The sequence below is a fragment of the Coptis chinensis genome, chromosome 9, assembly GCF_015680905.1.
Source record: "Coptis chinensis isolate HL-2020 chromosome 9, ASM1568090v1, whole genome shotgun sequence".
Lineage (NCBI taxonomy): Eukaryota > Viridiplantae > Streptophyta > Magnoliopsida > Ranunculales > Ranunculaceae > Coptis > Coptis chinensis.
Genome location: NC_141464.1, coordinates 54,752,345 through 54,824,433, shown reverse-complemented (window position 1 = coordinate 54,824,433; position 72,089 = coordinate 54,752,345). Strand labels below are relative to the sequence as shown.

General features: G+C 35.3%; 2 protein-coding genes, 4 long non-coding RNA genes and 1 other non-coding gene across 10 annotated transcripts in view; 3 read left to right on the top strand and 4 right to left on the bottom strand.

Annotated features, from left to right (window-relative positions):
* Positions 1-20,688: 20,688 nt before the first annotated feature.
* LOC147476758 (small nucleolar RNA R71) lies at positions 20,689-20,797 on the top strand. Its single transcript, XR_015209980.1, has one exon. It is a non-coding gene; the product is annotated as a small nucleolar RNA R71 (small nucleolar RNA).
* Positions 20,798-28,072: 7,275 nt separating this feature from the next.
* On the bottom strand, positions 28,073-29,703 carry LOC147476757 (uncharacterized). Of its 2 annotated transcripts, XR_015208862.1 has the most exons (5): positions 29,552-29,703; positions 29,140-29,252; positions 28,754-28,803; positions 28,549-28,597; positions 28,073-28,290 (listed from the first exon to the last, which is right to left on the bottom strand). It is a non-coding gene; the product is annotated as an uncharacterized LOC147476757 (long non-coding RNA). The 2 variants fall into 2 exon arrangements; XR_015208861.1 differs by lacking the exons at positions 28,073-28,290; positions 28,549-28,597 and having other exon boundaries at positions 28,604-28,803.
* A 440-nt stretch (positions 29,704-30,143) lies between these two features.
* On the bottom strand, positions 30,144-41,199 carry LOC147476754 (uncharacterized). Its single transcript, XR_015208728.1, has 3 exons — positions 40,990-41,199; positions 31,101-31,163; positions 30,144-30,552 (listed from the first exon to the last, which is right to left on the bottom strand). It is a non-coding gene; the product is annotated as an uncharacterized LOC147476754 (long non-coding RNA).
* On the bottom strand, positions 33,514-35,075 carry LOC147476756 (uncharacterized). The gene is made up of 4 exons (XM_086584614.1): positions 34,778-35,075; positions 34,283-34,387; positions 33,883-34,200; positions 33,514-33,787 (listed from the first exon to the last, which is right to left on the bottom strand). The coding sequence occupies exons 1-4, from the start codon at positions 35,048-35,050 to the stop codon at positions 33,518-33,520; spliced, it is 966 nt and encodes a 321-aa protein (XP_086440740.1). The 5' UTR covers positions 35,051-35,075; the 3' UTR covers positions 33,514-33,517.
* On the bottom strand, positions 36,724-37,438 carry LOC147476755 (uncharacterized). Its single transcript, XR_015207485.1, has 3 exons — positions 37,243-37,438; positions 36,860-37,150; positions 36,724-36,785 (listed from the first exon to the last, which is right to left on the bottom strand). It is a non-coding gene; the product is annotated as an uncharacterized LOC147476755 (long non-coding RNA).
* Positions 41,200-42,761: 1,562 nt separating the features above from the next.
* Positions 42,762-49,445, top strand: LOC147476753 (uncharacterized). The gene is made up of 12 exons (XR_015209419.1): positions 42,762-42,837; positions 42,933-42,981; positions 43,221-43,252; positions 44,081-44,136; positions 46,235-46,341; positions 47,003-47,105; positions 47,276-47,325; positions 47,628-47,731; positions 47,837-47,930; positions 48,552-48,641; positions 48,716-48,799; positions 49,156-49,445. It is a non-coding gene; the product is annotated as an uncharacterized LOC147476753 (long non-coding RNA).
* Positions 49,446-63,703: 14,258 nt separating this feature from the next.
* Positions 63,704-72,089, top strand: part of LOC147476752 (loganic acid O-methyltransferase-like) — an 8,539-nt gene continuing 153 nt past the window's right edge. Inside the window, exons 1-4 of one of the 3 annotated variants that reach the window (XM_086584347.1) lie at positions 63,704-63,847; positions 64,301-64,615; positions 65,213-65,869; positions 71,486-72,089. The exon at positions 71,486-72,089 is cut by the window's right edge and continues 153 nt beyond it. In XM_086584347.1, the coding sequence (XP_086440473.1) occupies positions 64,526-64,615; positions 65,213-65,869; positions 71,486-71,806 (1,068 nt within the window). In that variant the 5' untranslated portion in view covers positions 63,704-63,847; positions 64,301-64,525 and the 3' untranslated portion in view covers positions 71,807-72,089. The remainder of the gene's footprint in view (positions 63,848-64,300; positions 64,616-65,212; positions 65,870-71,485) is intronic. The other 2 variants (XM_086584346.1, XM_086584348.1) reach the window with 2 other exon arrangements.

The following is a 72,089-nucleotide window of genomic DNA, read 5'->3' as shown; positions in this document are numbered from 1 at the left end:
CATGTCCGAGATGCCAATTTTTGGGTAAGACCTCGAAAAGGTTCGAGTGGCCTCAACAACCAATCCTTATCTCAGAAATCTTTGATGTATGGGGTATAGATTTCATGGGACCATTTTCGACTTCTTTTGGTTACACCTACATTCTACTGGCTGTGGACTATGTTTCAAAGTGGATTGAAGCAGTTCCTACAAAGACCGCCGATCATAAAGTTGTCGTGGACTTTCTGAAAAAGAACATTCTACCAAGATTTGGAACACCGAGAGCCATCATCAGTGATAATGGTTCTCACTTCTGTAACCGTGTATTTGGGAATCTTATGGCAAAGTATGGAGTAATTCACAAGCTAGCTTTACCATATCATCCTCAGACTAATGGTCAAGCAGAAGTTTTGAATAGGGAAATCAAGAGTATTCTGGAGAAGACAGTTAATCATTCTAGGAAAGACTGGTCTCTTAGACTCCAAGATGCACTATGGGCATACAGAACAGCATTCAAAACACCCATAGGGATGTCGCCCTATCGCTTGGTATATGGAAAGGCGTGTCATCTACCTGTTGAGTTAGAACATAAAGCCTACTGGGAAGTGAAAGAGATGAATTTCAGCCTAGATCAAGCAAGAGAAAGGAGGAAGCTTCATATCAGTGAATTAAAGGAATTGAGAAGTGATGCTTATGATAAGTCAAGGATTTACAAGGATAAGACTAAAGCATTACATGACAGAAGAATTCTGAAGAGAGAATTTGAACCTGGACAGAAGGTTCTGGTCTACAACTCTCGTCTAGAAATTTTCCCTGGAAAGTTGATATTTAGATGGACGGGACCGTTTATAGTGAGACATGTCACACCTTTTGGAGCTATTGAAGTAGAAGACATAAAGAGAAGGACTCGTTTCAAAGTCAACACTCATCGACTAAAGCCTTTACTGGAGACGTAGAGGTCGTTTTTCTCAAGGATCCGGTTTATCAGACCACTGTTGAAGCAGAAAATTAGAGTAAGTTACCTACACACCTTAAAGATTACATTCTATGTCTTGCAGAACTTGTTACTCTGTCTAGTTTAAGTTTTTTGCATGAGAAAGCCAAGCGTCGTAAGCTTGACTCCTTAGGATCTCATTAGTATAAGTGCCACCGATAGCTGGCCCCTCAGATTTTCATAACTTTATCCTTTACTGAGAGGAGTTGCAAGCGCCGGAGTCAAAGTCTCATAACTCTAGTAGACTGAGTCTAAAATGTCTACAAGAAGTAAGCATGTTGTTGAGAGATCAGTTTTGAGGTGGGAATACTAGTCTTGAGAATCTGACTATAAAGGACTCAAAAGTCTTGAGAATCTGACTTTAAAAGACTCACATTACGTCTTGGAGATCTGACGTAAAAAGACCTAAAAAAAAAATTTCTTGAACTAATTCTTGATATTCGGCATCAATGGTAATATCCTACCTTTTGCTCATCCATTTCATTTACTTCTTTATACATTGAGGTCAATGCATGCATAAGTAAGGGGAGGGTGTACTTGAGAAATGAATTTCAAAAATTAGTTTTTAAAAACAAAAATATTTTTGTTTCTATATCAATAGCATGAGAAAAATGAATTTTAATGATGAGTCTGGGATATATATTCTATGCTACTTAGTGTTGAGTTTCATAGATAGTTGATATTATTGATTTCATTACCACTTAGACTATTTATTATGCTCGGACATAGTTCTTGTTGATAGAATTCTTTATCAAGGCACCACCATAATACTTGGTCAGTTTTGTGTACTTTTGCTAGAAGAGAGATTTAAACCCCTAGTAAACTAGAAGTAGAATTTTTAGACTTAGCTCGTGAGACTTGAGCTTTATACCCATTCTTGGGAGAGTTCTTACGAAAAATCTGAGTCTTAGTGACTCAATATCTTTCAGTTCTTTATGTCGTTGTAATATAGTCTCATTATTTGTTGATTTGGTTAATCACGAAGTGACATCATCTGGGGAGATAGCCATTAGGTCTTGTAGTCTATTCAAAAGAGTATCATCATCGATAAGTCAAGTAGTGAACCTATTCAGCCTTTATCCCACCTAGTAGGACCATCATGTTAAACCCTTTTGAGCCTTACAATAAGCCATTTTCTTTCATAAAACCCTTTACTCTTTACCCAACTCCAGACAAGGAGTATAGCCAAAATATTTATCAGCCATACCCATATGTTTTTGAGAATATGAGGGGCACAAAGCGGAAGAAAGAGGACAAAAGGAAGATTACAAGGAAATATCAGAGAGATACAATGAAGACCATCATTCTATTCTAAGTGAAAGAAGCTAGTGGAAAACAAGCATATCCAGTACTAATCAAGGATATACCACTAAGTTTAAAAAAAAAAAAAAAAAAAAAAGGTTGAACAGAATGGATGGAAAAGCTAAGACAAAGGAAGAACTTTATCTACAATACAGAATTTGAAGAAATCTTCCAAAGAATGAAGGAAAACCCTTAGTATTTTCAGAAACAACCTTAGAATCCTTTTTACCTTTCTTTCATAAACCAATACCTAAGCCAAGTTACAACCCATGACTTATCACTACAGTATGGTACAAAATCTAGAATATGTGAGAGAATGCTAAAGTGAAGGACCCGACACTTCATATGTGATTGACATTCTTTCCATGAGACTACTTTTATTCAGAAGTCTATTTTTCAAGGTAGTATGTGGGATGTTCATATGCATTATTCTTTTCCCCATATACATGAGATAAAATAGTAGACCATCTTCTGAGAGATTCTTTTATGAGAGTATGACCGGTGAGGATTGAAAGTCGAGATTATCTACCTATAGTAAACTAGGGATTCCGTTTCTTGGATAGGAGAGTATAGGAAATTGACTAAGTACACACATAAGCCTTGATTGAGAATTTTGTCAATTTTTACTATCTCCCATCATAATTTATGAGTCTTTGCAACAATATAGTTAGCAATGGAGACTATCTATTGGAGTAAGCACTAAGTGGGTAAGGAATTTCTCTCTCTGAAAAATACTATCATTCTTGAACATGTTATTGATTGATTTTGTGGGTATATCACCTGGAAACCCTCACGAGACTATAACTCATCCTTTTTGGGGAACTTAAAGGTTTAAAGCCTTGTTGCATATGGTAAATGCAATCGTGATGCCTGCGAAAGTGAGTTAGGATTTTATTTTTGTTATTAGGATGTGATTTTGATCACTTATCTATTTTTTATCTTATTTGCTAAGAGGCTAGCAAAAGGCTAGTTGGGAGTTGTGATAAGTGCTCAAAAAGTGCAATTTAACCCTCAATTATACCTCTTGTTTAGCCATCTTAGCGGACTAATACTGTTTGTAAGTTATGTTTTATGATTCTACAGGTGAAAGAGAGAAAAAGGGGTAAAACGGAGCAATTCGGAGCATTAAGGATCACATGGGAAACCCGTGGACAATCATGGAGAAGGACAAAGAATTGGAGCTATTAAAGATGCGACTTGGACCTATTTTAAAGCCTATTTGGAAGCCCGAGGCCAAAGGATTCGTTGCTTGGACCAAAGCCCGCAAAAGAGAATAGAAGGATAGAGCAGAAGAGACAAAATAGGCTTACGCGTCTGGGACACATGGATCGAGCGTCCAAACGCATTGATCATGTCTAAGACGCATGAATAGTGCGTCCAGACGCATGGATCGACACTGTAGCCAATTCCTTCTCAATTTTAAAGACGAAGTTGGACTCTGAAAGAAGTCTATTTATATTAGGAAACAAATGACGGTTTGGATGCTTCTAGAGCTAATTGTAACCTCTATAACTAGAAGACCTAAGCGCCTCATGTAATTTTCCAATTCACTTATATTCTTGTCTCCAGAACTTGAGGCAGAGAGAGATTAATAATAAAAGATCGGTTTTAAGTAGCTAAGTTTTAATAAATTATTTTTCCTTCTTTATGGAAGACTAATCTTCTCTTTCAAGGGAGGAGATTAAGCTAGTGCTTAAGGTTTAATGATTCTTTTGGTTCATGGTGTTCTTCAATCAGGTTAGTTCTTTATGTTTTTAGTTATTAGTTCCATTGCCCACACCAGGGGATGAAAGTATAGAATAGGGTTTAGGCTTTGCAATATTAATATCATGCTAGTGTTCTTTACTTTTCTTCTAGTAGTATAGTTCTTTAGAGTTAAGGAAGTATTCTTTGTGTTGCCTTAGAAGGGGTAGCTCAGGGAGTGGCTGCCTAGGGGAAGCATTCTTTATGTTTGTCTTAAGTGGTGATTCATTGAATGGCCGCCCTATTATGAAGTACTCCTTGATGTTGCTCTCGGTAATACATTGAATGGCTGCCCGAGCTTACATAAAAGGAAAGAAGATATTAATAGCATAAACATAGGAACAACCTTAAGTAGAGTTAATTGTTAATGATGTTTCGTCCAAGAGGGCATCGACACTCGCTCGATTGCCTAATTGTAGTCTACTTGTAAGAATAACCATGAAGCAGAAGGTCATAAATTAAAAGTATTGGTGGATTCTAATCTCTTGAATTCCCTTTCTTATAAATTCCCAATAGTTTAGTTTAGCATTAGAATATAAAATCTCTACAGTCATAGTTTTTAATCCCTTAAACCCCCTTTCCATTCCTGTCTTTCACATAACATACACTTAAAAGTGGAACGATATCCTACTCATCCTTTACTTATTGAGGGATAATTAGGTTTTGATATGCTTCTGTTTTGTTCAACGACCATACACCATCTACATACACAAAAAGAGGCAAGGTCACGTGCTCAAGGTTGGATGTGGAAAGGAGCGGGGCGCGCTCTTGGTTGAGGGAGGGGCACGGGGGAGGGGGGGGACTCAAGTGTAAGCAAACTTGAGGGTGGGGCGCGCTCCGTATACCTTGAGTGCTCTGAAGTGAAAAAAAAAACAAAAGAGAAAAAATTTAGAGGTTCAAGGTGAGAGATGCAAAGTGAGAGGTGTGGTTTATAAGTGTTGAGTGAATCAAGGATTTATAGAGGTTTAGTTTCTAAAATGAATTCTACAAGTTTCCCAAATTGTTAAGGCAATTGACGAAAACAGAATATTTCTAAAACCAAAACAGAAACATACCAGGTGCATATTCCAAATATAAACCAATATCTTTTTGGTTTGCAATTAAAATAGCAGCTTCCTAATTATATTCATTGAAATTCCATCACTACAACACTATATAATCTAAGCCACACCAAATTGGCAACATTCTCACACAACTCATATTTTCACAGTTTGCAAAATTAACTTCTAAAATGGTGGATAAGATAAAAGCAATGCTAAAAATAATAATACCACCCCCAAACAATTCGGGAAGGTTGGATTCATGGAAAAATCATCGCATGCTTGGACAAAAACCAAATTAAATTAAAAATTCAACTAACAATCAAATATTCGAAAACAATTACATAATCCAAATCTAACTAATAAACTAAACAACTCAAAATAAAATTCTACTAAAAACAGGGAAATTTCCTAAACACATCACAACTAAACTCCTAGCCACGAGACAAGGATGGACCAGTGTCGTCAGTTCTGCGTCGATGACGCTCATGCCTCACAGAATCATCAGAAGTAGAACCCTGATAAGGCGGCAAGCGTCGCAGAACCTCTACTTGGAACTTCTGTTGTTCCTCTATATATGCATTCATGGATTCCTCGCGCTCCTTATCTCACTGGACTAGGGTCTCCATGGTAGTTCTGAGCTCCTCATAATTCTGATGGATGCTAACTTGCCTAGTCCGGATGTCTTCACAAATGGTGTTAATAGAACGCTGGCCACGATGAATCAGTGCCATGTGTTCTATATTAGAGGTAGCCTTTTTCAAGGCATCGGCTTTGAGACATGCCGTGTCATCCTCATCATCATCATCATCATTATCCTCCACAACCCTATCTCCAGGCAACCTCCACGTCCTCTAAATACAATCCATATAAATCTTTGCATTTGAATGCGGCCTTAACATAATCTTTTCAGACTTCGATTTCTCTCCAAAATGCATCATGATTCCCATAATCAAAATAGGGAAGGGTGCATTACTCGCTCCAGCTCCTCTAATCATACTTAAAATAAAATCGAGGACGCAGAAATCATACCTCTTCTGCTGTAATATCCAGAGTATGTGCAAACAGTTCAAATTGATGTCACTAATTTTCGTCGTTCTAATGACATTCTTACCAATCCACTAAGCTACAGCCAGCTGGTTGGTTCGCAGAGATGACTGTCGGACACAATGCGACTTCGTATTGTATTGTCCTTCCAATACAGTCTCTCTCATCAACGCCTCTATCCCCCCATACTGGGATTCCTGCACTGTGGCTACGAGGTTTTGTTTTGCCTCAATTTTCAGAATCCTAGACAATACGGTTGTGTCCACTTCTTTCCTCGTACTACCAATCTTCACAAACATCTTCCTACCCTCAATTTCCCTCTTCTTGTAAAAACTCAAAACCAAATCCGTGTGATAAAAATCCCTCGGTGAATACCATAAGTTCGACCACTTCCTACTATTCATCTCATCATTGTAAAAGGGCGCAAAATGTTCCGTTTTGAAAGCTTCTTCCGGAAGGATTTTGTGTGTTTTGGGCCATTGATGTTTGAAATCGAAAATGAGTTTAGGGTAAGGTGGAGGAGAGTAAAATTGATCAAAGAACGAAATGTGGGTTGAGTGGTGGTTTGATTGGTGCGATTTTTGAGAATTTTTTTTGTTAATTTTTTTTTTCGGTGGTTTAATGGAGGTGGAGGTGATGAATTGGTGTAAGGGTTGAATTGAAGTGAGGGTGGTTTGATTTGAGTGGAAAGAAGTGGTGGTTTCTTTTTTAATTATTTTTTTTTCTTTTGATTCGTTAATGGAGGCTGATGAAGGCGGAGAAGAAGATGAACAACTCGCAAAGGGTTTTTGGGTTGTTTTGGACCCTCACGTGCCAGGCACGTGACCGCTAGATTTTGGGCCCAAGACCAAACAATTCGAAAAATGCCCATTCTATCCTTATACGCACAAACTTAAAACTGAAATTCTCAATTCGTTAATGGTCCAATTTTTTCGAATGAGGTATGAAAACGATCAGCAGAGAATTTTCAATCCAATGATCCATAAAACACTCTATTTTAACCATGGTTGACATATAAGATAATGGAAAATGCCTCGTAGTATGTGCATGACATAAGTTATGTGATCCAATAAAATCTAAATTTATAGATATTGTCAACCCGAATCAAAATACTATTAAACGGCATAAACAACAAGATTAGGAAGTTGAGAGATCAAGAAAAGGAAAGACCAAACAGCCTACCCCAAACAAATTTTAGACAACATAGTTTAAAATTTTTGTTTAAAAACGTGGGTCTTTTAAAGTCAGATTCCCGAGACTTGCTAGATTACTATTTTTATGGTTTTAATATTTTTTTACTTTTTATGAATACGGACTAATCTAAGGTAAAACAATAAAGTAATAAAGACATAATTCACACCATAGAGAAATATAACTCAAAAACCGAGAAAATATGCAAGAGTGGAAAACGTGAATTATAATAAATATGAACTTAGGATCCGATACTTACAGTCACACACTCCAGAGGGAGGGCCCGGTTACCTCAATGGTGCACTTACCAAATATAAGATTGGAATGGAGTACACCGAAGAATAAAATGAGTCTTTTATAGTCAAATACTTAAGACTTTATCTAAAACATATGTATATAATAAACATGCAGTTTACCATATATCAACAACCGAAATAGTTGTGGATCGTTCCATAAATAATGATCACAGGAAACACATCCAAACACAATCAAGCACCATGATTTCCCATGACGTGGCATAACGGGATTAGAGTGAATACTTATGGATCTAGAACCTAACCTAGCATGCAAAGTCTTCTTTTTCCACCAACGAAAGGGTGGCCAAGTGAATGATGATCATGAAAAAATGGATGGTTATGGAAGATATGATGGATATGGATGAATTTTGGAAATAAGGAATGGAAAAAATGAGAATGTGGGTTTAGCATAAAACTCATTTGTGGCATGAGTTGGTATTATCACACATCTGAAAATAAAGATATCGGGTGGCACTTTAGTAGTAGTTTCTTACTTGGAAAGTTTAGAAAATCATGAAGCACAGGAGAAACAAGAGGATCAAGTGCAAACTCAAGGTTCCTTTAAAAAGGTGAAGGGCAGGGAACATTGATGGAAGGTGAATGAGTGACAGGATAATGTGAGGTGGGTGAATGGTGTTCTGCTAGCTAGAGCTCTCAGGTCTATATTATCAGAAGTTTTTAGATATGCAAGACATTCTTCAATAGGTGGGTTAGAAGAATCACTGGAATAATGGGTGAAAAATTATTCTTCTGTCATGTCGTCAATGTTGGAACTTCCGAAGGAAAGAAATCAGTGCATCTAATTATTAGGAAATGTGTTGTCAAAATAATCTTGAGCTAAGCTCTCGATCATGCTAACCTCTCCATCGACAGTCGTATTTGGGAACTATTGCATCGTTTTAAAAACATTTACCTTAACAGAAAGATGGCCAAAGGACAAGGACATCGAACCATCGTGGCAGTTTATGAGCGTATTGGTAGTAGCTAAAAAGGGATGCCCTAAAATGATTGGAACAGAGTCATTAGCGACTTCCATGTCGAGGATCACGAAGTTGGCCGGATAGTAGAAATCCTAAACCTTAATAAGCACGTTTTCAATAACACCCTTAGGATACGTAATAGACCGATCAGCTAATTGCAACGTCATTTTAGTAGGTTGCATCTTCTATAGACCTATTTGTTTATATAAATAATAAAGGAGTAAGTTAACACTCGCCCCTAGGTCTAATAGAGCAGTTGTCGTGTGAGTATCCCATAAGGTGCATTGTACAGTAGAATGCCTAGGGTCCTTGTACTTAACAATTCCATTATGTTCGGATAAAGTTGGAAATTATTCAGTTAAAAAGGCGTCTTTAGGAATATTTGTTTTACGCCTAGTAGTGCACAACTCTTTTAGAAACTTAGCATGTTGTGGTAACTTTTTAATAGCTTCGAGAAAAGGTAGGTTTATCGTTAGATTTTTAAAAACTTTCCTAATCTCATCAAAATCTGTATCCTTGTTTAACATGGCTAATCTTTGGGGAAGAGGTGGTTTCTCTCTATATTTAGCATATGGATCAACATGATATTTAAACTTGGCATTTTTTTTTAGGTTGTGGTTTAACTGGTACCTCTACAAGGGTAGGATCTTCAGTTTCTATTTCAATATCTAGTAAGTTTTCATTTGTTATGACTACTGATAGTGTAACAACGGGCTTAGTCACGGCATTATCAACCACTTTGCCAGAACGGAGAGTGGTGATAGCATTTATCTCACCTACATTTACATTTTGATTACTAGTATTACTGGTTACTTCAAAGGCTGTGTTTTGGGTTTTAGGATTAGGTATAGCTTGACCTGGAAACACACCTTTTCGTTATACTTTCTCTTGGGTTAACTACTGTAAGGAAAGTTAGATGGATTGAAAAATCTATTGTCGGGTTTGCATGAAGGCGTCGAAAGGATCCAGTTGTGGAAGAGTGGTTGCTACAGGAACTATCTCACGTTGATTACTAACGGGTGGGTTGTGATAGTTATTATTAACCGGAACAATACCTCTATTAGCATTATAATTATTATTGTTATAATTATTATAATTACCTTGTCCTTGTCCTTGTCATGGTGGAGCTTGGTTGTAATTGTTTGCTGGCCTAACATTTTGATTATTATACCTTGGAGGTGTAACTTGTTGATTATTTCTCCAACTGAAGTTGGGATTTTGTCTCCAAAGGGCGTTAGGAATAGGATAGCTATTAATGGAGCAAATATTATCTGGTTGTGATGGTTGTTGTTCATAGGCAAGAGGACAATAGGAGTCGGGATGCTCAAGACTCAAACATAAATTATATGGAATAGAGTTGACATTCATGACAGGGTTAGGCTTTTGTTGAACTGAAATAGCTTCTACCTTTTTAGTTAGAGATTCGATTAAAGTTTTAAGCTCAGAATCAAGTTTAATCTCAAACATACCGGCAGCCTTAACTGTTGACAAAGAACTAGCGGAGCGGGGGTTATCGTTATCCCCACTACCCCCCGTTATTATTATGCTTTGTTTGATCTTCTAAAAACCTATAAGCCTCTGAGGCTCCTTTACTGAGGAAACTACCCCCATTCATTATATTAAGGACCTCTTTATGGTGGTGTAAAAGCCCCTTGAAAAAGGCACGAACTAACGTGTCTTTTGCAAGGTTATGATGTGGACACTATATAAGAAGATCAGTAAAACGATTCTAGGCCTCTGAAAAGGATTCATGATGATTCTGGCGGAAAAAATGAATCTTGAAAAGCATTTCATCTGTCTTTAGTGGTGGGTAAATATGTTCCATAAACAATTGAATAAGTTTGGCCCATGAGTCCACAGAATTAGGCGCTTGGGAAGTTAACCAAGACGCCGCCTTATCGGCTAGGGTGAAAGGAAACACCCTCAGTTTAATTTGTTCCATACCTACCGTAGGATGATGGAATGTCGTAAGAACTTGTTCAATCCTACAAATATGCTGATAAGGCTTCTCATGGTCTAACCCATGAAAAACTGGTAACAAATTAAATATATTCGGGGGGATTCGGAAATCCCGCACTAGGTCTGCAAGAACGATGCAAGACTTAGGGCAATCGTTCAGGGCTTTGTAAAAGTCAGAGAGAGGAGTCTCTCTTTCTTCAGCCATTATTTTAGGTGTAGTGTGTGGTATACTAGATAGGTGTGTGTGTTGACGTTCACGATATATTACGTTAGTCATTTTTCCTTACATGACCTTAATCTCATGCAAGGCTAAGTCTAATATCAAAGAAACACGACAACAGTCAAAACAACCCTGATATGCTAGAATAAATCCTCTAATAGGAGAGGCAAGGAGTGGAAGAAGGAGTACCTGAATCTCTCCTTGCTACGCGTTTGAATAGCGTCTTCTAAATGCGATTTCAGTGTATTCAAGCAGATAGCAACACTAAATAACTTTGAAAAAATGAAAGTTTGAACTAACCTTTTTTTTAAGCTGGGCGTATGAATTTGTTTTACAAGGTGGCGCTATGAATTTGCCTTACAAGGGCGCGGGTTGCGCTCTTGCCTGACTCGAAGTCCAGGCACTTTAGCGCGGGACGCGCTTCAAATTTGCCTAACAAGGGTGCGGGGCGTGCTCTTGCCTTGGACGATGTCCAGGCACTTTGGCTCAGGGCACGCTTTAGAAATAGGCTAATGAGGCGCAGGGGCGCGCTCAATGTATTTCTGCGAAAAAAAAAATCAGTTTTTGAAGCAAACAACCACAGTTATAACCAAACAAGGGTGGGTGAGTTTAATGAGATTTTGGTAGGATTAACACTACTAAAGGAATTGAATCTAAACAAAACTTAGATGGCAGCGGCGCCATTTGATAATTGTAAAAACGATAGTTTTACCTACTCTAAGAATAAGTAAAACTAAATGTTAATACAATGTTATGATCAAAGATTCTACTCTTGTTATCGTTTAATATGTGAACTAGAGAATTCATTCCACTCCTAGCTCCTTTAGATGTAACGTTTCCTAGTTTATATAATTCTAACAAAATCAATGAGAGTAATGAAATGAAACTAAACAAATGTGGTGATTGAATACTAATAGAAATGATGTAATTTAAAATACGGCAATTCAAAACTACGATGTGAATATGGGAAGGAATTAGGGGAATTTGATTCCACCTTGAATTCAACTTAATAAACTAGCATAGATTTGTTGTAATCCGAATCGTAATGTTTTCACATAACGATTGGGTCTTTCTAATCCTTAATTATTCATGGCAATCTCTACCAACTAATAATTAGCATGTGAAGCAATTAAACCCATTCTCATGGTGAACTAATTACTTTCTAAAGTGGAATAGATTATCACAACGATATCTATACTAACACAATCAAGTTTTCATCAAGGCTTCCTCAAACCCCTCTAATGGTGGTTTTAGCCTTGATTCATTAAACTATCATTTACGGCATAAGAACAATAAGAACAAGACATTATTGAAAGAATAATAATTACTTTATTAATCTAATTGAAAGAGAGTCTAATGATTCAAAACTGTATTAAAAACTAAGTAATGACTAATGAACTAAGACTAATCTATATTATCTATCTAATCTAGGATGGATAAGAGTTTGGCCTTAGTCCTCTTTATATAGAAGAGGATTAGGTCTACAAATTCGTGCATGGGCTTTGGAGCCATGTTTTGGGCTATAAAATCGAGCCCAAAACCGGATTTGTTTGGTCCAAAAAGGGCTTCTCTATTAGAAATTACTGTAATAGCATTTTCGTTTACTTCTGCTTCTCTGATTGGGTCAAGGCTTGAACCATTAGAAATCTCTTTCTGAGCTGGTCGTTTTGACATGTGGTAGGCCCAATTCCAAGGTTTGAGTCCAAATATACGGCCTTTGAAAGTTCTGTTGACTTTTATGCGCTATTTCTGCCCACGTTGACTTTGACTTTTCAGCTTTGATCGGGATTTAAAAGGCTTTTTCTCTTTGAATCTTGGCCTTTAATCATAGAATTTCTTAGCAACCAACATTTGCTTCTTTATCTCGCAAAAGGGACACATTTCTGCACATAATTGACTCAAATGCCTGAAATACATAAAAGCACGTAAACAACACTAACTCTTATTTATTAATCACATAATTGGTCTAAAAGCAATATTGTTAAAGGGGTTAAAACTACAGTTTTGGGCTCTTATCATTATGTAGTTTCGAAAGATGGTATCTCTGTGGATTGTTCTAAAGTCGATGCAGTTCACTCCTGGCCTAGCCCGACGACATTAATTGAAGCATGAAGTTTCCATGGGTTTGCTTCTTTTTTTCTTCGTTTTGTTCCTCACTTTAATTAGTACTATCACTGCTCCTATTACTAACTATTTGCGTGGTAGTAAGTTTCTCTGGTCTCAGGCAGTTGAAGAGAGTTTTCGATCAGTTTCTCAAGACTAAACTTATTGAAAAAGCACGCAACACGTAATTATTTGTATGTCATTGTTTGTGTTACGTATCTTTTGCAAATCTTACTTAGCCTATTAAATATTGATTAGTATATTGACTAGCAAGGTATCAATCCTACTCTAAATAACTAGTTCAGATTAATAGAAATTCCTAATCTAAATTACTCTCATGGATGCAAATAAAAGATGTGGCTAAGTAATGATGAATATATAGTTGATTTGATTTGAGATGTAAACTATGCATAAACTAAACTAAATTAAATATATGAATATGAATCAAGAGAGAGAATATCTTGGGAGAGATGAATCCACCAAAATTATAGAATTAGTCTAATAGATCTACCTATCATGCTTAATATAAATCACCAATAGAAACTCATCATACCTACAAACCTTATGCTCATAACCATGATGATAATATGTGGCTTTCAACGTGCTTTTTATCTTTCCATCAAATACTTCTTCAATCTCTAATGATATCTTCTATCTAACCAAATTATGCTTTAAGTGGCATTCAATAAACAACTCTAGGTACCATGGAAAATTCACATGTGGCATTAACCATACAACTAATTGAGATGTCATAAAGAATCCAATCATCACACTAGAACACTAAAAACTAGAAGAAAATAATCTAGGGTTTGTGGTATTTGGCTCTACACAATCATGAATTACCCTAAGACCTCCTAACCTCCACAGGAACATTAGAGCAATGGACGAATAAAAAGAAACTCAATAGGGGATTTATATTAGAACATGATAGAAGAAAAACTAAACTAAAACATAAGAAAAGGCTTCATCTCCCCTCCCAAGAGAATGGAGATTAGCTCCTCATACTATGCTATGAACACAATATGAAAAGTAATAATCTTTATAGATGTTAATGGTGAAAAGGTCTAAACTTTCTTCTCTCTTAATTCTAGATCTAAGATGCAAACACTAAATTTCCTAGATAATGTAAACTGAGGTTTTTGTGCCTTATATATTGGCTTACATGCTCGTCTAGATAGAGATTTGAATCCTATGTTTATTTGGTGTCAAACTCTCTGTAATCTTTCTAGAAGCAATCCTAGAAAAGTTAGTTCATTTTCACAAAAGTGAGACGTGGCCCATTTGCCCTGCAGGCTATTTTGCAAGCTGCAGCTTCTGACAACTTTCAATTTCCTAATTCTTGTGAAACTCTGACTTCTTTTCCATGTTGATCTTCTCTTCTTATGAAGTCGAAATTAAGGCTTTCAGATCAGATTTAAGACTCTTCTAACTCAATTATTATCCTCTTTTAGAGTCCCATTAGGCTTGGCACTTATGGAGACAAATATGACATTTTTGCCCTAGGCCTTTAGCTATAATTCCTAGTGACTCCTTTTTGACTTGTTTGACTTTTTTTCCCTCCATATTTCACATTTAGGTTTTTTGACCTGCAAAAACTCAAATTGCATCATATTAGAATATATAAATATAAAATGGAAACTAACATACACATAATTGGGGTTATAAATCATTACTTTTTAGCACTTATCACAACCCCCAACTAGCATTTTGCTAGTCTCTTAGCAAATATGTGTTATACTAGAGAATTGTTCAAAGCTAAAAATACTAATTAAATAATAAACTAACTCACTTTTGCAGGCATCGCGATTGTATTTACCATATGCAACAAGGCCTTAAACCTTTAAGTTACCCTTAAAGGACGAGTTTTAGCCTCGTGAGGGTTTTCAGTTGATATACCCACAAAATCAATTTTACATATGAACTATGGTTAAATCTAGAGAAAACAACTTTTTCAGTTAAAATGTCTAAATCAAAAGGTTACTACTTATCACACCCATGATCATAAAACATTAGGCTAAGGTTCTATTCATAAAGATAGAAAAGACTGACTAATCATCCTAACTAAAGCTTATTCATTTTTAACCATTTTGATTCCTTTCTCTTTTCCAAGCAACGGAATTTCTACCTCACCTTTGGATTAGTATTTTGACTTCAAATCTCACAATTTCATACAATCACAAGAAAACCTCTCTCAGATAAGTTTTCTATTTTACCTCCATATGCAGGGAAATGAGTAAAAAAAAATGGAACATCCCACATATTTAGTCAGAAAGACAGAAATTTTCAAATATATAAATAAAGTCTCATAGAAAGAATGTCAATCACATTTGAAGTATCGGGTCCTTCACTTTAGCATCCTCTCACCTATTCTACACTTCATATCATACTTTGGTGATAAGTCTGGGTATTAAAACGGGGCTTAGGACAGGTTAACAAGAAAAGGGTAAAAAGGATTCAAAAATTTTGAGAATATACTAAAGACTTTGTGCTTTTGACCTTCTTGGAAATTATCTTCACTTGTAGACTGCAACACTTGAACTCTATCACTACTTCTGCTCAATTATTTATATTTCTTTTTCTCGCTCTTTTCTTTATTATTATTTTTTTTTTTTAGCAAAAGGAATGATTTTCTTCATTTTACATTTGGTAAAATTTCCTTCAAAATCTTCTTTGTTCTAGCTTTCTCTCTAGTTCTTTAGAAATCCTCAGAAATATGGGTAAGGCTAATAATATGGGATATACTCCTTATCTGGAGTTGGGTTTAAGATGATTGGTTTAAGAATAAAAGGTTTAATATATAAGGCTCAAAAGTGGTTAACATGATAATCCTACTAGGTGGGATAAAGGCTGATTGGTTCACTACTTGACTTATCAGTATGATATTCTGCTTTGAATAGACTACAGGACCTAATGGCTATCTCCCCAGTTGATGCCACCTCGTGATTGACCAAATCAAGAATAAATTAGACTACACAACGAATTTAAGCACAGATAAATGGTTGAGTCAACTTGGACTCAGATTTACGTAAAGACTCTCCAAGAAATTAAAATTGAAAGGCTCAAGTCTCACAGATCAAGTCCCTGTACTAATCCTCTAGTTTGGTAGAAGTTTAAGTTGCTTTTTCATTTGAAATTCCTCTAGTGGTGTATTATATGAACTTACTTTAGACTAAGACTTTTATCAGTGAGATCTATTTCTAGTAATAGAAACTTAGTCTAAAAGTCTTACTAATCCTGATTATGACTTATAATTTCCAATTTCATTAGCCAGTTTAAACAAAAAATATATATATATTTTTCACCTAGAATCACCATAATTCACATATAAACTTTCCAAATATTGTAATTAAAATATTGCAAAATTTTTATTCTCACCCCCGTAACTAAATTAGGCATTATTCTCAACGACTAAATAAAATAACTGAAAGCTTACCATAATTTAAATGATTAGAGAATGAGGGATATTACCTTAAATGCGTGCAAAATTACATCAGCTAAAATCTGTAGAATTTATATCTTTAACAAAACAAATAAGAATGATGATTCAGAAGGACCAATAATTACTACAACGACTAAATATTTGTCATGTGCTCAATCCGTAGAGTTATACGTCTCCAAAAAAGTGGAGAAAAGGTGCTAGAGTGGAATGTAAGAGTCACATGTACAAATGACACGACTAAAAAATAAAAATTAAAAATTAAACAATGAATAATAATAATAATAATAATAATAATAACTTAAATCAATAGTTTCATTGTTGCACGGAATACAAGATTTGTCTCTGCCTACAAATAAAAGTGATAAAACCATAATAGACAATCAAGTACATGAGTGATCATATTATTTATTAAGAAAATGCGGAACTGCGAGAGTCCAAATTTCTCTACTAGAAAATCAGTTATGATAATAGGCTCAGATTCATTATCCTAATACAATTCCATTTTCCCATTTGCCTACTCGTAATCGATTCGATAATCATAAAAAAAAATATCAAACAATATCTTCATGACATTTGTCCCCTTAGAATAAAAGAGACAGTCCCAACCCCAATTTTCGCATTCTTGTTTAAAAAATCCATTCATGGCATTGTTATCAAACAACTCTCCATAATAGAGTTCTGCGTGAATCTTTCGTTTGGTCGTCATGTCCAACTGTTTGCAAACTTGTCCTTGAGCTGGCGTAATGTGTATGGCCAAACAGAGGGTAAGAGGACACAACAAAACCATAAGGATGAGACTGAAAATTTCATTACTTGCTCTGTATAAAATCGTCCAGTACAGAACCTTCTTTCTCCTAAATCTTTCAAGCGTAACAAATATTAATAAGGCACCCTTCCTTCCTCACAACCAATACCGCCTGACAACCTTCATGTTCTCCTTTTCTCCTCTGACAACAGCAAACAAAAAGGACAGAAACCCAATCTCTATTGAATTCAATTTGAAAACTTTGACAATTCAACTGTCTTTTCTAATTTCTGGTTTCTTTTACTTATGAAAAGCGAAATCAGATTCACTGTGAAATCGAAATCACTATTGTTTAGGAAAGTAGAGTTACACAATTCAAAATTGAAAACTGATTGTGAACTAACCGGCGGTAGGTCTTGCCGATTAGCAAGTGCTCCTCGTCTCGTGTAGGTATAATTGGAGGTTGCAGCACCTATTAATGGGTAGGGTGAAGTGGTGATAATGATGAGGGAGTGGTGGTGCGGCTGGAAGAAGAAGATCGGTCTCTTTTGTTTTTGTTTCTAAGACCCTAGTTGATTGGGCTTTTTGTTTAAAGTATTCAGGCCCATTTTATTGGATTGATACTTAGAGTAGGATTTAGTTCCGAAACACAAAAGTATTCTACCTCACTTGGCCAAAACAGAGAGGAATTTCACCTCACTAGTTCACGCAGTGATACAGATGCATCACATAACACTTCTAGGCTCATATAAATTGAATTCTTATTCATAAAAAATAATAATAATAATAATCACATTCATAAACTATTGATAATATAGGAAAAAAAACAATTAAGCCCATGACAACGGGAAATAAACTTACTACCACTACTTTCTTCCTAATATTATACTATACCATAACAACTAAAAATAGATTAATTCTCCATACTCTTAATACTTCAAGCTCCTTCCCGAACCTTATGTGGTGATGGGAGAGAGAATACAGAGATGTAGAGAGTGTTGAAGTAGTGAACTCAAGAGACTACAAAAAATAGCTTTATAGGAGAAGTTTTAGAAGTGCTCCACATCTCTACTAGTCCTTATCGTAAAGCTACAGCTTCCTGACGCTGGGCAAATTCTAACTCCTATTTGAACTCGAATTCCAAAATATATCGCACTCTCCCTCTTTTTTCCTTGCACAAACTTGGTTAGTTATCCTGGTTATATTGGGACTTCCCTAATCCTCTATCATTGTTTGAATTGGATGTGGAGAAAACTACTCACAGTTAGAGATATAAAAAGCTAAAGAATCATCAACTCACCGAATTCTTTAATTAGCTTTTTATTTTCAGCACAGGTTCAGGTACGCATCTAATATTTTTTATTATTATTTTTATTATTATTTTTTTAGTTCGATTTCCTTGTCATGAGCTACTATCTATTTAAACTACTTGGGTTGCCTCCCATAAGCGCTAAGTTTAATGTCGCCAGCCGACACAGAAGCTAATTAATTTTATAAATTTGCGGGTATTTTATAGTTAGATTCTCTAGACTTACAACTTGTTTGTAATCCGATTTTCTTACTCTTTTTATCTTCCTTCTTTTCCATGTGTGACCTATATATTTTAGTAGAGGGTGAGCCATCTGAATTAAATCTTTGATAAATTTACGATTAAAAGTAGCTTCACATAAAGATGCTCGAATGTCTTCTATTTTTGCATGAGGTTGACCAGTGTCTAGTGCATGGGTTGCATCTAGCAATGCATTAGTCTGGTGTATAACACTATCCTTGTTATAATTTGTGCCTAATTGTGATACACATGATAAAAATGGATCTTTGTGGTGAGTGTTTCTAAAACTTTTATTAGCTATTGTGTCTATTGCATATAGATCTTCAATCTTTTCCGTATCATCGACAGGGTTTCTAAATAATGTAAAGATGTTTACATCTACTCTCATATTCCCAAAAGTGATGGACATGTTTCCATTCCTACAATTAATTAAAGCTTCTGCTATAGCTAAGAATGGTCTACCCAAGATGATAGGAATTTGGTTTCCATTTCTAGGTAAAGTGTCAAGAACTATAAAATCAATAGGGTAATAAAAATCAGAGACCTTGATAATCATATCCTCTATTACCCCTTGTGGAATCTTAATAGATCTATCATCTAACTGTAGTCTAACATTTGTTGGTTTCAAGTCTTTTAACCCTAGCTGTTTATAAACTGAGTATGCTAATAAATTCACACTAGCACCTAAATCCAATAATGCTTGATCAGTGTAGTCCTCTCCTATTCTACACATAACTGTAGGACTACTGGGGTCCTTATGTTTTACTACAGCTTTGTTCTGTATAAAGGATGAACAACTTTGTGCAATAAAAACATCTTTTAGGATATTTGTTTTCTTTTTTACTAGGTCTTTTATGAATTTGGCATAGGAAGGCATTTGTTTAATTGCACTTAGAAACGGAATATTGATATGTAGATTTTTAAAAATATTCATGATCTCATTATATTGTGCTTCCTTTTTGTTATCTTTTAACCTAGAGGGGAATGGTGCGGGTGGAATTTTTTCGGTTACCTGCTCTTTGGTTTTTTTAGTTTCAACTAGCTTTTCCTCATCTTTTGTTATAACAACTTCATCAGAATCAAGTATGTTAACTTTGGTATCTACTTTCTTTCCTAACCTAAGGGTAGATATTGAATTAACTCCCTCTGTGGGTGTGGATGAAGGGGTGGTTTCAACTTGATAAACATTTCAACCTTTTGGGTTTTGTTCAGGTTGGCTTGATAAGATTCCTTTAGGTCTATCTGCTAGACTAGCTAGTATCTGATTGAATTGTTGGCTCATCTATTAAGTTATTTGTTGAGTTATCTGAGAAATTTGTTGTGTTATTTGTTGAGCCATAATATCGAATTTTTGGTCAATTCTTTTGAATTCATTCTCGATTTTGGTGACTAAAGCTTTCATTATTTCATCTGTGGTGTTGGGTTGGGTTTGGTAATTAGCTATGGGGTCTATGGCTAATTCTCTGTTCATGTTTGGTTGTTGTTGTTGTTGTTGTTGTTGTTATGGGTAATACTGTGGAGAAGGTACTACTGTGCCTCTATTAATGTATTGTTGCTTATTGTTACCTTGATAACCCTGCAATCTATATTGGTTTTGTTGTGGAGGCATATTCTGTCTCCATTGATAATTATTTTGTGGATCTTGGTTATAGTTGTTACTAAAGTTATGGGCAACAAATACTGGACAAACTAGTGTATCATGGTCTGTGGCGAAACAATTTTCACAAAATTGATTGACACTCATTGCTTGTTGAGATGATTATTCTTGGGAGGGTTTAAAGTGAATGAATCAAACTTCTTGTTTAAGGTTTGAATTCTAATGGATAAACTAGCAATGACACCTTCAAGTTTCTCATTGAGCTCGTTTTTAGCCTCATACATACCTGATTTTTTAAAACTCATCCCCCCATCTACCCGTGCCATGTCCTCATGGTCACTACCATTGGCCCAATCCTTAGAACTCTCATAAAAGTTTTGCAAAAAAGTGTAAGCTTCATTAGGAGTAAGACTAGTAAATCTTCCTCCATTCATTGATTCAATTAATTGATGGTTCATAGGTGAAAGACCTTTTATAAAGTAATGTACGATATTAAGTATGTTAAAACCATGATGTGGACAACGGACAAGTAAATCATTAAATCTATCCCATGTTGTATGAAACTTTTCATTAGGTTTTCCTTTGAAGGTTGAAATAGCCAATTGCATGGCTTCAGTTTTACGTAAAGGGTAATAGTATTTCATAAACTTTTGTGATAGTTGCTCCTAAGTAGTTATAGAATTAGAGGGTAGCTAATTAATATACCAATATAGTGCGGCATTCTCAAAAGTCAAGGGGAACAACCTTAATCTAGTTTCTTCAGGTGAAAGATGAAGTGCTTTAAAAGTACTTAATATGCTCAAGAACTTACTCAGATGATTATACGGTTCTTCATTTGTTTTGCCATAATATCTTGGCAACATATTAAGAATGGTGGGCTTAATCTCATAGTTATTGTTATTGTCGGGCATCAATATGCAGCTCGGTGGTTGAACCACGATAGGTAGAAACAAGGTGCTAAGAGGTTTTTTATTAGCCATGGCGGCTAATGGTACTATCTCTAGTGTAACCTCTACTTGTGTAGATGATGTAACTAAGTCTACTAGTGGTGTGTGTGTTTCAGATTCAGAATCAGATCCTAGTTCAATAGTGTGGTCTCCTCCAAAACCAAAATTGGAAGATTGTTACAAGAATTAGCTCTTCTGATTAAACGTTTACGAGGTGAATCACGAAACCAAGTTTTCATGCACTAGACAATTAAGCTATATAAACTAAATGAATATGCACTTAATTAACTAAATTATATTATTAAACTATATGAGTCTAACTATTAATGCTAATTATAAAACCGCTAACAGGGGATTCACGGTGGAAGAGTACTTACTGTTATAGGAAGCAAAATAAGTCCAAAAATTTTGAAATGTTTACAGCAGTGACCTGATACGTCCAGAAAGTAGCCTGTAAATTTTCAGAGCAATCGGAGCTTGAAAAGTCCCTCTTCTTTACTGTTTAATCATGCAGAGTCCAATGAAGAAGTTTTCTGCACAAACTGTAAACAATCGATTGATTAAATATGTAAAACAGCACTAAAAATCACGAAATGTTTACTGGAGTCTCATGACGTGTCAGGGACGATCCTGTAAAATATTTGGATTATTTGGAGTTTTACAGATCCTTCTTCTCAACTGTTCTTCCAGAGACCTTGGCCCTGAAAAACTTCAGCAAAACACTGAAAACAAGCAACTAGTTAAGTGGTCAAAATAGGTCAAATAATACCCAAATTTTTACTAGAAGCTCCTGACAAATCGAGGTTCCTCCTGTAAAAAATTTAGAATTTTTTGATGATGTGAAAATAACTCTGCTTGACAGTTTTTACAGATGCTTGCGTCCTGAAAACTGAAAACAGGGTACTGCAAAGACGATGTTAGTTACCTAGGTAAGACAAGTACTAAAAATTCAGAAAAATTCCAATAAATTACCGATACCGTACAGATCAACTCTATAAAATTTCAGAATTTTTTGAAATTTATAAATACATTTTATGTACTATTCTTTTCTGTTAAACAAACACTAAACTTTATGAAAATACTTTCTACTATGCAAATCTAATTGAATTATGCTAAAATAATCTAATTATGCTAAATATGCAATTTATACTATATGAATTCCTAAATTAAAATAATCTAAATTAAATATTCTATCACCTAATCAATTTAGAGCAGGCAGCGGCGCCATTGAAAAAGCACACAACACGTAATTATTTGTATGTCGTTGTTTGTGTTATATATCTTTTGCAAATCTTACTTAGCCTATTAAATATTGATTAGTATAGTTGCTAACAAGGTATCAATCCTACTATAAATAATTAGTTGATGATAATATAAATTCATAATTTAAATTGCTCTCATGGATGCAAGTAAAAGATGTGGGTAAGTAATGATGAATATATAGTTGATTTGATTTGAGATGTAAACTATGCAGAAACTAAACTAAATTAAATATATGAATATGAATCAAGAGAGAGAATATCTTGGGAGAGATGAATCCACCAAAATTATAGACACTACACCATAACAAGCTATTTGCAACGGCAAAAAAGCGTTGCTAATAATTTTCGCAACGCTTTTTAAGCGTTGCAAATATAGCGTGGGTAAAGTGTTGGAAATATTTGCAATGCTTAAAAAACATTGCATACAGAAATTTCCAAAGATTATTAACCGTTGCAAACACAACTTTCCAACGCTTATTATAACTATTTCGTGCACAAATTTAAAACATTTGCAACGGTTTTTTATTTCACAAACGCTTTTTAAGCGTTGGTAATTTGTTAAAAATTTTACCAATGGTTTGTAACCGTTACAAAGTTGTTAGTTAATTTTAAAAAAATAATTTAAAATTCTTTTGTAACTGTTATAAACCGTTGCTAATGGGTTGCTAATAAAAAAAAATCTCATATTTTGTAGCGAAACCAACTAAACCTACAATAAACAATGAATACAAGAATACAATAAACAATGTATCATCGTTGCCAATTGAAATAACTGAGTCCACAACCATAGATGTGAAAATTTCTTTTTCACCACCAATCAACTTTGAAAAGAGTGAGGTCTTTCCTATCAAAAAAAAAACTTTGAAGAGAGTGTGGTAGCAGCACACTTTGCCAACAAACTCTTCTTTTCTTCCATACTTTTCCCCTCTATACTCGCAGCAAGTTCCTTAATTTTGCTAAGTGCCTGAAACTGGGGAAATAATTCAAATACCCAGCGTCAAATAAAAAACAATTCAAGTGATTATTATTATCTAACAGCAGTGAGCATTAACAACTAAAATAATACCTTAGGTATCATATCGACATTGTATTCCTTGCTGGAGCCCAACTGCTCTGGAGGCTTGTTATCACCCCTAAATCTCTTCCACAACTACAAGCAATAAGTAGCTAAAAATAATGATTAACACAAGGCCGGATATATATATAGTTTGATTCTTAAAAAATAAATGCACTTCCTCAAAAGTATTACTACATTCGTACCTAAACAAGATTAAGCGAGGATGACTCTCCTCCATAATAGTCATTTCTATCCATATGCAATACCTGTTTCCCAGAGGAAAGGATGAGTATTTATGTATCGCCTAGCCGAAGAATACAAATTATGACATGAGCAATATGAATTGCCTAACATATCAACAACAACCTCCTAGTTTATAATTGAAAGGTAGTCGACCAATCGACCATTGGAGAGACTGTAACTTCTAAATTTACAAGTCTATCAGTGACAGATGCACCAAATTGGTCAAAACTACCTAAACAAAATATGTTAAGTAAAATCATTGTTTCAGTGATATTAGTTCAAAACTTCAGATAGGCATCTAATCTGAAAAGGTACACCTAAAGTATATCTTGTCAATTGTCTATTTCAATGATGCCCTCCTATTTGTTTCTAATACTAAAAGAAGGACCATATGTCCGTACGTTATGCCATCTTTAGAGTAAATCTATAAATCAAATTTCTAATATAAATTAGAAATTTCGAGTAACCCTTCTTTTCTTCCGTGAGCTTAACTGTAAGTGTTACTTTTCATTTGTTCAACGGATACAATATTCAAGTCTAGATATTAGATATCTTTAAAATATAAATAACTAAAGCACCAAGTATGTCATTCAAAGCAAGAGAGAATAACAAAATAAAAAAGTTCTAAAAGCATAGAAGCATTTAACATGTTTCGAAGCAATTCATATTTCATATCAATGCAGTGTGAGATAGTAGAAACGCTTAACCAATGTAATTACCTGGTGAAGTTCAAAATTGAGCCGTTTTAGCATAAGAACATGAGCACTGTCCTTCGACATTGAAGTTTCTTTAATATCTTTAGGTGCACTACTGAAAAATTCTGCCTCGGGTACAAGTTCAATATCGGGATGCTTTGACTTGAAATCTGTGCAAGCCTTGATGGCTTTCAGATAGTGGTTTTTCTCATACAATAGGTTGTGAAGCTGCAATGTAGTAAAGTCAACTGGAGCCTTTGCACGTTCATTTTCAACTTTAACTCGATCTTCTTCTAGCAAGATGGAACGATTTGCCTAGATCAAAACCATAAAATATGTTAAGGAAACCAACCAGTTTAATGATCTCTCCAATCACATACTGAAATTCTATAACAGCATAGGAAAAACCCAAACTTATCAATGCATCCCCTATAATTACCATCGTGAAAAAGGGTCGTCATTTCTACCAATAGTTCAATAGGAGACACCAGGCCATAAAGATTTAAACTTGAATGGAACAACAACAACCAAATATAGACATAGAAAAAACACGAACCTGACAAAGATTGATGAGATGAATAGACATAAGAGTAACGAGTTCTTTTAATTCAGATTTCGATCTTCCTTCTTTTTTAATAAACAATATCTTTGCTGCTATTTCTTCCATCGATATTCTACTCTCTTCCAACATTATGTACGCCGATTTTTTATTAACCACTGACTCCATAGATACTTTCTTATGCATATAGCCATCTTTGCACTTTAAACCATCAATAGTCTGACAAATCTGCCCAGTTTGACGGTCACGCTTTAACTGTATATAACGGGCAAACTCCTTGAGATATGAAGCAGAAAGAAAGATATGAAAAGTATATCAAGTGGAGTTCATGTAGTTGCAATAAAGGAAGTACATACTTGAGATCCTTAGGGCATCTCCAATGGGAGGTGTAAAATTACACCTCCACCTAGGCTCCACGTAGGTGCCATTAGGATTTTACACCTCTAATTGTATAGTATTGTATAGCTTATAAATATCCACACTCTATACTCTCCAATGGAAGAGTGTAAAAAAAATAGATTTTAAACTCGGACGTCACTCCAAGTGACGTCCCTCTTTAATTGAAACTGGGACGTCATTTGGAGTGACGTCCGAGTTAAAAAATTACTTTAAAATTAGAAAGGGACGTTACTCCAAGTGATGTCCGAAAATTATTTCACTCAGACGTTAGTTCGAGTGTCGCCTAGGTTTTTTATTAACTAATAGCGAGAGGGGGAATTCCCCACCCTCTCTATTAGCTAATACACTATTACCTACGGTATAGCACCCCCATTGGAGAGAGTTTTTTAATATTTGGAGTGTAAAATTTCCACTCTATACGGTTTACACTCCCCATTGGAGATGCCCTTAGAGCTGATAACTCTGGCTGTTGGGACTGCTATTTGTTTCACAGTGGAGTTCTTAAGAGAATAGAAAATCCAACTAACAGGCAAAGGAAATATTGAGATCAAGAGAATAGAATAGAAAATCCAACTAACAGGCAGGTGTTTACACATCGTCTCACGTAGATAAAAACATCAAGACAGAAGCATTTTCTCTAATGAGCAAGCAACACAACCATACCAACAAGCATTCAAGTACTGATCAAACTAACATATTCGAAATGAAACAACAAAATCATGGATCAAACACGCCAATAATTAACCAAAAAATCATCAATGGAACACACTCATAAAGAAAAAATTTAACCTGAACACGTACATATCCAAAGTCCAAACTAGAAGAAGAAAAAAAAATCACCTGAACTGATAGCTTCAACTGATATCAAAAGTCATTTCATTAAGGAATTCACACTGAAAAATTAGTGCTTTTGTTTCTAATACCAAAAAAAGTTGTTTCTTTTATTTCTACAAACAAATTTGATTAATAATTCTTGAAGAAACAAAAAGAAAAATCATAACTTACCAAAGATTTCCTTTTCCTCAATGAAGGATGAAGGAGAATGATAAATCCGAACCTAAAATAAACCGCCTGTAAAAGTTACAGAAGATTATAAACGCGGAGAAAAAGAATAAGCAAGGGGAGTACCTGAAAATTGAAGGGAAGAGAATGAAGTAGGAGAGTTAGGAGGTGAGCAGAGTTTAGCACCGCCACTTCCTAAATTTTCACAATTAAAGCACCACTTCAAAACCGTTTAAACCCACAAACACAAACATACTTCCCATAAAAAATTCAAAATTTCCAACAATTCTCACACACGCATAGATAAAACAAAAGTCTAGACCCAAATTCACAATTAAAAAAAAAAAAATCATACCTTTCAAATAAAATTTTACAATAATGTACGTACCTCGTGCTTTTCTCTGGATTCCAACTAAAACCAATGAACAACATCTAGTAAATTCCCAATAATCAACAAAACCCGATCTTGTTTCTGCAGGAATCAAGACAGAATATATACTGGATTGGTCTGTAAACAAGATTGGATCGAGATGATAATTAGATCGAGATGATAATATTAAACTGGATTGGATTGAGACGATGATTTTGAGGAAAAAAAAATCAATTTTAGGGCTCGCGGCGTGAGAGAGAGCGAGAGGAGAGAAAGAAAATTATATTTTATATTTCGACCAAAATAATAGAGCGCATTTTTTTTGTTTCCCTCTTTCGCGAAATTTTCAAGTTTTTAATTTGTAACACTTCTCCAACGATTTTTAAGCGTTGGCAATTAAATCCGGAAAATTCACCCAAATAAAGCAACGCTTTACAACATTGCCAACGCTTATTTAACGTTGGTAACTTGCTAACGGTAAATAACCGTTGCAAAGCAAAAAAAGTGCATGTTGCAAATATCCTATTATGGTGTAGTGAGAATTAGTCTAATAGATCTACCCACCATACTTAATATAAATCACCAATAAAAACTCACCATACTTACAAACCTTATGCTCATAACCATAATGATAATATGTGGCTTTCAACGTGCTTTCTATATTTCCATCAAATACTTTTCAATCTCCAATGATATCTTCTATCTAACCAAATTGTGTTTTAAGTGACATTCAATACACTACATCCAGAAAAGGCCATAAACGACGGATATTGTCATCCTAAATCAAGATTTATGACGGGAAATAGTGTCCTAGAGTTCGTCGTGAATAGCCCTGTCATTAATATTAACGACGGGAAAATGCGTGGTAAAGCGAATTAGAAATGCGACGGGATTGCGACACTTAAAGCCGTCGTTAATTATAGGACATTCAAAACCGTTGCAAATTGCCTATTTGCTGTAACTGTCTATTTTCAAATCTAGAACGTATTGAACCATCGTAAATTTTTGTCTTAAGTTTAGGACACGCATTTTCGTGGTGTATTGTCTTAGGGAAGTCAAGTAACGACAATATTCGCTGTCGTGTTTGTTCAAAGTAATTTTTTTTTTAAATAATTAATTTTTTTGGTAGAACCTATTTTTTCCCGACACCGCTACTAATACTACATGGTTCTCATATCATAAAATCAATTATACAAACATACTAAAGCATACTAAAACAACACATTTGAAAATTTGATATATTATACATTGGTTTTCCAAAATTTACAATGTTTTCAAGAAGTTGATTGTCAATAAATAACTAGGCTTTTAAAGTACACACCAAGGCATAATAAAAACATAATGGGAAAAAAAACAATTTGTGCTTTGAAATTCCTATCTTCATCACCTTTATGCAATTTGGTCTTTCATTGAGTCACACAACCTTTCATGAGGGTAAAAAGTCTTGAGAATTTATTTTCTAGAGATGGAAGCAGCAGCTAGCCAAAGCATAGGCAAACGTCCAACACGGCAGGAGCATTATCAGTGCAGCTCCACTCCAGCAAGTGTAGACTTCGGTTTATCTGAATGAACCTGGAAGTTATTGTACAAGACTATTTATGGCCAGATACCTAATAATAGCATTCATATATTAAACACTAAAATCAAATAATTAGCACAAAGGGCACTACTGAAAACATCAAGGTTTAAGTATCTAGTAAGCTACTTATCATTGAAACTATTATGTAAGAATTGGCGTGAAAGCGAGTTTAACACTATCATATGAAGGACTCGAGAAAAAAAAATGTACAGATTCAAGATGATATAATTCTCATGTTCGTAGAAACTTACCCGTTCAAGCGAGTAGTGATAACAACAATAAAGTTTCAATTTTGTGAACCTTGCAATCATCAAACAAATATTCAATAAACAAAACAATCAAGGAATTGATCAGCTCATTTAGACAAACATAACAAATGTAGGAGAATACCAAAACTTCTATCACTGCAAATTAGAGTTACACTGATAGCATAATAACGAGTAGTGACAACAATACCATCTTAGCTCCTGCTCTAACCTTCGGCAAAGAAAGAATATGCAATCAACCTAACAAGTTCAAAGAGATGAAATTATTAAGTGAATATTTTCAATATACATTCAGTTTCCTAGATTACTGAAAAGCATATCAAACTACAAATGTGTAATGAATCTATATATTTTCCGAGGAGGATTTCCCTAATAAGGATACATATCATTTCCCAGGAGGAATAGACAAAACCTAGGAATTAATCAACACAAGCACACAAAATGGTGACTCATGAACACAAGGTATTTCATGCAAGGAAAACAAACAAATCAACATGACAAAAAGGGATCCGAAGTCAAAAAAAAAAAAAAAAAAAAAAATAGATCACATTTTTTTAGGAATTCATGCTAACATACCTCTACATACAAATTTAGTATCATATTTTATGGCGGCGCCGCCATTGTGTGTAACCATCCATGCCATGTCAAACATATGTGCATCTGCAAGATGCCTTTCCAATTTGTCCCTGCTGCATTTTCAGAGGCAAAGAAAGCCACTTAGCCAGAAGGACAATGGGAAAGCTAATATAGAAAGCTCAAGTCTTCATCCAATCTAACAATTTTAAATGGTGTAGAAGTTAAACATCAACGTCCAGTTGGCACAATTCAAAATTATAAGCAGGTAAAACACAATAAGCATTGGCAAGCTTCTTTCTGGCTCAATTATAAGTAGCACACCAGGGAAGAACATATACTGAGAGATACTATACACTTCCACTAAGTTACAAATTACAACAACATGAAGTAAATCAGCGGAACTCAACCATACCAGTCTTGATGAAATATGTGGGTTGGAGCATATGGCCAGCCATTCCAAATTACAATCCTTGACTTGTCAAGCATCTTCATTCAGTGTCTGCTATAAAGTTGGGTTGCTCGCCTTGGCGAAGGTACTCATCACAAACTGAACTTGTACGCCAATCTTTTGAGTCGGAGTATGTCCTCTGTGAATGTCGAGCCCGATGCTCCAATGAGCACCTGATTGACATAGCAAGCGATGGTTTTATCTAGCATAGCTTCAACCTACATGGGATAAAAACAATTCATGATTGGAGACCAGAAAATAATACCATAATCGAGGAAAGAGTTAGGAAGGTTCAATCCATGACTGAAAATTTATTTTCTTGTTACATTTTCGCAAGAAGTACCGGTTTCTTACTCTACCAGGAATCTCCCTCAAGACCATGTCCGTATAGCAAAGCATCCCATTTTTCATCGAATTTTGGTTTTGGGCCGTTTAACCGGTGGAATGGTTCTTCCATTAAGCATAATTAGAGACTATAGGAGATCAGTTTCACTTTCTGCTGCATCTGTTGACAGATAGATTACTGGTGTATTGGCCCTCTCTGCCATTTGACTGATATAATTTGCTGCTTGAGGAATGTTGCACCTGAACCACAGGCTTAAGCATTAAGGAAGCCATGACATTACTTAGCATTTAAAAAACAGCTAATCAAACATGGACCAGAAAAAGAGTGAGTTAATACCTTGTTATTGGACATCAGGCAAACACTATCTCAATGAAATTTTATCTTCAAGCTTACCATAACATATAGAATGAACTTCTTCATTCATTGACTGTCTTACAACTCATAGCATAATATAGAGATACATGCACCTATACCCTAGTCCCTTTCTCAACCCAAACAATAGAAGCTCGAGTTCAAGAAACAGAAATGATTCAGAACCTCTTTTGATAAACCTTTTTAAGCTTAAATTGGTGTGGCTCTTATATGATTAAAAGTTTTCAAGAATGGAGCGGATCACACACTGGACAAAGTGAATCACACAAGTGAACTTACTGGTACTCATGTTTCCATAGTTAAAATGTACCACTAAAGAAATATAAATAAATAAATATACATGTTGAGGCAAGTTTAATTGCACAAGCGTAAAACATTATTTGGCAGCAATACTTCTTGGTAGTATTGAGATATATACTTTATACGTTCATTTTCTTATTCTCTTTCTTTCTATGCTCCCCCAGCATCTGCTTAAAAAGCTTACTTTATAATTCTTAAGCATTCAAAAGTTAATAAACAGATAAATTTAGCTAAACTCTGAAGTGCAAGACGAAGGGAGTGAATAAAAGAAGGGGGTTAGTTAGACTTACCCCAATTGCAAGATCCAACGGCTACGAGATGAATTTTTTTTTTCCAGATGAAGAAATATGACTGTTGGATCTTACAAATGGGGGGGTATCACTAATATTTCTGAAAATGGGGGGGTAACACTAATTGGCAACTAGTAATGGGGGGGTAAGTCTATCTAACCCATAAAAGAAATATATCTTCCTATATTAAAACCACAATATATACCTGCTTTGTGTTCCACGTAAAAGCTGATTGCAAATCCATAGAAACATTGAAGGTTAGGCTGACCTGTGATAATATAATAGTCAACATCCAGTCGCAGATGTACATTAAAATAGACTCACAGTGCGCGATGCAACTACACGGCGTGATGACAACTTCTCTGTGTTCATTCACTAGTTGAAATTCTTGTGCCACTTTCTATTTTGAAGTAAGTATGCTGGTAAACAAGTGGAACAGACAAGGTAATTACCTCAGACCTATGGATTACTTGGGGATCAGTATCATGCCCCTTGAACCTGAGATATTTCCTATATTCAATATCAAGGAACATGTTAAATATACGAGTAAAAGCCTTCGTAGATTAATTGCACATAACCAATGAAGCAAGCGACAAAATTCCAATACTTGCACACAACATGAAACACATGCTAGATACATAAAGATGGAAAGTATATTGAACACTAGTGACTTAGAGCATACCCTTTCACATCTTTAGATTTAGCTAAAGGTATATCCTCGTCACCTCAGTTGCTTCTGTAGTGTTCCATCAGGCAAACACGGGACTTCGTATGATCCTCGTGATTATGAGAACCTGATTGCTTCTACAACGTTTACATCTACATTGCAACCAAACTTCAATTAATTACATCAAATAAGGCACAAAATGGAGCTTCTAAAAAACAAACTAATATAAAAAAACCAATATAACCAACACCAAATGAAGCATCACATTTGTCGACTCATATTGTTAAAGTTCAATGGCAGCCAACTAAGTGATGCCAGACCGAATATGCACCGTCATCCCATTTTTTCAACACTATGTTTTTGCTGATGTCTGATGCTACCAATGCTGGGAGGCGTCTTCTATATGCCTATATCAGCCTATGCAAGAACTTGTTTAAATCCACTTGAGCATCTAGGTCCCATATACATACTTATTTTATCTACTACAAAATCTAATGTCCCTTCCCTATCTCCTTTTAAAAATCTTATATTCGTTCTTTTGATCTACTAGAAAAGATGTTGTAATTGCTGTCAACACAATCACACGCGTAACATATTCTTTGGCAGTGTCAATAAAATTTAATTAATGTTAGCAATTTTGGCGTGTTAGAACATTTTTATATCTAAAAAACCGATTCTTGTTCTTTTTAGCTAGCTGATGAAACCATCAATTTCTGAAAAATCGATGGTTGCAGACACACATATTCACCGAAATTAAGAAGAAAACCATCGGTTTCTAAAAAAAACCCAACACCTGTGAACTGGAACTAATGACTAGAACAAGAACAATCAGCTATAAATAATAATGAATAAGATAATGTTTGCAGTTACTCACATTTGCACTTATTCTAGAAACGGAAAGCTTTGACTCTTTCTTGAACTGTGAAAGCTTGTTGTTGAGATGGCTTCTTTCCCTCTCTATGATGGCAGAAAGATGGTTAAGTTTCTCCTCAATACTCTACATTCTTGCAAAGGTGAACTTCTTTTGGAATTTCACATGTACGTCAAGTTATAAAATCACCATGCCATGTGCATGATATGCACAAACTAGTGGATTAGTGTAAATTTAAACCAAAACTATACTTAAACAATCAAATAAGAGAAAAAGGAAATTGTAATTGTAATCAAGTAATTAAGTAATTAAGTACCTCAAATGAAGCTCAGGCATGCATTCAGTTGCCTCACCCTGAAATTGAATTTCTCAAATTAAGAATTTATTCAAACAATTGATACCCAGGGAACTAGTTATGACAACTTGAAATGATAACTCACGTGAATGATCATAATCATTCGAATGCAATCTGAAAATAAACATAATGAATCCCATAAGTCAACAGCCAAAACCCAATAAACAAAAATCTATAAAACATAAAGAAAATACAATACATGTTTGAGAGCCTCAAGATCATTAATTCCATTCCCTCCATTGACAGTAGACAGGGTGAGATGTCAAAGCTTGTTCATCGCAATCCATAAACGAGTAACTGAAGAAAAAAAAAATAAACATGGAAAATGGTACAAAGGAACATACAAACACACACGTCGTTAAACATACATGGGATCTAGATTCAAACTTTCAACCAATAGGCTAGTAATTTCAAATTCGTGTTCTATGAACCAATATACAAAACAAGGGGATACGATCAACTTAATACAAAAAAATCATCGGTATACACAAAATACTAGAGGTTCATCTAAGCATTCACATCCTTCCTAAGCACTAATATACAAAAAACATGAGACTTCTACAAGCATCTTCCATGACCTTTAGTAACACCGATGTACAAAAAGAGAAGCAACACGCAAAAAGTCCACATCCTGCAAAATAAGAGCATTTTCTATTAGCTAAACCCTTTTTAGTAGTAGATGATGATGTAGTAAGATATCACACATTTAGATATTCATACCCCTAATGGCTAATGATCAAAGACAGTTAGAGCTTTCGGCCAATCGACAATTGATCTTATCTCCTCCTCTCCAAGAGTTGCGCGGTTTGTACTTTGAGCATGAGGTACAAGCACACTATCCAAGATAACATCATAAGTTTCGATAACTTCTCCACCAACTTCTTCTCCTATAATTGCCCTTCCATTAGCCACATGCTCATGACGCATTGAGTATAACTTACAACTTGCTGAGCGTAAACCAGGTGGAAATCCTTGGGGTGCTGGTCCCATCCGATTCAACTACAAATAGTAGATATAAATTTCATCAATTAAGTCAGATGTTTTGGAGTAAAATATGCACTAAAAAATTTATATGGAGGTGCATTCGACCTTACCTGAGAAGAACCGGAACAAGGGGAGAACGGTACATTCGACCCTTGACCAGATTTCATCATTGTTACGTCCTTTTGCAATTCTCCACACAGCAACTTCAAATCCTGGACCTCCCCAATAAGAGTTGAAGTCATCTCCTTTTGCATTTTAAGCTGATTTTTTGCTGGAGCTGAAGCGTCAAGTCCTCTTCTACTAACTCCAGGCGCCAAGCCACGAAAGCGACCTTTGGTATCACGTCCCAATACTTGTGCAACAGGATCATGATCCAAATCCAACGTAGTGCTTGCAGGGTTACTAGCAACAATTTCCTTTATACTTTCCTATATAACAAATAAGAATTTGTTCATAACCTAAAACATCAAAATGATTGACAAATAAGTTATCTATTATAAAATGTCTCACCACTTGGTCACTGTGCTCTTGTGTGGGGCAAGTGCCGTCGCTATTGGTATGTAAAACTACATACACATCCGTTCTCGTGACAGGGACATTAGGGTTCTTTAGTTTCTGGAAAAAAAAATTTATACATATACATATAAATATATTCAAACACATAAAGACTTACTTACATGTACAAAAATGCTAGACCATGCTAAAATTAGGTCGATCTTTATGCAATGCCATTAGAATAGATATGCAAATGGTGCTGGACATGGTGAAGTTCTAAGAGATGCATCGGGTCAAGTTATTTCTTTTTAACTATAGTAATAGGTGTGTGAACAGTAAGTAACTAACTTACAGCCATCGAGATAACTATATTACATGCATGTGCACACATAGAAGATATGAAATTGAGGCCTGCACCAAAGAGTAAAAGTGCACGTACAACAAGTACCTCGAGAAACATAACTACCCTAAATGCACCAAAAAGTAAAAATTAAATATGATAATGATTACCAATTCGTGAGCAATTCTAGCTGAACCTTTTCTTCCGGATCTTTGTCGTGCTATCGCAGCCTGTCTAGAAAGTTTTCCATTAACTCGACGAGATTTTGCTGCTTCAGTGGACTTATTGTCAACAAATTTTTCCCAATCTTCTTTTCTAACGGCACCTGGGCAATGCCTTTTCCTTTCTTCATCTGTTCTATACTTATCATAAACCTTCCTAAGGGAGCTGCTCTTGTACTTCCTCCAATATTCATTTGCCTTGGCCATGACTTTTTCTTTCATTGTTCCAGACAAATCATATTCTTCCTATATTTACATTAAATTATTAGTTAGCATAGTTAAACAATAATATTGAACTATAAGATAGTTGTAATCAAATTTACAGAGATTCGCTTCCATATGAGTATCTTATCATCATCTGACACATTCTTCCATCTGTGATGGGCTATTGAAGCATGCACCCGACTATATTCTCCGAGATGACTACTATATTCAGTAGCTTTGTCTCCAACTGGTCTTCCATCTTCATCAAATAGTACAAAATTTTTCTGTCTAGGTTCTAAAATAACACAAGTATAAGTTAGGAATACTTAAATGCATCTCTTATATATATATATATACTTAAAATAACCCAAGTAACAATATACCAGCATTCGCAGTTTCCGATTGTCCAGATACATTACCACTTGCAGACTGCCCGGATCCATTCTCTCCATTAGTTTGTCAAGATCCACTCCCACCCTCAGCTTGTCTAGATGCCATTGTGCTAAAAACTATATTGCACAAAACAAAATAGAACACCGGCCCTCATTTTCATAACAAAAAAACTCATTTAATTCATAACTCATTTTTCAAATATTCCATCACCAATTACATTTCAATAGCTAACAATTACAAAATGCACACAACAAAAGAAAGTACGCCAAATGCAAGACACATTCTATGCATACACATTAGTAGTTACAAAAAACTGTTTCACTAAATTAAAACATGAAGATGTGATTGCCCAATCGAATCAAACGTTCCATCCCTTCAAGTTGTGAATCTAGATTCATTCCAAAAGCACTGTTCAAATTAAGAAAAAAAATAATATTTGAAAGACATTCAGGGATGCTAAAATAAGGTTTAGAAAATGAAAAATGAATATGAAAAGCAACAAGGCGTATAACATTTAACTATGTCCGTGCACCTTTAAAACTCAGCTAACTTTCAACCCATGATCCTTCACAAATATCTTCTTCTACAACCTCATTTACTAATGTCGATCTAAAAGCATCTGCTTTTAGCCTTGCCTCGAAGACCAAAGGATCTTCGTATGTGTCCACATCTCGGGTCAACTTCTTAGGAGCATCTAAAACAACACGCCAATCGTCTCTTTTGGGATCTTTGCAATAAAAGACTTGGCGTGCTTGAGAAGCAAGAATAAAAGGCTCATCACCTTCCTTTGAACTGCTCATGAACCTTCTAAAATTCACAAATGTTAACCTGGTTTCTGGATCAACTAAACACCCATTTACTTTATCTCCTATTCGAACCCAATCACATAAAAAAACAACTTGTTTGAACTCAGTATAGTCCAGCTCAAGAATCTATTGGACGACTCCATAATAAGTCGCATCTCCATCAATCAAGTTCTTATCTCTTGCACTGGCTCGAAAACTCGTCGTGGCATTCATGGCAACCCCACTGTTTTGTGTTGTCTTGGTACTGTCACATTTGGCTGTGCAAAATTGATATCCATTTACTATATATCAGTTATACAACATAGCTTTAAATAACGGACCTTCAGCAAGCCTTTTCGAAGGGGACATCTCTTCATTTTCCAACTAACTCGGTCAAAATGCATATGTTAATATTTTTGTACAAATAAAAAGACACCAACCAATATAAAACTAAATAATTACTAATTTGAACCTGTTCTCGAAACCAAGGGATAAAATCCATCACTTTCCCAACTGATTTCCCCTTTCGTCCTCTTTTCTTACTTGGGTGGTTTTGTTCGTAGGAATGGTACTTCCTGGTAAAAGCATTAAATGTTACTTTATTATTGAGTATAAGAGTCTAAAATCATGAACTGGATGTTGTACTTACTCTCTCCAACTAACAACATCTTTAGAGCACTCCAATACCCATCTTCTCACTTGTTCGTACTGGATATTTGAAAGTTTGTACACCTTGCCCTTTTTACCACTAAGTTGTTCACTAGAACAAGCGTTATCATCATCCAAGAAATTTTTCCTTGCTCGTTTGTGGTTTCCACTCCCACCTTCTGGCATGTATTCATTGCAATACAAAATTGATTCTTCAATAAGGTATCGCTCGGCGATACACCCTTCCGGAAACCTTTTATTCCTAACATAGGTTTTGAATGTTCTCATCATCCTAAAACAAGACAATAAGTTAAGGTTTTAAATTACAATTATCACTTAGAAAATTAACACTTGAATGGAATAATTATATATCATTTCGCTTACCTTTCAAAAGGATACATCCAACGGAATCTAACAGGACGACAAATACATGCTTCCTCCGCCAAATGCACTACGAGGTGTGTCATTGAAACAAAAAATGAAGGAGGAAAGTACTTCTCAAATACACATAATACTTCCACAATCTATCAGCTAGCAGTTTCAAGCTTTTTGCGACAAATAACCTTAGAACAAAGCACATTAAAAAATATTGACAATTGTCTAATCGCAGCACCCAATGGCTTTTGCTCTTTGTAGGCATACATCAATAGTACCGGCAGTAATTGTTGAATAACAATATAATAATCATGTGATTTGGGACACCTAATCTGAAGATCCTCCATGCTTTCATTATACGCCCAATTAGAACTGTATCCTATAGGAACCTTCAATTTTTTCAAAGTCTGACAAAATAACGTTTTCTCTTCTCTAGAAAGTAAGAAAGGAGCATGTGGTAAAAAAGTTCTAGTCCCATTTTGTACAGGCCACAACTTTTTCCTAATATTCATCTCCTTTAAGTCCAAACGAGCTGCAAGACAGTCCTTATTAGTCTTATTTTTTGCTCCCATTATTGTACCTATGAGATTTTCAGCAACATTTTTCTCCACATGCATCACATCTAAATTGTTACGAACGACCAAATTCTGTAAAGACACAAATGTTATAGTTTATTATAGTTTAAACGATAGACATTAAACTACAATTGACAATAACGTATTTTAAAATTGTACCTCCCAATAAGGCAACTCAAATAGGATCGATCTCTTTGACCATGCAGTCTCATCATTGTCCTCTCGCTTCTTTCTTTTCCTAGACGCTACTTTTCCAAACACATTTTGAAGGTTCTTAACTTTTTCAAGTACTTTCTCACCTGTTAATCGTTTAGGAGTCTTCCCATGTTCTTCTTTCCCATTAAACTGAGATTTTTGAGATCTAAAGGGATGGTTATCCGGTAGAAAGCACCTGTGACCCATGTAAGCTTCTTTACTCTCGTGTTTAAGCCTAATTGAGGATATATCTTCACCGCAGACCGGACAAGCATACTTTCTAGAAGTTCTACAACCCGATAAATACCCATATGCCGGGAAATCTTGTATGGTCCACAAAAGAACAGCTTTAATTGTGAAAGAAGTATTGTTGTGAGAGTCGAAAACAATTGATCCATTGTTCCATAGATCTTTCAACTCATCCACCAATGGTTCCAAATACACATCAATGTTTTTTCCTGGGTTGTGCTTCCCAGGAATTAACAATGATAACATAGTAAACTCTTTTAGCATGCAAAATGAAGGTGGAAGATTGTAAGGAACAATCATTATAGGTCAACAACTGTGAGAAAGACTCTTGTTACCAAACGGATTAAATCCATCTGTTGAAAGGCCTAAGCGAACATTATGTGGCTCGGCAGCAAATTCAGGTGACGCGGTATCAATTCCCCTCCAACAAGAAGAATCTGATGGATGGCGCATATATCCTGGTGGGGAAGCTGATTTGGAATGCCATGTCATCATCTCAGCTATCCACGGAATGCTACAAGAGTAAATGTATGAAAAAATATATCAACTTATTTTATATGGAAATAGTATAAATGAATATTACCCACAAACAAGATGGCTAACCTGTAAAGCCTACGCAACCTTGGGGTTAAAGGAAAGTATCTTAGTACTTTTTTTGGTACAAGCGAGGACTTATTATTAAACTCAGCCTTGTACCTGCCTTCTCCACATGTAGTACAACATTTAAGAGCTTTATTATCTTTCCAATATAACATACAATCGTTGGGGCATGCATGGATAGATATGTAATTCATACCCAGAGACTTGATCATTTCCAAACAATCAGTTGTGCTCTCTGCCAAGGTGTTACCACTGGGGAGAACTCTTTTGAGTGTCTTAAGCAACTCATCAAAACTGTTATTGGACCAATTATGCGTAGACTTCAAGATTACCAGCTCAACTATAACAGACAATTTTGTTTCCTCAAGTCCACATGAGGGATACAGAGGTTGAGTTGCATCATCCCGTAACTTTTTAGCTTTTATGTCCTCACGTGAATTGTTTTCAGAATTATTATCTTCTCCACGTTCAGCATGAGTATCCCCATGTGAACCCAATTCATTCATGCACGCATCGAAGCTCTCAGGCAGAACACTCCTAAAAGCATCATTCACCAAATCCAACATTCGAGGCTGCTCTTCATGAGTCTTGCCACTAGAAGATGCACTACAACGCTCCTGGTTTGGCTCAACATCAATAATGGGTTCGCCATGACAATACCATGTGGTGTAGGATGTCATTTTACCATCACAAATTAAATGATCCTTGACCACCTTATAAGTTTTTCCACCACCAACATTACGACAGTTTATACATGGACAAAGATACCAATCTACATTCCCTGAATGATCTTTGGCAAATTTCATAAATGATTCGACACCTTCCAGATACTTAGGGCAGGGACTTCTTTCTTTCATCCATGCCTTGCTTGGAGGAATAGAAGTCATTTAACTCACAAGTATTTGAATACCACCTACAACTTCTATTACAAAAAAACAAGTGAAAACTAATAAATAACAAATAAGATGAAATAAGAACTCAAAAGAAAAAATCTGCCTTATTGATAAAAGAAAGTATATGTATAAGCTAGAAAATAAACATGCTGAAATTAAGAGGCATGCATCACACTAGCGAAAAATAGATAACCACCTTTAACATTTCAACATTTCAAGAGCTGATCATGTGACATAAGTTGTTTAGTTTTAACACCACCCCCCCCCCCCCTGAAAAAATAAATAAAAAATAAATGGAATGCAAGCAATGAAATGTAAGTAGCATCTCATAAAACAATAACAAACAAGTAACATTCGTACATCTTTTTCATATGTAGCAAGTATTCATTTTCGCAAGCATTAAGAAACATAACAAAATTGTTATATGATATCGACTTACACTTTAAAATGCAACAAGTCTGCATTTTTCATAATATCGCAATAGCATCATGGAGGAATAAAATCACAATTTTGTCATGGCTTGGGTATTTTATAGGTGATGTCAACTCTTCAAGAATAAAATTCTGATGTTGTCGGACACAATCTATAATGTATTGTTTGCGCATGAGTAAATGTTTGAGGATGTACTCTAGTGCGCATCTGGTACTCTGACTCCCTGCACTATTGCCTTAGGCAGTTAAGGCAGTTGATAGTTGATAGTTGATACTTGGGAGATACTTTTGCACAAATGTTTTTCATTATTCTAGACAACATTTGTCAATTGTCATTTGCGGCTAAAATCAGAGTAAATTTCCGCAAGGCTGATCCAACTCTAGATACAACCCTAGCGCATATTACCATTGAACTATCCCACTTACTAATAAGGCTTCAACAAAGTTTCAAACTTTGGAATCTATGCAACCAGAAAAAACATTGTACTTATAAGCTTGTTTCATCCATTTTGTATTTTCATGGAAAAAAACGAAGTTAATTTGTGTTAAGAACTGGGTAGTATACTTACAAAACACACACACAATTCAATCCAGCCAGAAAATAAAATAATAGACAACAATGGTAAATATTAGACCAAAGAGATTGGTTTCTACATTTTAAATAATGAAGCAACCGTAGGCAATCTTACTAACATAAGAAATTGAGCAAATTATAAAAAAAGAAAAACAATTATGAAACCATCGGAAATTGGGGTTAAACAATTACGACATTAAACAAAATTGAAACTTGTTGAAAGAGATAGAGATGGTTACCAAAGCTTCAGAGAGATGCAACTCTAGCTCTTGCGGATCTTGAGACAGAGAGAGGTAAAGCTCTTGCACTTCGACCGAGGCCTTCACTACCAGAACTATCAGAGCACTCCCACCGTCCCACGAAAGCTTCACTCTTGCCGTTTTGTTTTAGTTTTGGCCTTTTGGGTTTAGTGCATGAACAAAATATTGGGCGGGCTTGTGAGAAAGAGGGGGGAAACCAACTACGATGGTCTGTGAAAAGTTAACAGATGCCTTGTCTCGTCCTTAATATGGGACAAAAAGGAAAGTCTTTTTGCCAACATAATGAACAAATACGACGGGCACAAAACCATTTAAGACGGTATTGCTCGTACTTTATTGGAGACGGGGAAAATAGTCCTAAGAGTGTGTCCTTTTTCTTAAATTTTGGTGTAGTGATATACAACTCTAGGTGTCATGGAAAATCCACATGTGACATTAACCATACAACTAATTGAGGTGCCATAAAGAATCCAATCATCACACTAGAACACTCAAAACTAGAAGAAAATAATCTAGGGTTTGTGGTATTTGGCTCTACCCAATCATGAATTACCCTAAGACCTCCTAACCTCCACAGGAGCATTAGAGCAATGGACGAATAAGAAGAAACTCAATAGGGGATTTATATTAGAACATGATAGAAGGAAAACTAAACTAAAACATAAGAAAAATGTTTCATCTCCCCTCCCAAGAAAAGGGAGATAAGCTCCTCATACTATGCTATTAACACAATATGAAAATGAATAATCTTTATAGATGTTAATGGTGAAAAGGTCTGAACTTTCTTCTCTCTTAATTCTAGATCTAAGATGCAAACACTAAATTTCCTAGATAATGTAAAATGAGGTTTTTGTGCCTTATATATTGGCTTACATGCTCATCTGGATAGAGATCCGAATCCTATATTTATTTAGTGTCAAACTCTCTGTAATCTTTCTAGAAGTAATCCTAGAAAGGTTAAATTCGTTTGCATAAAAGTGAGACGTGGCCCATGTTGCCCTCGAAGGCTATTTTGCAAACTGCAGCTTCTGACAGCTTTCAGTTTTCTAATTCTTGTGAAACTCTGACTTCTTTTCCATGTTGATCTTCTCTTCCTATGAAGTCGAAATTAAGGCTTTGAGATCAGATTTAAGACTCTTCTAACTCAATTATTAGCCTCTTTTAGAGTCCCATTAGGCTTGACACTTTTGGAGACAAATATGACGTTTTTGCCCTAAGCCTTTAGCTGTAATTCCCAGTGACTCCTTTTTGACTTGTTTGACTTTTTTTCCCTCCATATTTCACATTTAGGTTCTTTGACCGTAAATCGTCTGACTTCTCTTCCCCCCTCCTTTTCTTCTTGTTCATCTTCTTTTCCTCCCTTTCCAATAAACTGTCTAGGGTTTTGATTTTTGATCAATGTTGATTTCAGATTTACTAAAGTAAAAATTGATCTATGTTCTTAAGTTATCAAATCATCTTAAATATCAAAGGAGCAGTCGTTGATTTTGTCACCAAGGGTAACTCAAAGTTTGGGTAATAAGCTATATAATTTTGTTTTCTGGTTTATGATTCAGTGTGTTCTTTGAGGTTTCTTGCATTTAGACTTGAGTTGTTGAAGAAGAGTCTGGCATTGGTGTAAGGTGTCTATGATTTATTTGATAAAATTCCAGAAAGAATTTCTGAACATGGAAGTTGCGGTTGAATTGTCTTGATAAGATAACTAACGTTTGAATGAAGTGGCATTGGGGTAGCCACTTGAAGCTCCAATAGAACTCGGAGTTGATAATGCTAACTCAGAAATTGGAATAAAAGACTGATGGCCCTCAATCTCGATCTTATTCCCAGGTTTTTATTTTAGTCTTTCACTTTATCAGTGAAATGTAATAACGTTATGTTATGATATACCTATTTGAATATGATCGTGTGAACATTAATTGCAGGAAGAAATGGAGGCTTCTCTTTTCAGCTCTACAAAGTTTGGCTAGTCACGTAAGCGTTTAAGTTTCTTTTGTATATATCTCAGACTCAAGTATAAAATAGTGCCTTCTATACCAGGGAAGTTCCCTGACACTTATAAGCATCATGTACTTAGTTTTAAGTGTACTCTTGAACTGTTGTGCATTCACCCTTTTCAGCAATTTAATTTGCTAACCATTTTATCTTGTCTACTCTAAACTATGTATTTCTTTTGTTTCTTATATGCTCCTTTGTTGGATACTTGGATGTAGAGAGAATCAAGCAGATTATGAGTGGAATCCAGGTATCTTACAAAACAAAGTCAATGTTATTCTTTTTATGGTTTTAGTTAATTCCATGCATTGGCAAACCCAATGCTTTACAAGTATAAATTAAGAAAATGAACTTTCTATGTTGGTAACAGTCTGATGTAATTTTAGTGTTGGTATGGTTATCTTGATGTAATGGCATTAACTACTTATTAATAAGGATAAGATATGGTCTTGCTGTTGTTTGAAGTCACATGTACATAGATATTAAATTATAATTTAAGATAGAGAACATGGTTTTAATGGGGATTAAGGGACACTAGTACATAATAGGCCTTTTGTGACTGTTTTGAAAGAGTTTTTGTCACCTTTGTATCCTAGACCGTCACAAAAGTTTTTTGACATACTTTTTGTGATGTTTATTTTAAAGAATACATGTGTGGATGACTGGATGGAACATTGTGTGACATTTCCACTGAAACTGTTATGAATACCTTGCGTTTATGTGATTGTTTTGATTATTTCTATCCTTGCACACACTCAATTAGTTAAAAAAACTAACTCACAAACAAAAAGCCCGCGTTCCACATATGCTTCACAAGTAATTGCTCTTGTGTGTATCTCTCCCACAACTCTATCTCCCTCTTCACTTGTGCTGCTAGGGTTTCCAAGTTTAATAATACCAGTAGGGATTATTTGCTCTTAGCTCTCCCATGAATCTCTCTTCTTCACTCAAAATCGGCGTTGAAGTAGTACCAGTAGCTCTTTGAAAATAAGATATTGTAATTGGTAAAAGAATCTAAGCATACGAGGTTAGTTGATTGTCTTCTTCCTCTTTGCAATTGAGTGAATTCCTTTTTCAGGAACAAGCGAGATACGCACTCTCTCCCCAATTGCAGGAACAATCGTCTCACGCAAGGTATAGTTTTTCATTTAATTTGTTGTTTGCATTTATTTCTTCAGTACAATTTCAACTGTTAAACTCAAATTTTGTGCAATTATTTCCTGGTTTGGTATTTTTCATATTATCTACTGTTTGCAGGTTAAAGTTTTTGTTGATTTTGTTGTTAGAAAGATAGAAAAATTTACTTCACCAACATGAATATTACCGAAATTTTATTGAGTAACTGAATTATTATGAACAAGGAGGAAAACTGTTTTTAGGAATATGGTTCCCATGCATTAATTTCATATAGACGAACACAGAGTATTTGAGGAAGTGTGAAACAAAAAACTTTAGGCGTTAGAAACACAATATTTTTTTTAACAATGCCGAACATATAGGGTAATAGGCTAAAAGTTGAACTTGTTGTCAAGCGAATTTGATTAATTAGCTTTTTTTTAAATGTTAAGGACGGCCATGGCTTGTTTAATGCTTAAGCCTGAGGTTAAGGTGCAACATGGTTCCGTCGTGGGTAAACGCTAATTGGTAAACACTATTTACTAAGTCGTCGACCGTGTCTATTTTTTACTCTATTCCGTTGATGATTATACTTGAATGTAATAACTGTTTTTTTTGTTCTTGCATGAGAGCATTGAGTATTTTGAGTGTGTATGATTAATGTGTTTTTACAATGACCAGTAGAATTCATAGTAAAACAGCAAGTCTGTTTATAAGTTAATAGAAGGACAAGGGCAGTGTTGGTGCTAGTTAAGCAGGGGTCATGTCTTGTTTTCCCCTTACATTTCTTTTGGGATGTTCGGACCTTGATATATAGTGGTCTTGTTTGTTTTTCTTTTGCCTAGCGGATAGTATGGACGTATGGTTGATGCGACACACAGTTAAATCTTTTAGATTTTGAACTAACATTTGACGTTTTGATCTTCGTTTGCTATTTTGTTGCTGTTACAGAACTTATTGAATAAGGATATTCTTTTAACAATAATCTAATCAAGGGGGTGAGGCATCAAAGTGGTAGAAGATCCTAGAGAACTCTGTTCAAATTGCTTGTGTTGACTTGTTGAAGCTTTATTTTGTTACTTTTGTTTAATACTTTGGAATTATTTGATGTTGTTTACTCTGTACAGTAAAGCTTGCTTTAATTTCTTAAGATTCAAACTAGAATCCTCTAAACACTTAAACTGTAACCTGTTGGTTAATGAATGATTCAATGCTTTTTTAGGACATATAGTCTATAGAATACTTTGATTATTTTCTCTTTAGTAACGACCCTCCTTAGTCTATTGTAACTTTAGTAGTTATTCAAACTTCAGTGTTTGTTTTCCTTCAAGAGCTTCAACATACTTTCTTCCAATTGGTTTCCAAATGAGGCTTCTATTCTTTGTGGATGTGGAATAAGTGCAGGTCTCATTTCCAATGTCTTAACTAATATGCGGAATTTTGTCCAGTGCATTAAATAATATGGTGGATGTTATTCAAACTGATTTCTTAGTGGTACTCTTAATTCATTGGTTAATAGTTATTATAGCTGATTCAAATAGGGGGTTGTAAATATGATTGAAGAAGACAGTGCACCTACTACTCGTGTTGAAATAGCCTTGAGGGTGTTCCGAGAATGCTAGCTACTTGTACGCTGATGCCCGCTTTCGGGGGATGCACCGATTTTGAGCACATTTTTATCTTAGTTGGAATTGGATTTGGCCAGGACAACCTACATAGGATAGATAGTACTTTGTCTGTTTTCTAATTAATGAGCCCAAATTCATTGCATTCAGAGATCTGACCACATCTCTACCGCTTCTGCGACTGCTGGAGGCATCGAGGCCATTCACACCGCAGGTGGAAATGTTTGTTTTGCAAGTGCAAACGCAGGCTGGTCTTTCACACTGCATTCATTTGCCAAGCTGTATGTTAAGCTCCATGGGATCCCATTTGATGTCGCAAAATTTGCTTCTCGTCTCTGGGGAGATATATATATTATCATCCTGATACCAGGGTTTTTAAGGGAGAACTTCCTGCGAATGGAAGGGATAGATAAAAGAATTCATATTGTTAATGTGTATGGTGTGTTGTTTCCTTTGAAATATATTGATGAACAAGCATTTGTTTCCTTTAGAGAATCGCAATAGCATATCTGTTGGCTGCATTATGTGAGATTTGGCTCAAGCGTGGTGATGTCGTTAAATCAAAAATGTCATTGCTGAAGAATTACCAATTTTAGTGGTAAGTTTCACATGTATTGCGTTAACAGTATTGTTCTCTTCAGTTATGATTTTGCTTTTTATCGCGAGAAGACTCTCTGCTTATTTCACTGCTGTGCACATGGCTCTATTGTATGGTTTGTTTGTCCCTGATTAGGAATACCAACTTCCAAGTGAAGGCACTTCTGTTGCAACAAGGACCTTCACTGTAGGTTCAACACTCTTTGTATAAATATTTAACTTGATTTTAACTTCGTGTCCGGTCTTCATCTGAAATCTGTAGCTAATGAGTTGTATATATTCTTATTTCCATCTGAAGGTGAAATGTGGAGTAAGGGGAGACACTAAACAATTACTTTAAACATCAAGGACTAGAATGATAAAAGTAGAAAGTAGAAACTGAGTTGTCAACTGGTGTTAGTTTCATTACCTCTTGGACTCACTAAACGGACACCAAACGTCGATCCTTCTTCCACCAAATGGCATGTTTGAAAAATAAATGCATTCGTCGTATAATTGCACTTGAATTATCATTTCTTACTTAGGCTATGTTTTTAGTCACCGGAGCTGTGTTGTAAACTTCTAGAACAGGGTGGTCCTCTACTATATGATAGCTGCTCTTTCGTTCTATTTGAAGGTGCTGGTGCTAAAGTTACTTATGTTCTAACTTTCATTCTCAATAGGAATGGGAGCAGTTCATTGGGTTGTAATGTCTAAGGGAGCTCTACTGATGATCATTCCTCACGCCTCCACTCCAGCGCTCCAGGTCTTCTCTCCACTCTCAAGGTACGTTCCTACACTCGTACTTTTTTTCTTTTTCTTCTCCAGCCTCTCTCCACTCTCTTTTTATGTTCTTCACTTCACTTCTCTCCCACTTTTTTTTTTCTTCTTTTCCTGTCTCTCTCCACTCTCTTCTTCATTTTTGCTTGGTAAATGAAATAGAGTATGGCCTGCAGTGGCTAGAAATAGAGAAGTCAAAAAGGAATGGCCTGCAGTTACCTGTCAGGTAGTACAACCTACATAGAATAGATAGTACATACGTTATGTCTGTTTTTTCCTTATGTATCAAACTCTATTTCTTTTTACCTATCTACCTTAGTTTAGTCTTCTAAGTCCTCTATTTTTGTAATTTGGATCATTCGTCTTTTTAGGTCCAAGGTGATAGATTATTATGTGCTAAGATTATGTGTTGAATCTTATTTTTTGTCAGGATTTTATAGAGTTCCAAATGAATTTCTTTAAGAGTACAACTAAGCTCAATCTCAAGCATCAAAATATGGCTCAATCAAATTTCTCTGCTTTATACAGAATAACAACACTCTATTGGTCCAGCACCAATTAGATTCTGAATGCTCAACAACAAACGCAGAGCCTTCCAGAGATCTAGCTTAGCTCATCACTACTAAAAAAAGGTATTTTATATCAGTTATGAAATTGCTGCTCTATCGGTTTTGTGCAAATGTCTTTTTTTGTTGATTTGATAGACTGATTTCTAATGATGCCTTGAATTTGGTTAGGGGTTTATGCTAAGATGCAGTACCGTGTTTCGTGTGAGGTTCACTCACATGTTGTGAGAGTTCGTTCTAGGACTAACAGAGATTTAGGCACAGAGTACGTTTATTAATATGAAATTTTGTTAGTAACTTTTTATTGGTTGATTGGTATGCATCTGAATTTGGTTTGTTATAGTTTGTTGTAGCTGAAAAAATGAATGGTATGATCATTTGTTTGAATGCAATTAATTGATGCTGATATTCTAATACTACTGCTAGTTTTGGATGGATATCTGTGAATTTGCTTTTGTTTCCAGGGTGTTGATTTAATGTTTGGAATTTTTGTTTAAGCTTGTCTTATGTTCACTAAGTTCTTCGGTGCGACTTGTTATGACACATATAAGTTGTTGTAGAGCATTATAGCATAAGCTTCCATATATTGTTTTGAAGTTTTATCCTATATATTTTAGAAATGTCAATTGTGACTGTAAAGTATGTAATAGTGTACTCTGACGACTATCTCATTAAATTTATCAAATACTGAAATCATTCTTAGTATTTGAAAATCTCATTTGGATTTTGTTTTACTCAAACCCAATCACTGAGAAGTTTTCATAAATTTTGTTGGATGTCTTATGTAGTGGTCCACTGCTGATAGATACAGTTGTGTTGTTTACCTTTGTTTGAGTCACTGTGTAATCCTGATGTTATTTTTTTGCCACAATTTATGTAATTTCAGATTGACGAAGACATTCTCCTGGAAGTGATTAAGATGGGATTTGACAGGAGTCAATTAACTGAATCTCTTTGCAGCAGAGTACAAAATGAGGTACTATCTGATGTTTCATGGTGATCTTGATATTTTTTCCACTTCATTGGTGTAATTTGTTGAAACTTTTTCAGGCCACCATTGCATATTATTTTCTTATGGATAACCGTTTTCGAGCTACCAGCGGCTATCTTGGAGCTGAGTTTCAGGAGTCAATGGTGTGTTTTTTTCTCAATATATAGTTTTCTTTTATCATTTTGTAGTCCTTTGCTTATTTTATATACTAGTGGGTGGGTGGGGATACCCGCCTCGGCCAATAGCGTAGCCATGGTATAGATTTCAATGGCACAATAGTAATATAAGAGCAGATAGTAGTAGTATTAGAATATCAGCAAATAGTAGTAGTAATTAAATCACTAAGCCCTAAGATCAAAGTCTCACTATTGCCCAAACCCCTTAAGTTCCAGAGGGTTAACTTAAATAACACTAGAAAATAGTTTGTTAGTTTATTGTTAAAGTAATCTACTGAATAGACATATATATTGTTCATGTGTTCCATTTTTTTTCCTTCCAGGTGGTATTCAAGCTTTTCCATGGTGGAACGAATATGCAAAGCTTTCATGCAACGAAGTCATTTATGCACCTCTGTTATTGTTTCTTTGCTTTAGTTTTAACTTTTTGTCGATGAAAATTAATAAACACTTTAACTAGAAGCTTGGTTTTTGCTTATTTGTTTAGTGTTGATAGATAGGTGTAATGAGTTGTTCTGGATGGCGTGGACATTTAGAACATTTTGTTTTTCATTACGTTTCGTTGTGTGGATGAATGGAAGGAATTTAATTATTAGAGTTTGTTAGAGTTATAGATGAATAGAAGAACTTAAATGATACATTGTGGAATAAAAAAAGGTGCAGGAACAGGTACGTGCACCAATACAGGTGGCCTATATATAAAAGGGAAACCAATTAATTTTTTTTATACAATGGAAATTCGTTAGTAACTGATACAGAACCGTTAGCAATAGAAAATCAAAGTGACGTTTATATCCGTTACTGACAGTGGACAAACAAATTTGGTAATCGTTACTAATGAATTCTAACGGTTAAGTATCCATTACTGAAATTAATTTCAGTGACATTTTATAACCGTTAGTAAATTTTGTAACGGATAATAAGTGTTACAAATATCCGTTAGTAATATTTGTCACGTTTTTGTGTCAACCCAAGATAACCGTTACTAATATTTTTTGTAACGGATGTACATCCGTTACAAATAGGCTGTTATGGTGTAGTGATTGGTAACCAAGATAACGTCAGTACCCGACAACTGCGCTGGTTTAGTTATTTGCAGGATTTCACCATTGTCTTGTGCCACAAGTCTGGGGTTCAAAACCATGTGGCGGATGCTTTTAGCAGGCATTCCTTTTTGTTGGTGTCCATGCATACTACAATTTTGGGGTTTGACTCTTTTCCTGATATGTACCTCTGTGACCCCCTATGTTTTGCCTATTTTAACTGTTATAGAAGATGGCCAGTTATCTGAGTTTTCTTTACAACAAGGGTTTTTGTTTAAAGGTAAGTGACTCTGTGTTCCTACTTATAGCCTTCGTCTCTTTCTCCTTACTGATTTGCATAATGAGGGACACTTTAGCAATGACAAGTCGCGAAAGCTCTTATCTGAGTCTTATTTTTCGCCAGGTTTAAGCACAGATGTTCATAAGTTTGTTGCCCATTGTCAACTTTGCCAAGTCTCGAAGGGCCATGCTACTAATGCAGGTTTATATATGCCTTTACCTGTTCTGAGTCGTCCATAGTGTGATATTAGTATGGACTTTGTTGTTGGTCTTCCTCGTACACAACGGTTCTGATCGGGATAATCGCTTCCTTAGTCATTGTTGGCATTGTTTATGAAGATGATGATTACTGATTTATAGTTTATTAGTGCCTATCATCCTCAGATTGATGCCCAGACAGAGGTTGTTAACCACTCCTTGGGTAATCTGTTACGTTGTTTGGTGGGTACTAAGGTCAAGCAGTGGACTCTCATCTCACCCAAGTGGATTTTGCATTTCACCGTTCGGTTAATCGGAGTTATGGGTATAGTCCTTTCCAGGTTCTCTATGGGTTTAATCCTCGAGTTGTTGTTGATCTTTCTCCTATGCCTAGTTTACAACCTATTCATTCTACTGCTTCTGAGATTGCTCAACACCTTCAGGAAACTCATGCTACTGTTCGTAAGAAATTATTGGAGTCTAATGCGAAGTACAAGGCTGCTGCTGATCGCCATCGTCATAATGTTCAGTTTGAGGTGGGTGATTTTGTTTGGGTTATGCTTACTAAAGACCGGTTTTTTCAGTCAGTGATTATAATAAGTTGAAACATCGCAAGATTGGTCCAGTTGAAGTGGTTGAAAAGATTAACTTTAATGCCTATCGCTTTCGATTACCCAGTCATGTCCGTACTTCTGATGTTTTCAATGTCAAACATCTCCTTCCAATCTTTGGTGACTCTTCTGACGATGGGGATAGATCAAATTTGAGAACGTTCAAATAAGGGGCATGCGCCCTTTAGTGGATTTGGTTACGTGTTTATTTCCTTTAGTAGTTTCGGGTCCTTATTTTAGTCTATATGTTCAAGTCTATTTTAGGTCACCTATATAAGGCTAAGTGTAGAGTTTTGAAAAAAAAAACCCTAAACTACCGATATTGTAGACATTTTCCCGGTTTTAAATACCGACATGATCATGTTAGAGACATTTTATGTGATGCATTTTGGAGGGTTGGGGTACAAGTGAAGAAAGAAACTCTTGTTAAATTTCTCACTGATCCGAATGAGGGCAGATCGACACTTCGGCCTGCAGATCAATGTCTTGATTTATAGTTGGTCTGAGGGGAAACATGCATCTGTTGATATAACTGGAGTCTCTCCATTGGTAGGGCTAGGGAATAGTGACTTTGAGGTGGGAGGAGCAGCTAAGAGAGCAGCAATAGGAAAGATAGAGAAGCATGAAGAAGCTTACCTGGCTAACCAGCATTGTTTTATTCTGTTTAGTTTTGACACATTTGGGTTCTTGAGACAACAGTCTGTTGAGCTCTTCAAAAGACTTTAGAAAGTTATGGACAATAATGTTATGATCCTGGGTCTAATGAGTTTGTTTTTAGAATGATAGGATTTGCTATTCAGAAAGAATTTGCGGCGCAGCTTGCTGCACGCTTGTCCTAATTATGTGTAAAACTCGTTATCATTATGAATAAAAATTCTACTTAAAAAAAGGGAGGGGGGGGGGTGGGGGGTGGTTTCGAGTGACAACTTGATTATTATTCTTCATTCAATCAACTCTTGGTTAAAGATTGATTATTTATTATTTTTTCTTAGTTAAAAGAAAGATATTTGGATTGTTTGTGAACTAACTTTCTTAGTCATAGACTCATAGATTACAATGTCTAAAGAAAATTATTTCTTGACAATTGACTTATTACAAAGTGATCAATATTGAGTATTTCAAACACGTCTACAAGCCATAGAATATAGTTTTGATATTTAAACATGTCTAATTTTCATATAAAAACTACATATTTTAATTTGCGGATTATGAATATGTGATTTTCCGTAGATTTCTGGCCAGTCTGGCCTATCGGATTATCAAATAAATGTGATGTATCATACACCATGTCGAATTTCTTGTAAAAATGCACACACGTTGGCTTTATCCATTTTTTGGCCTATATTCTGCCTAAAAGATCTATCAAATAAACAGGTGATCCACAGATCCAGTATCATATCTGGCGCTGATCCGAGTATTTACATGTGTTCGCAGGATTTCATGCCCGTTCGTATTGATTCTCAATAAAAAATGCACACACGTTCTCTTTATCCATTTTTAATTCATATTATATTCAACTAACATGTTTGTGTCACATTCAACTGGTAGTCTTGGGAGTGCAAGTGTTCTGAAATTATAAATCAATTACACAAGGCCTCATGCAAGACCATCCAACACGCACTGTTCCCACTTGGCATTTAAAGTGCTACTCTGCGTGGTGTGCCAAACAAATTAAAAATAATTGTAATAAGAGAAATTTAGAAGCCACAATTATGTTCAAAGTAATCTTCCATAGTTTTATTTGTCTTCCACGTGCAATCAAGCACGTCCATTTTTGCTAGTTCACATAAAGAATATTGTATATGTTGGAATAGTAAAGGCCTGACTGGAAAGTGGAAACACTTATATAAGATCCAGTGTTCGTGATTCCCAAAGAAACTTTAGAATTCTGCCCAATATTTTGGTTTTTAAAAAAATTGAAATTTTAAATATAGAATCGAAATATTGAATATTCCGAAATTATTCAAAATTCTGAATATAATAAGATCGAAATTTGATGAATTTCGGTTTTTAAATTTGTCGGAATTTCGAGAATTCCGAAATCCCAAACTATGATAAGATCTAAGCATATGGGAGACTCTAACTTTGGTATGTGAGATACAAAGATTGTATTTCGCAATTTTGTTTTACAATGAGGAATGAGGAAAATGGGAGTATATTATAGAATTGAATGAACTCAGTTATATCGAGCTTCCTACTTATCGAGTTTTCTAGCGAATTCGAATTAAGTCGCAAGTAATTCATGCTTTTAATTGTATTGTAGAATGTAGAAAATGGAGAATGGAGAAGATAGAGAAGATGCATAGAATTCTCCCCCTTACAGCTTTCTTTAGTGCTCATATTAATAGCAATTGAATGACATTATTAAGTGCTCCATTGATGAGGTGACCTTTGGTGCTTCATGTGTACGTGTAACCGCAAATGACTCTTGGCTAGGGTTGTTCTCGGTCCGGTTTTTATCGGTTACTATAGAAATTGTAGACCGAACCGATATACTCAGTTTTCTAAAAGTCTAAACTAAAATCAAACCGAACTTGAACAAAAACCGAGTTGAAACCGAACTAAATATTCAGTTCTGTTTTGGTTCGGTTTCGGGGCCTTGCCATTTGGGCATTTTATCAAGCTTCAAATCGAAGCCTATATGGGTTTACTGATCACCAGTAAAGTAAATTTTAGAAAATATATTGAATAGTATTGATGCCAATTTAGACATGTTGACAAGTTATAACGTCAATCACAAGAACAAGTATTCAAGTGTTCAATAACATGAACCATTTAGCCAAGTATTCTAAAATTTCTATATGTATCTAGCATCCGGTTTGGTTCGGTTTATATCAGTTAACCGAACCCCCAAAACGAAAACCAGGCCTAACCAATCGGTTTTGCCTTTTGAGAACCGGAAACCGAACCAATGATGTCAAAAACTGTTAATTTCACCCGGCTCGGTTCGGTTTTTTGGTTTCCCATTTTTTTTTAACAGCCCTACTCTTGGCTCTCGATCGGGTTGGACATTTGTTATGATCCAATAGTTCGGTCATAAGTTAATTGATCGATGATACTATAACGCCCTAAGACTCAAACAATCACAAACCTATGATACGCGACTTTTATGGTAAATTTTTTGACAATCTCCTATGTATTTTCGATATTTTGTAAGCATAAATCCTGTCATAATATGAGAATCAAAACAATATATTCCTCAATGATCATCCCAGCTACTTAACCGTCTTGGCCAATACCAAAATAGTTAAGTAACCAATTTAGTGGATTCGACTCCCACGAGCCCAAACTTTACATAAATAATCAAATGAACTTTGACGAGAATTAAGTCATCTTAAATGTTACAAACATTAACTAAATACTAACCCAAAATCTCAAGTCACATATATAAGAATGTCAAACAATTATTTCAACCAAACCAATTAAATTTTCAATAATGACTAATATCTTTGTTCCTAACTCAACTAACACGATTCCAGGTTCTGGTACCAAAAACACCCTCACTCGATCTATGTGTCAAAAGAGTTTTCCTAGTGAACGAGCAAAAACTTGTCCTAATGTAAAAATACCTAAGGTTGGTCAACAGTGAATTAACCAACTCTAAAATGCAAGAAAGAGACGTACCTTCGGCGTGAACCTTCAGGAGCTACTTGCAACACCGGGTGAAAACCAACAAACTCCTTTAATTATATTCTCCTCTCAAGCTTAGAACACATACGCTTACCTAAACCCCACTCAATATATATGCATATACACATATTAGTAAGCCACTACTACAAGAATGTCAGTGGGCTTACCATGCATTCCTGCAAAGAGAGAGAGAGAGAGAGAGAGAGAGAGACAAGTTTGGTGTAGGCAAATATCATATAATTCCATAATCCAAAACAAACGTAAGAATATTTTATCACTACAAGATAGAGGCTGCATTTTCAAACAAAGTTGCCTACGTATCCAAATCATTCAAGACTCATGAGCGAATAATTATTAGCTATTACGAGGTACGTACTGATAGAAGTCCAAAACAACAAACGAAATCACCACAAACTAAGTCATCACACAGTAACATAAATTCTTATAAGGAGCTCCAATATCATCACCAAAGATATTCAGTGAGGTCATGATAAGTCTGCCATGTACTCAATGAGTTCGACCGTCATGTGCTTAATGGGTTCAACATGGTTGCATGCCTTAACTGTCATGCTAACATCATGGGTTCAACATGGTTAAGTACATTAACCGCCATTCTAACACCATGGGTTTAAGATGGTCATCGCATCACTTGAGTCACATTGGCTCAACGTGAAGAACAATCATGAAGACATAAATAATCGTAGAATTAACTCATTCTCATAAACATAGGGTAAAAGTGGTCTTTCACCATTCACTCAAAGAATTCGATCGCCATGTTCAGCAGTGGGTTCAACATGATTGAAAATACCACTTTCATCAAAGTGGGTTCAACAAACGCCCCTTGAGGCCTTAAGCGACATGGGTTCAACATGAAGACCCTTCCCTTAACCAATAATCATGAGTATATGTTTAACTGTTGGGGAAAACGATACCAATCGATCCCCACTAAGATAGCTTGAATATGAACACTCTAAACTCCAATCGAAAATGTAAGTTTTCACTACAACCAACTATCTCTATTCTAAGAAATGGAATTAGCTATCATCACAAACAAGCAATAACAATATAAAGTAAAACATACCACAATGAGACAAGATTTACCGTGGTTAGGCCAATTATGTCTATGTCTACAAGAGTCAATCCTTTTATAAGTATGGGAAGGAAGATTACAATCACTCCTCACAAATATCTCCAACTTACTAGATCTCTATTCACTTATCTCTCTCTTCTTACAAGCTTTTTATCTTTGAAAGGGTATCCTCTCAATTTTGATTGCACTCAAAATTGGTTTATCTCAAAAACTTATGTTGCTCAAAAACTTAACTTTGGTTTTATAGTATTCTAAAATTTCGGCAAGCTGTGAAATTTCGATTCCAACTGATATGCCAATGTTGAATTATCAGGTCCCGAACGACATGGTGAGGTCGGGATGTTGTCCCTCCAAATGATATGTGCAGATCGTTGGAAGTCAAACTTTTAGTAGTATTTGCTCCTAACGACGGCTGCACCGACATGCCAATGTCGAATTATCAGGTCTCGAATGACATTGTGAGGTCGGGATGCTGTTCCTCCAAAAGATGTATGCAGATTGTTGGAAGTCAAACTTTCAGTAACATAGTATTTGCTCCTAACGACGACTGCAGAAACCGCTCAAGCTCCTTACGAACGATGTCATGAGATCATCCAAGCCACATGTGAATGATGCCACTAGGTCGTACCATTATATATGTAGAGGGACCCCAATATTAACACATAAGTAGTATAATCAAACTCTCTTTGTAAGCAAACGAATATAACATTAAACTTGAATCTCTCAAATTCAGTTCTCACAAGTGTAATTACGTAAACATCTATTATCACACTTAACACGTTCAAATGACCATCCACAAATAAGAGTACTACGTTTCCTCAATTAGCTCAATTACGTATATTAACCAACGTTATCACGAAATCAAACGACGATCAAATATCTGAAAACGCAACCAATACTACTTATCATAAAGTGGCTGCGCCAAGTGGTTGCCTACGTACCCTTCAAGGGATCAAGCCATACGTAGTTCTTCTTTAGAACTCAATAGTTCAACCTTAGAACTCGATAGTTCTACATTAGAACTTGACAATTTAACTTTAGATCTCAATAGTTCTAATGAACACGATAGTTAGTTCAACTTTAGAATATTTCTACTTGAACACGTGATTCACAAGGGATAGAAAACTCATCATGCAAAAGAACAGTAAGATTGACGTAACTTCAATATAAGAGGATGCAGCTCACTTAAGAACACACAAATTAACAAGAATAGATCAACAAGAATGAGATATAATCATTCAAAATACCGTCCCTAATATACTCAAATCAAATACAAGTAAATACGAACTAATACCGAGCAATTATTATTGTATTATAAGAAAAGAATGTGTAATACAAAGAAATAAGCAAAGCAGCAAAACCGTTTAATTAAATCAAAGGTAATATACCCATATCATTAGGGCATCTCCAATGGGGGGTGTAAAATTGCACCTCCACCTAGGCTCCACGTAGGTACCATTAGGATTTTACACCTCTAATTGTATACTATTGTATATCTTATAAATATCCACACTTTATACTCCCCAATGGAGAAGTGTAAAAAAAAATAGATTTGAAACTCGGACGTCACTTTAAGTGATATCCCTCTTTAATTTAAACTGGGACGTCACCCGTCACTTAAAGTGACGTCCAAGTTAAAAAATTACTTTAGAATTAGAAAGGGACGTTACTCCAAGTGACGTCCGAAAATTATTTCACTCAGACGTCAGTTCGAGTGTCGACCGGGATTTTTATTAACTAATAGCGAGAGGGGGAATTCCCCACCCTCTCTATTAGCTAATACACTATTACCTACGGTATAGCACCCCCATTGGAGAGAGTTTTTTTATATTTGGGGTGTAAAATTTTCACTCTATACGGTTTACACCCCCCCATTGGAGATGCCCTTAGACCTCACAACCTCAAGAAACCCATAAGTCAAGACTCACTATAATAACATATTAATAGTAACATTAATTCAAACGATTCCATAGCCATATGTTTAAATTCTCTTTCTTAAAAGATGAATACTTCGAACAAGATTCAAACCCACAATTAAGAAACAATAAAAGAACTAGAATCCAAATATAGATTCAATATAAAATGCAAAAGAAGAAATCCAACTTTCTTTGCAACAAAGTGCGAAACCCAATATATGACAAGATTAAAATAAGAAGAATTAGATGCACCAATTCATTCAAAGCTTTCTTTTCCACTTTCTTCTCCTATGTTCTTGCTGCCCACTCTTACCTTTTCATGTATTTATATCAAGGTGGATGAGTGTACCTTTGAAATTTTGAGAGGGAGACCAAGGAAGAGAAACCCCTCCAATTTCCAGAGAGAGATCGAGAGACTGAGAGATCAAGAGAGAGAGTCGATCTTGACTTTTCTGGGGGAGAGAGACCAAGAGTTCGTGTCCCCCTTTTCCAGCACGACAACACTCCTTCCAGCCCCCTTTTTCTTTTCATGGGTTCTATCATTGTCACCAAATACGGCGTTTTTTTTTAAAAACGCATTTAAAACCCGAGAAATTGGCAAGGCGTCTTGTTCCAGTTTAAAACCCGTGTTTTTAAAAAAAAAAACGATTTTAAACGTTTTAATCGCGTTTTAAACTTAAAAACCGTTTAAAACCTGAGATTTTGAAAATCTCCCGTTTAAAACTTTATTAAAACTTTTTTTTTTTAAATCTAAAAGAAAACGCAAGAAGAAAAAGGGATTTTGGAGTTTACATTTTTGAAGAGTGGGCGTTAGATTGACTTATTGAGACAGTTCTTTTTTCCTTTGGACTATTAATAATTGGAAATTTTAAAGTTATTAACTTATTTGTAGTACTTGATTATGCTATTATGGTTGGTAATTAGTAGTATCTTATTTAGAGTCGTGTTTTGGTACTGAATTTAAAATTTCTAGTATTTGGATGAGTAATGATAATTTGATACTTTCATGTATTTGAATTTTCTTTAATTTGTATTATTTTTATTTTTATTTTATGTGCTTATTATTTTTTCCAATCTTATAAAAAATCAAACTCCTTATCTATTATATTTTTTATCATCGGTTTTTACCGTTTCTTTTACGTATTATACATTTTAAACTCGTTTTACTGTTTTAAACCCATTTTTTATGCATTACGTTTTTTTACGCTTTTTTCCGTTTTTTTTTCCGATACGTTCCGTTTAAAACACAAACTAAGTTTTATTCAAATACACCGTTTTAAACCCGTACCGTACTTGGTGACAATGGGTTCTATTACTTGCCATAAATCTACCTTAGGCCCATGAATAGAAGTAAAAGCCCAACTCATCCCAAGGCCTGAAATATGGGGTTTTAGGGACAATGACACGTGTCACCATATATTGATACATAATATATAGATGCACATGGATACTTGTACTTCACTGCTTTGACAAGATGACACTTGTACTTTGATACTTTGTAAGATGTTTAAAGCAAGTCAAATGGAGGGCTGCTAAAAGGAACTACTAATAAGACCTTGTTACATTTGAGGTGGAAGAAGCAGTTAATAGAGTAGCGGCAGAGAAAATTGAGAAACACGAGAAAGTTCGTAGAGCTAACCAGCATTGTTTTATTCCGTTCAGTTTTGACACTTTTAGTTTCTTGGCACAACAATCTATTGAGCTCCTTAAGAGGTTGCAAAAAGTTATGGACTGCAACGTAATGACAGCTAGTTCTAACGAGTTTATATTTAATTAGGAGGATAGGATTTGCTATTCAGAAATGACTTGCGGCGCAACTTGATGCACGCTTGTCCTAATTATTTGTAAAATTCATTATCATTATCAATAAAATTTCAACTAAAAAAAAAAAAAAAAAAAAAAAAACCATCCACCGCCTCTCTCCCCGACCCTTGCAGTAGCACCACTTGTGTGCTTCACCACCATCCACCGCCTCTCTCTCTCCCCGACCCTCCACCAACACCTTTAAAAACCCATCCATTCTTCTCCCTTACACCTGCGCCACCACCGGAACCAGAAAACCAAAAACAGATCTACCTTTGCAGCACCACTCGCGCGACACCACCACCGTCCACCACCTATTGCCACCACCATCTTCAAACGCATTCCTCACATCGACCAACACCTACTTGCCACGGCCACCATAATCCAACACCATCTCGATCATCCGCCACACAACACCACCACTACACCACCATCTTTTATCTTTTCCCCAATCCCACCACTGCCATCTTCTCCACCGTTGTTCACAGCACTTTCAGCACACCACCATCTCTAATTCTCTAATCTATTCACCCATCCTACCACTGCCATCTCTTACCTTAATCTCGGCTACTGTAAAACTCGCACCCTCATTCTCCACCATAACACACAACCACTACCTCCCACAACTGATTTGGGTTGGTTTGGGGTAGGAAATGACTTGTATTAGGTTCGTTAGGTTTGGGTTGGTTTGGTGAACTCATTTGTTTCGTTTTTGTGACTGTCGGAGATAAAAATTTTTGGGTTGGTTTGTTCTGCTGGAGAGGTTTTGGTTTAGGTTTTGTTTGTTGGTTGGATGAGGTTTGGGATTTGTAATTTTGCCGACAGGATTTGGGATTTGCTTATTTTGGATTTGGGTTTTGTTGAGTCATTGACAAGATTTGGATATGAGAAAGAAGAAAGTTGTTTCTTCTGGTTCTATTGCCCTGACTCTTAAGAAACATGTTCATTGCCCTTTCTGAGATTGTCATGGATGCACTAATGGGGTAAACAGTAATGGTTTTACTATTCCCTACTTTCTCACGCATTTTGATAAACAACATGTACTGTAGGTTGTCAGTTGCGTATTGATAGGGTATAGGATGGACTTAAGGATAATTGTGATTTGTATTTGTTATTGGAGAATTCCTTAAAGTCTATAGACAAATGGATGTAAGGTCGTTGTCTTGGTATCATATCCACGCACTTGGTATACCGTGTCATCATCCAGATGCTATCATACCACCACCTATTTTGATGGAGAATGGGGAATCCCCATGTTTCATTGTGGGCATACCACAGCCGCCTTCTAAGACCGACACTATAGATCTGGCATCCACGACATAGAGGGGTGGTGGTGATACCCCTGATCCGCTTGTTGTTCCTTCTTCTCTTAATGAGAAATTACTGGATAATGCATTTTCAGATACCTTTCAATCGTGAAAAGTATACCACGTGCTTGTCGATTAGCATTTTCTGGTGCATTGAAATCGGCTCTCTGGGATATTACAACTAATCCTAGTTCAGTTATGCCTTGGGTTCGTCTCCTCCTTTTGTCGTGTTACACTCTGCAAGTTTTCTGACCACAGAATCTTCAGGAACGTCGTTTTGGCACTAGGAAAAACTTTCATCGAAAATAGATTCTCCATGCTTTGATGACATGGAATGAGCCTGGCGGTATGTTTCGTCTCTTAGAGTCTGTAATAGAGCCTCCTTCAATCCAGCCAACCAGGAAATCTACCTCCACTCAGATTGTGCGTCGATGCTTACAGAAAGTTGCTGATGGACATTTTGCTATAGCGGTTAAAGTGTTATCATCATCAGTAGTTGCCTCCAATACTGCAGAGTCTATATGTGCATTAGAGGAGAAGCACCTGATGCGACAACCACCTGTGATATAGCTGTGGGGATGGTTTGGTGTCGTCTGGTCTCCAAGATTGCAATGAAAAGAGTTTCCCAAGATGTGGTAGGATACTTACAGGATTTTCAGTATGGGGTTAGTGTTTCGGGTGGAGCATAAGCAATTTTGCACGCTGTCAACTGCATAGTGTATGCTAACAATGACAGTACCTCTCTTTCAATGTTGCTTGTAGATTTTCAGAATGCTTTTAGCATGGTTGATCGGACTACCATGTTGAGAGAGGTTATCCGTTGCCCAACTATTGTCCCTTGGGTTGAGTACTTGTATTATCAACCTACGAGGTTATATATGGGAGATGGCTATATATGGTCTGCTACTGGGGTCCAGCAAGGCGATCCTTTGGGTCCCCTTCTATTTGCACTGGTGTTGCATCCCCTGATTTTGCAGATTCAATCTAGTTGTCAGTTGTTACTACAGGCTTAGTATCTAGATGATGGGACTCTGATCGGAGATACAAAACAGGTGGCGATAGCTTTGGGTATGATTCAGGAAGAAGGACCTTCTTACGGGCTGGTTCTTAATGTGGCTAAAACTGAGATATTTTGGCCATCACTAGTTCCACGTCGCTCTACTCCTGGTCTCTTTCCTTCAGATTTGTCCCATCCTCAGCAGGGAGTCAGGTTGCTTGGAGGTGCGGTCAGCACTGATTCATCCTTTGTCATGGGCCTTGCTCGCAAGCATGTTGAAAATGTTGTGACTTTGATGGACCGTTTAGCTATATTGGAATATCCACAATGTGAGTTAGCTCTTTTACGGGCTTATGCTGGGCTCTCTAAGTTGGTATTTGCAATTCATACTTGTCCACCATCCCTTTTTAGAGAGGCAGCTAAGACTTTTGATCGGCATCTCCGCAGTGTTCTCTAGGGTATTGTGGTTTATGATGGTCCTAACTTCAGTGATTTGTAGTGGCGTTTATCGACACTCCCATTACGTCTTGGTGGGTTAAGTATTTATTGTGTCACTGATGTCTCTACTTTTGCTTTTGTGGCCTCTCGTTGTCAGACTTCTGAGCTTCAGAACCATATTCTTAGGAGTTGTGGGTCAATGCCTTTGGATGAGATTCTTGATGTTGCTAGCAGTGCATTGAGTCTTTGTCTACCCGATTTTGACCTCAATTCTATGGCTGTGAATATTACCGTCCCCTCAAAATCACAAAAAGTTTTGGCGGAAGCATTCTATGGTAAGATTGTTGCTGGTTTTGAAAGGGAGTTTGTGTTATCTGCTCGTCAAAAAGCAATCATTGGATGCTTGCAGTCACAACACGCAAAGGATTTTCTACTTGCTATTCCAATGGAGGGACTTGGACAGTGTATGTCGCCGGTGGAGTATCGTTCTATTTTCCGGTACCGTCTCATGATTCCTTTGTACTCTGATGGTGGTCTATGCCCTATTTGCAAAAAAAGTAGATTATATGCTTTCAAGGACCATGCAGCACATTGTAGACATTTTTCAGGTTTCAAATACCGACATGATCATGTCAGAGATATTTTATGTGATCCATTTTGAAGGGCTGGGGTACAAGTGAAGAAGGAGGCTCCCATGAATTTTCTCACTGATCCAAATGAGGGAAGATCTACACTTCGGCCTGCGGATGTATTAATCGACAGTTGGTCTGAGGGGAGACATGCATGTGTTGATGTAACTGGAGCCTCTCTATTGGTAGGGCTTGGGAATGGAGTATTTGAGGTGAGAGAAACAGCTAAGAGAGCAGCGACAGAGAAGATGAAGAAGCATGAGGAAGCTTACATGGCTAACCAACAATGTTTCATTCCGTTTAGTTTCGACATTTTCGGTTTCTTAGAACAACAGTCTGTTGAGCTTCTCAAGAGACTTCAGAAAGTTATGGACAGTAACATTATAACAGCTGATTCTAACGAGTTTGTTTTAAGAAGAATAGGATTTGTTATTCATAAAGAACTTGCGGCGCAGCTTGTTGCACGTTTGTCCTAATTATTTGTAAAATTTCTTATCAGTATCAATAAAATTTCCACTTAAAAAAAAAACCCCCCGACTCAAATGAACACATGTCACGAAATTATGCAAAGGAAGAACCGATAGACAGCTCCATCGGCTCACTCGTCCATGCCCCTTATAATAAGTAGTATCTTATAAATCCACTTTTGGTGGTGGTCGTCCATACTTTTGGTGGTGGAGTTAGTATAACGTGCTCCATAATACAGTATAACAAAATCACAACAGATCGTGTCAGTAGTAATTACCCAAGTTGACTTAATTACTTCGAGGAGATAAACTATTGCTATATGCCCAAGTTGACAATACCAGGAGACAACCAACGAACCATTAGGATAAAAAACTCCATCTAGCTTCTTTTTGCACAAAGGATATTTTTGGTTATTTTAAAGGGGAAATTAATGAAATAATATAGGTACATGTTCTTCTACATTATAAACATACCAAGTCCAAGAACCTCAAGAGATCAAACATTCAAAGTATATGTTTTTGGTGCTACATTGCTGCGTTCAAAAATTAGATCCTCATTCTGATATGTTTATCATCTGCAAAGCTTACCACTAACTACTAAGAAAAGGTACTTTTACTGCTTTACCTCACCAGTTGTTTTATTTTGTTATCATATCTCAATACATCAAAGATTAGAACTTGACTTTATCCAAGAGAAGGTATATATAGGGTTGGTATACTAGTTTACAACTTTACATTCTACTTGAATTGCGTCCTCTATATGGTTTTTGTCACAGATAATTTCATATTGTGCTCCAAGTCCCTACATCCCATACCGATGGCTATTAAGTTACGTTGCTTCTAGCATAAATGACTTCTGTTTTTTGTACTGGTTGTATATATGTTTGACTCCGTTCAACCAAGCTATCCAGTTGATTTAGGGCGTCATTTGGTGGGAATGTGGGATGATTCAAAGCTAATAAGCAGATCTGTAGTATATCTGGATCAATTCGAAAACATAGTTCTCATGCTTATCTGTTATCTGAAATAAAAACAAAATTCTCTTTCAATACTACTGCAGATCTTTTAACATTATGGGCTTCACTGTGACTCTAGGAGAACAATGCATAAATGGACAACAAAAAAGAGGGTCTAGTCAGATATTCAACTGCCAGAGATGGAACATAAACAATATATTCTAAATAGTCTTTTAATAGGTGGGGATTGACGAACAACTATATACAGTAGTGCAATACCTTATTGCGATGTGCAAAGACAAGTAAAGGGGACGTCCGAATAGAACAAGATGGAAGTGGGGAAAAAGATATCTGCACAATCGTTTCCAATGAATGAAGGGGATGGTCCTTACAGCTATGTCAAAAATTCCACAATGCAGGTACTCATTTTTACCATATATCATCAGTTTTACTAATCAAAATTATAGTGCATATATATGACCAATTGCAGATTTGTAGATCAAAATAGCAACATAAATTTTGTTCAAACATAACTATCCAATTAAAACATCGTGTAAGCATCCACATATAGAAATCCTAAAAGAAAGTCAGCCATTTTAGTTGTTGAGATCCTAGATGTGAAGACGGTTCCCTTGTGTACTGCTTTCTCGTTCAAATTTAATGAAAAAATCAGAACATAAAAACTAGAAGTGGTAGTAGTACTGCTATATATGGATACATTGCTATTAGCAGTCTCTGCCTGGTTCAGCAAGAGAGTCTACCAGTATTCGTGATCTACCAGCAATGTGGCAAAATTGATACATCCAAATCTAAACCAATTTAACGCTTTCACCAGAAATTAGCAGATGTTAATTTATAACCAGTATGTCCTGTTTCCAACAACGTTGTTGAGGTCAAATAGTTACAGAGCATTCCTCTCATCAGGCATGTCATTTAGCAACAAATAAATATAATATAAGCTTCATCCTAGCTTTTTTGTGTAACGTCATTAACAAAAGTGACGTTTCCTTATGTAGAGAGAAGGAGCCAATAAAACCAAGGATTCGATCAACGAAGTGATTGCTGAAAGTCTAGAAATCGAGAGTTTTTCAGCTTCAAATTCATTTACTATAGCGGATTTAGGTTGTTCCACTGGACCTAATACTTTTGACGCGGTACAGAACATACTGGAAGCCGTAGAACTAAAATTCCAAAAGTTTCAGAGTCGCGATATCAGTGTTCCCGAATTCAAAGTGTATTTCAACGACCACGTTGATAATGATTTCAACACTCTATTTAAATCAATCCCTCTCAACAAAAGTTATTTTGTAGCTGGTGTACCGGGTTCGTTCTTTGGCCGATTATTTCCCAAGGCTTCTGTACATTTTGTGCATTCATCTTATTCCCTCCATTGGCTGTCTATGGTACCAACACAATTGCTAGACAAAAGCTCTTCCGCATGGAATAAAGGTAGGATTTCTTATACAAATGCAACAAAAGAAGTTCTTGAAGCGTATTCCGCTCAGTTTACAAAAGATATGGGTTCATTTCTCAACACTAGAGCTGTAGAGGTTGTTCCTGGAGGATTGATGGCACTAATACTTCTAGCCTCCGAAGACGAGAATCTTCCTCCCAAGCCCACTATTACTGTTGAAGTTCTCGTGGAATCTTGTCTCATGGATATGGTTAAGATGGTAATAATCAACCAAGCTCAATTATTATGTTGAATTTTCCGTATTATGTTCCATTTCATTATATTTGCATGATACATTTTCTTAGCCCAATTGCTTATTCAAGAAATTGTGTGTGAGTTTTCATATATATATATATATATATATATATATATATATATATATATGAGTTCACTTTAGAAGTAGAACTAGATTTTGAACCCGGTCATACGCCCGGGATCTATTAAATATTTTGTGTGCTGAAAAGGCTTTACAAAATGTCTCACACAAATTTTCAAAACAGAATATATTTTTATTGAAAATAAACCAAAATACGTTAACGAAAGCAAATGATTATGGTGCAAAAGTACTTGGAAACTAAGGGATCAACTTTATATAGCCTCTTCACTTTGTGGTTTAGGATATTAATCTATAATTTTCAAATAGAATTATCTTAAACTCGATCTAGCTTGTATAATAGTTTTCTTAGATTTATAGTGATTTAGCTGCAAATTTTCAAATCAGAATATATTTTTATTGAAAATAAATTGAAATACGTTAATGAGTAGCAATTATGGTGCATAAGTACTTGGAAACTAAGGAATCAAATTGAGATAGTCTATTCACTTTGTGGTTTAGGATATTAATCTGTAATTTTCAAATAGAATTATCTTAAACTCGATCTAGCTTATATAATAGTTTTCTTATATTTATGGTGATTTACTGGCAAATTTTCGAATCAGAATATATTTTTATTGAAAATAAACCAAAATAACGTTAATGAGCAAATGATTATGGTGTATAAGTACTTGAAAACTAAGGGGTCAAAATTGAGATAGCTTCTTCACTTTGTGGTTTAGGATATTAATCCGTAATTTTCAAATGAAATTATCTTAAACTCGATCTAGTTTGTTTAATAGTTTTATTAGATTTATGGTAATTTAGCAGTAAATCATCACCGTTAAAACTTACGTACTAATGTCTACAAATCACTAAAATAGATTGATTGTTTCCATATCCTCAAAGAATACACTACTCCCACTTGAAAATATTTATCACATGAACGTGTCCTACTGAACGGGTGTCGTTATATTAAATTATTCTAAAAAATATTAGTAACTATGCATAGCTATGAGATATGAAAAATTATATTAATTACTAATTTAAATTTCTTGCACCACTCTCTATAAAAGGAAGCATCAAACCTTGATAAAACTCATCGATTTCTTTTTATTGTTAGGTTTAACAATAAAAGTTTGATTGAAGTTTTATGAGAATGCCCAATGTGGCGAAGATAATATTAAAGCTACTTGAATAGCAAGACATTCCCAATCACAATAAATGAATTATGACTAACACTACTTAAAATACAAAACTATATTTGTCGAGACATTTATTCCCTCTACATATAATACAAATATATTTTAGGGTTACTAGTTCAATGCATTTACATCAAGTTTCGGGATTTTCCCTTAATTATTTTTGAGGTTAGTTTAATGTAGTATGTTACATCAGGTTTCCAATTTCTCATTAATTATTCTTTGAGGTTAATTCAATGCAGTTGCATCAAGTTTCGATTTTCTATTAATTATTATTTGAGGTTAGTTGGTGCAATTGCATCTACTTTATGATTTCCGTTAGTTATTCATTAAGGTTAATTAATGCAAGTTGCATCCGACCAATTTTCAATGTTTAGTTAATTAGTATTTGAGATTAGTTCATTGTATTTATATCCGATTCCAATCTCCGTTAATTACTCTTTGAGGTTAGTTCAATACATCCGCATCCAATTTCTAATTTCCGTTAATTGTTTTTCTAGGTTAGTTCGATAGTTTACAATTTCTATACGGTTTGCATACATGTAAGAGTCTGCTTTTTATAAACTCATTTTCGCTTTTAGGTTCCTAATTACTCGTAAATACTCATGTGAGAAGGCTAAAAAAGCGGACATTTATGCTTTGAGATCAGTCTTGATGCGCTTATATCCGACTTCATTTCAGTTAACTATTTTTTGAGGTTATTTCAATACATTTGCATCCAATTTATGATTTCCCGTTAGTTAATCTCTGATTTTAGTTTAATGCAGTTGCATCCAGTTTTTTGTTTTTCGTTAATTATTCTTTGAGGTTAGTTCAATGTAGTTGCATATAATTTCTGATTTTATGTTAATTGTTCTTTGAGGTTAGTTCAATACATTTGCATCAAGTTTTCGATTTCCCATTAATTATTTTTTTAGGTTAGTTCAATCTGATTACATCAAATTTATAATTTCCGTTAATTATTCATTTAGGTTAGTTCAATGCAGTTTCATCTATTTTTTAATGTTTCGTTAATTAGTCTTTGAGATTAGTTCATTGCATTTGGATCCAGTTTCCGATTTTTCGTGAATAACTCTTTAAGGTTAGTTCAATACATATGTATCTAGTTTTTGATTATTTATGCTTTGAGGTTAGTTCGATGCAATTATATCCGGTTTCGATTTTCCATTAATTATTCTTTGAGATTATTTCAATGCATTTGCATTTAGTTTCGATTTCTCACCAATTATTCTATAAGGTTAGTTTAATGCGTTCCATTCGGTTTTTATTTTCTTTTAATTATTTTTGAGTTTAGTTCAATGCATTTGCATCCAGTTTTTGGTTTCCCATTAATTATTATCTGAGGTTAGTTTGATGTATTTGCATACCGTTTTCGATTTCCGTTAGATATTTTTCAAAGATTTGTATCCAATTTCTAATTTCCCGTTAGTTATTATCTGGCGTTAGTTTAATGCAATCGCATCCAGTTTCCAATTTTTAGTTAATTACTTTTTGTGTTTAGTTTATTACATTTGCATAAAGTTTCCGATTTTCGTTAATTACTCTTTGAGCTCGGTTATGTATTTGAATCAGTTTCGATTTTCTTTTAATTATCCAATGAGGGTGTAATACTAACTTCTAATGATCCATCTCGTAGTGTCCTTGCAAATATGACATAAAAAGTAAATTATGCTTGATTTACTATGTGGGATCATCGAAGATTATTGATTTCGATTTCCATTAATTATTCTTTAAATTATGCATGACTCACTATATGAAATCTTCAAAGCTTATCTGAGCGGGTGATGTTATATTAATTATTCTGAAAAATATTTACAAATATCTTGAGAACTATTATATACTAATATTATATTGATCACTCAACCAAATTTCTTATAACATTGTGAAAACCTCACTTTCTATTAAAAAAAAAGAACTCACCTTTGATAAAACCCTTCAATTTCATTTTGTTATTTAATAAAAGAAGTTTGATTGAAGTTTTGTGAGATTGCCTAATAAGGTGAAGTTCATATATATTGAAGCTACTTGAATAGCAAGGAGTTCCCAATTACACGGAAAGAGATAAGATAAACATCATTTTAAATGCAAAACTATACTTATCGAGGCATTCCCATAACATATAACCCAACTATATTTTGAGATTAGTTCAATGCATTTGCATCCAGTTTATGATTTTCCGTTATATTTTGAGGTTAGTTTAATCTGGTTGCATCAGATTTCCAATTCCGTTATTTATTTTTTGAGATCAATTCAATGCGGTTGCATTCAATTTCTAATTTCGTTAATTATTCTTTTAGGTTAGTTCAATACATTTGCATCCAATTTCCATTTTTCTGTTAATTGTTCTTTGAGGTCAATTCAATGCATTTGCATCCAGTTTTGATTTCCGTTAATTATTCTGTGAGATTAGTTTAATGCATTTGCATCCAGTTTTTGATTTTCGTTTATTATTTGATAAAGTTGTATTTTCATCTAGTTTCCGATTTCCCATTAATTATTGTTTGAGGCTAGTTCAATGAATTTGCATCCAGTTTCTGATTTCCCGTTTATTTCTTGAGGTTAGTCCAATACATTTGCATCTAGTTTATTTTTGAAATTAGTTCAGTGCAGGTTGCATCCGATTTCGATTCCGATTAATTATTTTTTTAAGATTAGTTCCACGATTTGCATCATATTTCCAATTTATAATTAATTTTTATTTGAGGTTAGTTCAATGCAAATGCATCCATCCGGTTCGGATTTTCCGTTAATTTAATCTTTGAGGGTTAGTTCAATGTATTTGCATCCAGGTTTACGATTTTCCGACAATTATTTTTTTTATGTTAGTTTGATGTATTTGCATTCAAGTTTTGATTTTCCGTTAATTATTCTTTGAGGTTAGTTTAATGCAGTTGTATCTATATTCCAATTTTCTATTAATTACTTTTTAAGATTAATTTAATGCTTGCATTTGCATTCAATTTTCGATTTTCCATTAAATATTATTTGAAGTTAGTTCGATGCATTTCCATCCAGTTTTCGATTCCCCATTAATTGTTTTTTGACGTTAGTTTCATTCAGTATTTTATATTTTTTAAAATATTTGTCATTGTTGTTTTGCCGTTATTATTTTTTTTTTCATTTTATATTATATATTTTGTGATGTTAGTTTTTGTATAATTGTTTTTAACTATGTTTTGAGGCCGTGTTAAGGATATATTCGAAATAAGTCGGTGCTTTATCATAGATACTGAAATTGTATGATTTGTAATAGGGAATTAGTTTATACAAATCACCTATTTTTTAGCAATTTTTTTTATTTAATCAAATATATAAGAATTGAAACACTAAAAGTGTTTGATTCGTAATAGGAAATTACCTTTTACAAATCACCTATTTTTTAGCAATTTTTTTTTATTTGATCAAATATATAAGAATTGGAAATACACTCAAACTCTTCAAAGAGGTTCCATGTACATGTGATTGTAAGCTATTAGAAAAGACTATCTTTCATATTATAGTACCACATAGGTGAGAGAAAAACTAACTCTCATATTAGAGAAGTGCCACATGGGAGAGAAAATCCTCCATGAGAGGTGGGGTCGCCTGGGGCAAGGCCATCTAGGCAGCGCTAGGCCCCCCTGATTAGGTCAAGAAAAGGCCCCTAGATAAACAATAAACACTTGTATGTTACATACCTCCAAGCCAGCCCAAGCCAATACTTACATGGTCCAAGCCCAATAATTGAATAATCTATTCATGTATTAGATTATAAGCCCAACGATCTACATGGTCCAAGCCCAAAAACTAAATTATCACTCGTTTAATTCTTAAAAATGGAGAGGAATGCATACGCTGGAATGAAAAAAATGCAAAGTTCTAACCCACTGAAGCCAAGGCACTTTCTTTGAATCTTTGATGATATTACAAGTTTACACCGAAAACCAAATTAAAGGTTTTGTAATTGAATAGGCCCTATATTTTGTGCTCGCCTTGGGCCCCAAGGAACTCAGAGCCGGCCCTGTGAGAGGTCTCTGCTTTAGTATATAGATAGTAGATAAGTTTAGAGTCACTATAAAGTGAATAACCATGCGAATAAGTGAAAACTATAATTATATTGCATGTTTATCCCCATACATAATTATATTAATTGCTTATCCGCACATGATGCTAATAAGTGAAAACTATAATTATATTGCATGTTTATCCCCATATATAATTATATTAATTGCTTATCCGCATGATGCTAATAAGTGAAAACTATAATTATATTGCATGTTTATCCCCATATATAATTATATTACACTTGCTTATCCGCACATGCTAACTTGTTGTTTTGCAGGGAATACTAAGTGAAGCTGAAGTAGACTCATTCAACATACCCATTTACCGTACATCACGCAAAGAGATGGAACTATTGATACAGAAAAATCAGTATTTTGGTATTGAAAAAATTGAAATAATGGAATTTTCCCTTCCCGTTTCTGAGGTATTTTCTAATAGTATCAGATGTATACTGGAAGGCGTTATAACCAAGCACTTTGGAAGTGATGTTATGGACGAACTTTTCAACCGATTCACCAAGAAATTTGAAATGGCTCGCAACTCTGGATTCAAAGCAGATGACATGTTGGTTGTTCTCAAGCGCAAACTTACTTGTTAGAAGATGCTTTGGTTCCTCAATCTCCTCTATTTCTTTCACTTCTATTTTTGTGCTTATATTTGTGTAGGAAATATATGTTGTTTGAGAAGAGCCAAACCTATATTTGCTTACAATAAATTGTGCATTTATGCTCATTGTGTTGAGCTATCTGTAATGAAAAATTCTCTATGACAACTTGAATTTCATATGGCTTTATGATCGGCTGATTCTGAGAGAGAGATTCTTGAACAAAACAGGGAAAGAGACAAAAGCAGCAAAATATATATGCTTGTTTCTGTCGGAA

Excerpts from the sequence above, each read along its gene's own strand:
- LOC147476756 (XM_086584614.1), bottom strand. The coding sequence starts at position 35,050 with ATGAAAGAAAAAGTCATGGCCAAGGCAAATGAATATTGGAGGAAGTAC. Across the intron at positions 34,388-34,777 it reads CTAGAATTGCTCACGAATTG|AAACTAAAGAACCCTAATGT; the intron begins GTAATCATTATC and ends TTTTTTTTCCAG. Across the intron at positions 34,201-34,282 it reads AAGAGCACAGTGACCAAGTG|GAAAGTATAAAGGAAATTGT; the intron begins GTGAGACATTTT and ends TTTGTTATATAG.